General features: G+C 38.7%; 2 protein-coding genes across 2 annotated transcripts; both read right to left on the bottom strand.

Moving 5' to 3' along the window:
* Positions 1 to 47,232: 47,232 nt before the first annotated feature.
* Positions 47,233 to 66,554, bottom strand: LOC133293236 (probable O-methyltransferase 3). Its single transcript, XM_061491776.1, has 3 exons — positions 66,542 to 66,554; positions 47,855 to 48,648; positions 47,233 to 47,535 (listed from the first exon to the last, which is right to left on the bottom strand). The coding sequence occupies exons 2-3, from the start codon at positions 48,623 to 48,625 to the stop codon at positions 47,233 to 47,235; spliced, it is 1,074 nt and encodes a 357-aa protein (XP_061347760.1). The 5' UTR covers positions 48,626 to 48,648; positions 66,542 to 66,554.
* On the bottom strand, positions 64,715 to 66,521 carry LOC133293237 (probable O-methyltransferase 3). The gene is made up of 2 exons (XM_061491777.1): positions 65,751 to 66,521; positions 64,715 to 65,017 (listed from the first exon to the last, which is right to left on the bottom strand). The coding sequence occupies exons 1-2, from the start codon at positions 66,519 to 66,521 to the stop codon at positions 64,715 to 64,717; spliced, it is 1,074 nt and encodes a 357-aa protein (XP_061347761.1).
* Positions 66,555 to 72,089: the final 5,535 nt, after the last annotated feature.

The raw sequence follows: 72,089 nt of genomic DNA, 5'->3' as shown, positions 1-72,089 counted from the left end.
CACTTTGCCCAACTGCATCAGCACACAACCTAGCCCCTTCCCGGAGGCGTCGGTGTAAAGCTCAATCTCAAGCGCAGGATCAGGAAGGACCAACACAGGTGCAGTAGTCAGTCTCTCCTTCAACTCCTGAAAACAGACCTCACACTCGTGAGTCCACACAAATGGAGTTTCCTTCCGAGTAAGGCGAGTCAATGGCAAAACCATGGTGGAGAATCCCTTGATGAACCTCCGATAGTAACCTGCCAAACCCAGAAAGCTCCTCACTTCCGTAACTGCTTTGGGTCTCTCCCAATCCAGTACAGCCTCGATCTTGTTCGGATCCACTGCAACTCCTTCAGCAGAAATAACATGCCCAAGGAACTTCACAGACTTGAGCCAAAACTCACATTTGGAAGGCTTCGCATACAGCTTCTTCTCCTTCAGCACTTGCAGAACAGTTCTCAAATGCTCCACATGCTCCTCCTCCGTCTTGGAGTAAATCAAAATGTCGTCAATGAAGATGATTACAAACTGATCCAGGTACGACTGGAAAATCCGGTTCATGGAATCCATGAACACAGCAGGTGCATTGGTGAGTCCAAACGGAATCACCAAGTACTCAAAATGACCGTACCTCGAGCGAAATGCGGTCTTTGGGACATCCTCCGGTTTCACCCGAATCTGATGGTATCCGGACCAGAGATCAATCTTGGAATACACGCAAGCACCCCTGAGCTGATCCAACAGATCATCAATCCGAGGAAGGGGATACTTGTTCTTGATTGTCACCTTGTTCACCTGCCTGTAGTCGGTGCACAATCGCATTGTCTCGTCCTTCTTCTTCACAAAGATAACTGGTGCTCCCCAAGGAGACACACTCGGTCTAATGAAATCTTTCGCTGAAAGATCCTCAATATGCTTCTTCAGCTCTGCCAACTCCGGTGGCGACATCCGGTATGGAGCTAAAGAAATCGGCCCCACACCAGTCCAACTCAGGAATCTCCTCAGGAAACACCTCGAGGAACTCCCTCACCACAGGAATGCCAGTGATATCCTCCTATGTCTCACTCACCAAACCTCCCAACATGACATAACCAAATGCCCCTGCTCTCAAGGCTCTCCTAGCCTGCAGCAATGAAATGTATGACGAGGAACTGGCTGTGGAATCACACGGAGACAGCACTACACGCTTGGCACAACAGTCAATCATCACACAATTTCTGGAAAACCAATCCATGCCCAGAATAACCTCCAAGTTGGCCATCGATAATCCTATTAGATCTACCGAGAACTCACGGCCATCCCACTGAAACGCTACATCGCGATGAACAGCGGTAGCATCACATCTTTCTCCAGTGGCGGTGGTCACCCGCAGCGGTGGAGAAAGCACAGACATAGGCAACTCAAGCCCCACAGCAATCGGGGTAGCAACAAAAGAATGCGTAGCCCCAGAGTCAAACAAAACATCAACAGCTGATGTACCAATCGTAACAGTACCTCTGACAAGTTTCGGAGCTCGGTCCGACTGCTGACGATCCAGTGTATAAACTCTCCCAGAAGATGGTGGCACTGCCGGTGCCGAAGTAGGTGGAAGGGGGACCATCTGAAGTGGCACTGCCTACACTGCAGTAGCCCTCGCCGTCGCCGACGGACAGTCTCTAGAGAAGTGGCCCTCCTTGCCACACTGAAAGCAAATCAACTGGCCGGTAGAGCACGGCCCAAAATGAGTCTTCCCGCATCCCGAAAACTTGGGAGCAGGAGGTCTCGCTGCACTCCCCTGGGCAGAAGTCCTCTTGAACTGATTCGGCGCCTGCCGAGCTGCCATCTGTTTACCCTTGCCCTTGTTCCCAAACTTCTTGTCTCGCCAAGAAGTGGAACTACCAGCTGCAACCTTCGTCGCCTCAGCAACCTTGGCCTTTTTGGCCTTACTCGAGCTGTAGAAATCTTCAATATCACGACATTGCTGAACCAGTGTCCCAAAGTCTCTAGAAGCAGAACCAGCTAGGTAACCAACAATATCCTCACTAAGTCCCCTGCGGAACTTAGCATCCAGAAATGTAGGAGTAGGCCTCGCCATCCTGAAGTGTGCAAACTTCACCAACTGGTTGAACTTAGCCAGGTACTCGTCCACAGACAACGAGCCCTAAAACAATCTGTCAAACTCTCCCTGCTGCCTCTCCTGAGCGTCATACGGAAAGTACTGACCCAAGAAGAAATCCTCGAACAAAGGCCACGTCATCAGATGACCCTGCATCTCGTAGACATGAGAAAGGTTTGTCCACCACTCATGGGCATCGCCCTCCAGCATGTAAGTAGCGAACATCAACTTCTGTGGATCTGTGCACTGCATGACCCGAAATATCTTATCCAACGCCTGAAGCCATCTTGCAGCAGCAATGGGATCATAAGATCCATCAAAAGTAGGTGGCTTATGCTTACGGAAAGCATTCAGCCGACGATCAATCGCATCTCTGTCCTCAGCGGGCTCCACAAAGGGTTCCATCACCCCAGCATCAAGCGTAGCACTGCCAATGTGACTCATGGTCTCATCCTGAACACTAGGTGGAGGCGGCGACGGTGGTGGTGGAGGTGGTGGCGGTGGAAACTGACCAACAGCTGGACTATCTCTCATCTCCTCCAACATGGCCCTCATCAAGGTCATGTTCGCCAACCGATTTGCCTCGAGAGCATCCTCTGTGGCCTTCTGGTTTCCTTCTCTAGCAGCGTCCATCATTGCCACGTTGGCCAATTTCAGCCAATGCAGCCAGGATTGGATCGAGTTGATCCTCAGCAATCTCACGTGTTCTCCTGGATCCTACCATGACTCTGCACAAGTTGCACAAATTATGAGTTGATCAGGCCCACGCACTGTGATTATATATGCAACATCATAATAAAACCAACGGAGCAAACACACAAGACAGACACAACCACAAATCCTAATCATTGCAATACATACAGGCTTTTCCCTTGAACCGTTGCTCTGATACCATAAAATGTAACACCCCGTATATATCCGGTAGTGTTATCATTACATCGTATTAAGCGGTGCTTAATTAAAAATGCGGAATATTCTTTTTCTTTTCAATTATGACGTCATTATCAATTACCATCTTGATTACTTAATCAATTTCATAAAATAACGCCTGTATGTAAATTGGAATAAGACATCTACTGAAATACCTCAATATATAAATAAAGTGTGTATCTAAATCACGACATTACATGTCGTAATCCAGACAATATCCTGATACATTATGACAACTCCCAAAAGACTCAAGATGAAACAATACTATGTGTCATGGACAATCCCTATGCTCACCAAATAAACAGCGTAAACAACAAGTCTCAACATAAAACTCCATAAACATGAACTGAAGCTATAAGCATATAAGCAGCATGCAAATCCAGCATCCAACATGTCAGCATAAATAACAGCAAGTCTAACTCAGCTCCGGCCTCCTGCCGCCTGAGGTCTCAACATTACCTGATCCTGAAATAAGCATTCCCCAAAGGTGGGGTGAGATCTTTAAACAAGAAATCTCAGTAAGACAAGGGGTCCTCAAGGATCTTCCACCCCAAGCTCACTTACATGTGCAATATAAGTTCTAAAAGCATTTATATCAATATCAGTTCCAAAACTATGTAGTGCAACAGATATCTATGGCATGTGTGTTTATCATTATCTACTGGCCAGAGAAAGGTAGGAATACGTCTATGCCTACACGTAGTACAAGGAACACCGCTTGCACCTCACCCACAGCCTCACCCTATTGTATGTTCTACATACTCAGGCTTACCGTATAGGTGGAACACCTCCATGCATATCAACAAGGCACTAACACACAATAGCTCAACAGCATTTCCAAAACATCAAAAGCATGTAACACAACATGCATATACCATACCCCCATGGGACATGGTGGAACCACAACATGGCTAAATCGAGGACACGAAAGCTTACCTTGCAAGCTCACTATCCAATGCCAAGAGTCCTCACAACTCAAGTTCAACTCACAGTAGATCACAATTTAATTTAGGACCAGCAAGTGTATCAACATACATAGCTCAAAAGCATTAACATAAAGACTACGTTCTCCTTAACGATTTACGTCTTAAGGCTTCCAACAAAGCCACAAGCCCTTAATCACATTATTCTGACTTAGTTCATTAATTACAGAAGTTCAACTTCATCAATCTAGGGACCACAAACCCCCAATAGCCTACTGTACACACAACACAACTACTGTTCTTCAAAATCCCAGAATATCTGGATATTCCTCAGGTACATATCTGGATATGCAATATTCGGATATCTCACTGTCCATAACCGGATATGCAATATCCGGATATACAGATTCCCATATCCGGATATCCAAATCCCGATATCCGGATATCCAATATCCGGATATTTCACGGGCAGATATCCGGATATTTCACGACAGAATATAGTTTCTGCATTTCATGAAGATATCCTTCAAAGGTTCCATTTTTAATCCAATATAACGTCCAAGCATGCATCTTTATTCAATTTTAGGTTCAACTATCAGTTGGTTACATGTTAAACTCATTTTCATGTAAAGACACCTCTTTTAATCATCAAAACACATGACCAAAGGTTAGGAAACTCACCCCAAGACTTAAAACAGAGGATGAAGTGCTCTTGGAGCTCACCAATGGCTCCTCACAATTCTGACTAGGAAGGTGCACGAAAATGCACAACAAGATGGCTCTTTTCTCCACAAAGATAGACACTTGGAGTTCACAAATGGCAAGACCAAGACTTCCACTACTCAACCTCCAATCTCAGCCATCAAGACTGACTCAAATAGTGGCTAAGACTCCGAAAAAGCACCCTCCCATCCTCACCAGGATAACTCTCAAGTGTATACAAGCTCAAGGATGAAGAATCAAGAAAAATGAGGAAGAAAAGGCCACAAGGCTCTCCAAGGGGAAGAAGACAACAATGGAACAGTAACAAGAAAGCCTCAGCCGCCCAAAGTCACGTAGGAAAATAGGAGGTCTAGGGTTTTGTGCCCACATAAGAGTATTTATAGCCAAAACTCACTTAAGCACACAATATTAACTTTAATTGCTACGCTTAGCATTTTAATCCCAAACTTTGGATTCTTAACCTACTCAATTTTACAAGAATTATCATATTTTTATTGTGTTTTTATGAGCACCTTTCCGATACGCGCTTTTCATAGCCAGTATCAGATTCTGACACCAGTTCTCATTATTTGGACTTGAAACTCGTTTTAAAAGTCCTACATATTATTCTAGTAATTATCATGCACTTACATTAATTTTCTGGGATACTTTTTCGGTACGCATTTATACCGACTACCAGAACTGGTATCTGCACTTTTCTTCCGAAAAGTGACTTTCAGCATTCTAAATCACTTATCATAATTATTAGAGCCTCGTAATAATTATTAGGGTCAATTATGGAATTATTTCCTATTTTCTCATAATTAATTAATTAAATACCTTAATTAACGATGCGGGTTCTTACAATTAGCGCTAATATTGTGTGATTAATTTTAAGTGGCGTATAAATAGGAAGCTACACACAACCCTAGGCTGATTTGATCACCTCTATGTGACTTGTGTGTGCCTCCATTTTTGAACCTTTGGTCTCTCCTCTTGCCACCACCATTTTCCTTCAAGAACAAGCCCAAGTGACCACATTTCTCCACTCTTTCTTCATCTAAACACTAAAGCCTTGTGTGAGTGGGCATTGTGAGGGTGTGAGAGTGCTTCATTCTCTGTGTTGAACCTTTGTCAGTGTTGGTTAGGGGCTGAGTTCTTGAACTCCTTGGCATGAGCCATTTTCTTGGCTTTTGATGGTGCAAGAAGCTACTTTGTGAAGCAAAGATCAAGTTTTGTTAGCCTTTTTTGTGTCCTTGTGGTGACAGAACCTTGAGGGTTGTTTGGTGAGCTCCAAGATCATTACTTTCTCTGTTTTGAGCTGTTGGTAAGCTTCATCAACCTTGACCATGTGTTTCCTTGGTTAAAAATGGAACCTTGATGCATGTAACAAGCTAAAGATCATAACTTAAGGTTGGGTAAGGTTAAACACACATAGAAATACATGTTTAAGCTTCTGTAAAAATGGAACCTTTGGATTGATATCTCGCAAAAATTCAGAATCTGAGTTCTGTCGCGAAATATCCGGATATTCATATCTGGATATGGATATCCGGATATGGATATCCAGATATGGGGTTCTGAATATCCAGATATTGCAAGACAGATATTCGGATATTTGTATCCGGATATTCCCCAGACAAATATCTGGATATTCTGGGTTTTCGAAGAACAGTAGCTGCACTGTTCATACAGAATGATGTTTGGGGTTTGTGGACCCTAGATTGGTTAAGTTGAGCTTCTGTGTTGATTAGTTAAGTCAGAATCTAAGTGATTAAGGGCTTGCGACTTTGTGAGAAGCCTAAAGACATAAAACGTAAAGGAAAGGCGTTGTCTTTGTGTCTTATTGATGAACCCTTAGTTCATCATGGTTTTTAGCAGGAATTAGGATCAAATTGTGTGATTAAATGATGAAAAACAAGGTTAATGTCCTAAGATGTCCTCAATTACAAGTTCAAGAGCTTTATTGGAAATTTGTATGATTCTTGTAGGAAAAGCAAGCTTGAAAGACAACTGGAGAAGGAAGAAGATTCTGGAGCTCAAGAGGAGAAAAATTGCCTAAGTGTTGAGCGCTAAAACGTCCACACTGAGCGTTTTAGCGCCCTGCTACAGGAAGAGGCCAAAACTTGCTGGTGATGAGCATTAAAACGCCCACACAGAGCGTTTTAGCGCGCTGCTGCACTAAGAAGATGGAAAATTGCTGGTCTTGGGCGCTAAAACGGCCTGCAATAAGCGTTTTAGCGCCCTAAAGTGGAAAAAAGATTCTGGTCTTCACCGCTAAAACGTCCAAATCAAGAGTTTTAGCGTTGGAGTCAGTTAAAGTTAGTTGAGCATTCACCAAGTTTGGACGCTAAAACGGTCATTCCTTAACGTTTTAGCGTTGGAATCAGTTAAAAGCAGTTGAGCATACGTAAAACATGGACGCTAAAACGGTCACTTATGGATGTTTTAGCGCCCACATCAGTTTTCTGTTTTTAGTTGTAACACTATAAAAGGCAATTCCTTGACACTTAGAAGAGATATCTGGATCTGAACTTTCTCTCTCTCTTAAACCTTAGTCTGACTTCTCTTTAAATTCTTTTAGTTTAGTTTTTGTATTAGGATTTCCTTGTAATAGTTTGGAGATTGAAGACTTTCAACATGGAAATGAAGTTTGCTTCTTCTTCCCTTATCTATTCTTTAGTCATGTCTGAGTAGAGTCTTTGTAGTTTGAATGCAATGGAACTCCATGATAATATTATGTTGATTTGATTAATATGATGAAGTATTTTTCATGTGTTGATTTGAGATTTTCTGAGTTAATTATTTCTATCAAGGAAGTAGTATAGAACAAGGATGCTTATATGATTTCTGTATTTGATAATCTCAACATCAGAATTCTAGTACTCAAGGGATTGATGCTAGAATTCTGATGTAATCTTAAAACTTTAGTATTTCATGCATGTATTAAGAAAGAGATCACCAAGGGATTGGGGTTTCTGATTAATGTATCTATCAGGGTAGTAAGGGATTACATCTTGATGATAAGTAAAAGGTTGATTAACATCACATGGAAAGGAATTCATCATATGATCAATTTTTACATAAGTTATCATGGAGGAAAATTGTTTTCTGACTACTTGTTGTTTTATTAATTCCTAGTCTATATTTACTTTGTGTCAAATTACTTACAATCAATTTTCTGGTGACAAATTATTCATGATTTTTACAAACTCTTATTTGATTCAAATTAATTTTCTATGGTATATTGGTGTTTGAACACAATTCCTCGCGGGAACGATCTTTACTCATCATTTTATTACTTGTACGACTAGTGCACTTGCTAAACGTCCAACACTTATGCTTGTTAAGCATGATTATTGATATATTATTGGTCCGAAACAGATTGGAATTCTACTGTGTTTGGGCTTTGAGCTAGTGTGGACTCTTTGCATTGGATAGTTAGCTTGCAAGGTAAGCTTTCGTGTCCTCGGTTTAGCCATTGTTGGTTCCACCATGTCCCACGGGGGTATGGTTATATGCATGATGTTGTTTTCATGATATATTGATTTATGAAATGCTGTTGAGCTGTTATATGCGAGTGCCTTTATGATATGCATGTGGTGTTCCACCTATACGGTAAGCCTGAGTATGTGGTACATACAAGAGGGTGAGGCTGTGGGTGAGGTGCAAGCGATGTTCCTTGTACTTATTGTGGGGTTGTAGACGTATGTCCTGCATTTCTCTGGCCAGTAGAATAGTGATAACACACATGGCATGAATATATGTTGCACTGTATAGTTTTGGAACTTATACTGTTAAATGCTTTTGAACTTATATTGCTTGTGTAAGTGAGCTTGGGGTGGAAGATCCTTGAGGACCCCTTGTCTTACTGAGATTTCTTTTTAGAGATCTCACCCCATGTTTGGGGCACATATTTCAGGTTCAGTTAATGCAGGGGTTGAGCCCTCAAGCGGCAGGAGGGCGGAGCTTAGCTGATATTGTTGTTTATATGATGATTATGCTTGGATGCTGGATTATGCTTGTTGCTACTTGCTGTTAGCTTTAGGATTATATTGCTATTGTTGTTGAGACATTGTTTGGCTATGTGGCCTTATTTGGGTGAGTATGGGAATTGTCCATGCCACTTTGACTTGACTTTATGCTTAGTTGTTTCTAGTTGTAATTAATAATGTATCAGGATATTGTCCGTTCTATGTGTTGTAGATCCGTGACTTAGATACTCACATCTATGTTATGAGGTATTTCAGTTAGTTGTCTTTTGCAATTTACATACATGCGATGTTTTATGAAATGAATTAAGTAATTCAGCTTGGTTAATGATAATGACGTCATAATTGAAAAGAAAAAGGTATTCCGCATTTTTAAATTAAGTGTGGCTTAATACTATGATATGATAACAAACCGGATATATACGGTGTGTTACAACAAGTGGTTTGAAATTAAAAGATTTAAGCTTTAGTTTTTATGTCTTTTTCACCTTTTTAACTTAGATATTTTTATCAAACTTTAACCAAGCTTTCAAGACAAGCCAAACATCATTCCCATCAGATTTTTCATCGTGGAAATGGGTCCAAAAGTGTTAGGAACCGACTTGGTCTTGTGGAGGAAGAATAACACACAATTTTTGACTTTTTCAAAGCTTAAAGTAACTTGATTTTCGTTGGTTTTCGCTTTACACATCACACACTTTAATTTTTGACCAACCAATCATACAATAACATAATTACACATTACATATAGGATAGAAAGCAAGACATTCATGTTTGACCAAAGATTAAGCCTAGATGTAAAGTTTAAGCTTACTTTTTAAACTAGTTAACTTTTTAATTAATCAAACTTTGACTTATTTATTTAAATTATTATGCGCATCAACTAATTAAATTAAACACATATAGAAACCTTAGAATTTACCAGAGAATTTAACGACATTTGATTAACTTTAATGGCAATGTATATGAAGTATGCTTGAAAGTCATAGAGTCATATAGGTTAAGTTAAGAATGATATCTTGTAAAGTAAGAAAGTGTCATGAATTGATGTAATGGATTGGATGTAAGTGCACCTATGTTTGTTGGGCATGTGGATGTCATTCCTAGCCTATTAGGTACCCAAGTGGTGTGCCAATCATATGAGCAAAGAACTAAGAAACAAATAGAACATGTTAAATTTATGGCTCTGCTCGCTGGAATGCTCACTTTACAAGGAGGCTAGTGAGCTAATTAAACTGAAGACAGAAGGCAAATTCGAAGTAGGGGACTGCTCGCTTCAACGAGCAGGTTCAGTGAGCAGTTGCTTGAGTTGAAAGAAAACCCTGGAAAATGAAATACAAGAAGAGGAACATTCACTCTCATGCTCACTTAAGTGAAAGGGGCAGAGAAGGAACATAGCACCTGAGTAGTAGCTACTTCCTGGGGAATTAAATTGCTTGTTGTAGTGTTAGCTTGAGCGAGCAGTGTTGTAAGAACCCGCACCGTTAATTTAAAAAATTAATTAATTAATTATGTGATTAATGAGATAATTTTATAATTGACCCTAATAATTATGGTAAGTGATTAATAATGCTGAAAGTCACTTTTCTGACGAAAAGTGCAGATACCGGTTCTGCTCCTCGGTATAAATGCGTACCGCTTATGTAACATCCCAAGCCCTGACGAGGGCGGGGAGTGATCGCCGGTGCAAAGAGGCACGGAAAAGGAGCGGCTCCTGACAGGCTTCCAGTGTGGGGTTACATGCACGAATGAATCGAATCGATACCCGAAAGAGAGGGATTCCAAAGACTGTGCAGGTATGAGACTGCACAATTTGGGGTAGCTTATAAGAATTAATTGGTACTACCTATACTAACAAGATGCATCTGCTTTTCGGCAGCCCGGATCGGAAGAACTCCACAGTTAAGCGTGCTTGACTTGGAGCAATTCTGGGATGGGTGACCTCCTGGGAAGTTTTCCCGGGAAGTGTGCGAGTGAGGAAAAAGCACACTGAAAAGTCTCGTGTTAGTATGTGGGGATAGTCATTGATTCTTGAAGCTGCCAGGCGTTACAAGTGGTATTAGAGCAGGGCCTCTCATCCAGTACGGTGTGGTTCGAGGACGAACCAGGCGGAAGCTGGTGGGCATGTAACATCCCGAGCGCTGACGAGGGCGGGGAGTGATCGCCAGTGCAAAGATGCACGGACAAGGAGCGACTCCTGACAGGCTTCCAGTGCGGGGTTACATGCACGAATGAATCGAATCGACACCCGAAAGAGAGGGATTCCAAAGACTGTGCAGGTATGAGACTGCACAATTTGGGGTAGCTTATAAGAATTAATTGGTACTATCTATACTAACAAGATGCATCTGCTTTTCGGTAGACCGGATCGGAAGAACTCCACAGTTAAGCGTGCTTGACTTGGAGCAATTCTGGGATGGGTGACCTCCTGGGAAATTTTCCCGGGAAGTGTGCGAGTGAGGAAAAAGCACACTGAAAGGTCTCGTGTTAGTATGTGGGGATAGTTATTGATTCTTGAAGCGGCCGGGCGTTACAAGTGGTATTAGAGCAGGGCCTCTCATCCAGTACGGTGTGGTTCGAGGACGAACCAGGCGGAAGCTGGTGGGCATGTAACATCCTGAGCGCTAACGAGGGCGGGGAGTGATCGCCAGTGCAAAGATGCACGGACAAGGAGCGACTCCTGACAGGCTTCCAGTGCGGGGTTACATGCACGAATGAATCGAATCGACACCCGAAAGAGAGGGATTCCAAAGACTGTGCAGATATGAGACTGCACAATTTGGGGTAGCTTATAAGAATTAATTGGTACTATCTATACTAACAAGATGCATTTGCTTTTCGGTAGCCCGGATCGGAAGAACTCCACAGTTAAGCGTGCTTGACTTGGAGCAATTCTGGGATGGGTGACCTCCTGGGAAGTTTTCCCGGGAAGTGTGCGAGTGAGGAAAAAGCACACTGAAAGGTCTCGTGTTAGTATGTGGGGATAGTTATTGATTCTTGAAGCGGCCGGGCGTTACAAGTGGTATTAGAGCAGGGCCTCTCATCCAGTACGGCGTGGTTCGAGGACGAACCAGGCGGAAGCTGGTGGGCATGTAACATCCTGAGCGCTGACGAGGGCGGGGAGTGATCGCCAGTGCAAAGATGCACGGACAAGGAGCGACTCCTGACAGGCTTCCAGTGCGGGGTTACATGCACGAATGAATCGAATCGACACCCGAAAGAGAGGGATTCCAAAGACTGTGCAGATATGAGACTGCACAATTTGGGGTAGCTTATAAGAATTAATTGGTACTATCTATACTAACAAGATGCATTTGCTTTTCGGTAGCCCGGATCGGAAGAACTCCACAGTTAAGCGTGCTTGACTTGGAGCAATTCTGGGATGGGTGACCTCCTGGGAAATTTTCCCGGGAAGTGTGCGAGTGAGGAAAAAGCACACTGAAAAGTCTCGTGTTAGTATGTGGGGATAGTCATTGATTCTTGAAGCGGTTGGGCGTTACAAGTGGTATCAGAGCAGGGCCTCTCATCCAGTACGGTGTGGTTCGAGGACGAACCAGGCGGAAGCTGGTGGGCATGTAACATCCCGAGCGCTGACGAGGGCGGGGAGTGATCGCCAGTGCAAAGATGCACGGACAAGGAGCGACTCCTGACAGGCTTCCAGTGCGGGGTTACATGCACGAATGAATCGAATCGAGACCCGAAAGAGAGGGATTCCAAAGACTGTGCAGGTATGAGACTGCACAATTTGAGGTAGCTTATAAGAATTAATTGGTACTATCTATACTAACAAGATGCATCTTCTTTTCGGTAGCGCGGATCGGAAGAACTCCACAGTTAAGCGTGCTTGACTTGGAGCAATTCTGGGATGGGTGACCTCCTGGGAAGTTTTCCCGGGAAGTGTGCGAGTGAGGAAAAAGCACACTGAAAAGTCTCGTGTTAGTATGTGGGGATAGTCATTGATTCTTGAAGCTGCCAGGCGTTACAAGTGGTATTAGAGCAGGGCCTCTCATCCAGTACGGTGTGGTTCGAGGACGAACCAGGCGGAAGCTGGTGGGCATGTAACATCCCGAGCGCTGACGAGGGCGGGGAGTGATCGCCAGTGCAAAGATGCACGGACAAGGAGCGACTCCTGACAGGCTTCCAGTGCGGGGTTACATGCACGAATGAATCGAATCGACACCCGAAAGAGAGGGATTCCAAAGACTGTGCAGGTATGAGACTGCACAATTTGGGGTAGCTTATAAGAATTAATTGGTACTATCTATACTAACAAGATGCATCTGCTTTTCGGTAGACCGGATCGGAAGAACTCCACAGTTAAGCGTGCTTGACTTGGAGCAATTCTGGGATGGGTGACCTCCTGGGAAATTTTCCCGGGAAGTGTGCGAGTGAGGAAAAAGCACACTGAAAGGTCTCGTGTTAGTATGTGGGGATAGTTATTGATTCTTGAAGCGGCCGGGCGTTACAAGTGGTATTAGAGCAGGGCCTCTCATCCAGTACGGTGTGGTTCGAGGACGAACCAGGCGGAAGCTGGTGGGCATGTAACATCCTGAGCGCTAACGAGGGCGGGGAGTGATCGCCAGTGCAAAGATGCACGGACAAGGAGCGACTCCTGACAGGCTTCCAGTGCGGGGTTACATGCACGAATGAATCGAATCGACACCCGAAAGAAGAGGGATTCCAAAGACTGTGCAGATATGAGACTGCACAATTTGGGGTAGCTTATAAGAATTAATTGGTACTATCTATACTAACAAGATGCATTTGCTTTTCGGTAGCCCGGATCGGAAGAACTCCACAGTTAAGCGTGCTTGACTTGGAGCAATTCTGGGATGGGTGACCTCCTGGGAAGTTTTCCCGGGAAGTGTGCGAGTGAGGAAAAAGCACACTGAAAGGTCTCGTGTTAGTATGTGGGGATAGTTATTGATTCTTGAAGCGGCCGGGCGTTACAAGTGGTATTAGAGCAGGGCCTCTCATCCAGTACGGCGTGGTTCGAGGACGAACCAGGCGGAAGCTGGTGGGCATGTAACATCCTGAGCGCTGACGAGGGCGGGGAGTGATCGCCAGTGCAAAGATGCACGGACAAGGAGCGACTCCTGACAGGCTTCCAGTGCGGGGTTACATGCACGAATGAATCGAATCGACACCCGAAAGAGAGGGATTCCAAAGATTGTGCAGATATGAGACTGCACAATTTGGGGTAGCTTATAAGAATTAATTGGTACTATCTATACTAACAAGATGCATTTGCTTTTCGGTAGCCCGGATCGGAAGAACTCCACAGTTAAGCGTGCTTGACTTGGAGCAATTCTGGGATGGGTGACCTCCTGGGAAATTTTCCCGGGAAGTGTGCGAGTGAGGAAAAAGCACACTGAAAAGTCTCGTGTTAGTATGTGGGGATAGTCATTGATTCTTGAAGCGGTTGGGCGTTACAAGTGGTATCAGAGCAGGGCCTCTCATCCAGTACGGTGTGGTTCGAGGACGAACCAGGCGGAAGCTGGTGGGCATGTAACATCCCGAGCGCTGACGAGGGCGGGGAGTGATCGCCAGTGCAAAGATGCACGGACAAGGAGCGACTCCTGACAGGCTTCCAGTGCGGGGTTACATGCACGAATGAATCGAATCGAGACCCGAAAGAGAGGGATTCCAAAGACTGTGCAGGTATGAGACTGCACAATTTGAGGTAGCTTATAAGAATTAATTGGTACTATCTATACTAACAAGATGCATCTTCTTTTCGGTAGCGCGGATCGGAAGAACTCCACAGTTAAGCGTGCTTGACTTGGAGCAATTCTGGGATGGGTGACCTCCTGGGAAGTTTTCCCGGGAAGTGTGCGAGTGAGGAAAAAGCACACTGAAAAGTCTCGTGTTAGTATGTGGGGATAGTCATTGATTCTTGAAGCGGTTGGGCGTTACAGCTTAAGTATCCCGTAAAATTATGAAAAGTGTGTATATAGTACTAGAATAATATATAGGACTGGTGTAACAAGTTTGGAGTCAAAATAATGAGAACTGGTGTCAGAACTGATACTGACTATGTAAAAGCGCGTACCGAAAAAGTACTGCGAAAAATAAAATAAAAATATGAAAAATCTTAGAAAAATGAGTAGATTCAGAATCCTAAGTTTGGGATTAAAATGCTAAGCGTAGCTATTAGCGCTTATACAGTGCGATTAAAACTTAAGTGAGCTATATAAGGACCCTTGGCACATGATCCTAGGTCATTTGTGCATTCCTACGTGAGTCTTTGGAGCTGCTGACCAGCCTCTTCACCTATCTTGTTTTCCTTCCTTTGGAAAAACCACCAAGTTTCCATCTTTCTTGATTCTTCTCTCTCAAACCTTGTAAACACTTAGTGTAGTGTATGGTGAGTGTAGAGGTCAGCTATTTTCTGAGTTGGTGGTGCTATTCTTGAGTATTTTTGGAGCTGACTTCACTGCTTATGGGGAGGGAGCCTTTGTTCCTAGCTTGTGTGGCTTCAAGGAGCCATCTTTGTTGGGAAAGGACCTTGCTTTGTTGTCATTTTCGTTTCCTTGCGAAGTCAGAACTGTGGGGGCTTGGTGGTGAGCTCTAAGAGCAATCTTTTCTGAGTTTTGAACATTGGGTACGCTTCACCTACCTTGATCGTGAGTTTCCATTGCTTAAAGGTTGAGTCTTGGCTTGTTAATGGGTTAATTAAGTAACTAACATGATCATGAACCTAAAAGTGGATAAAAATGCATGCTTGGACGTTTTAATGGATTAAAAACTGAACCTTTGGAGTGATATCTCGCAAAATGCAGAAACTGCATTCTGTCGCGAAATATCCGGATATTGATATTCGGATATGGAGTCTTGTGATATCCGGATATGACATCCGGATGTGCATATCCGGATATGATATCCGGATTTGGATATTTGGATATGGCCCCGAGATATATCCGGATATTATAGGAATTCCGACACAGTAGTTGTACTCTTCATACAGGATGTTATTTTGGGTTTGTGGATCCATGATTGTCTATTGTGGAATTCTGTAATAATTAATCTAAGTCAGAATCAAAGTGATTAAGGGCTTATGGCTTTGTGAGAAGCCTAAAGACACGAAACGTAAAGGAAAGGCGTTGTCCTTATATCTTATGCTTGTAGGGTATGAATATTGATATGATTATTGGTCCAAACAGATTGTGATTGTGATGTGTGTGGACTTTGAGCTTGTGTGGACTTGGCTTGGATAGATTGCTTGAGACGTAAGCTTTCGTGTCCTCGGTTTAGCCATTGTTGGTTCCACTATACCCCATGGGGGAATGGTTTATATGCATGATGTGTTTTCATGTATTGCTTTATTGAAATGCTTTTGAGCTGTTAAGTGCAAATGCCTATGCTATGTATGCGATGTTTCGCCTAGACGAGAAGATGATCCTGTGGGCAGGTACGGCATGGGCATGTACTATGTGGGTAATAGACGTGTGTAAATCCTACATTTCTCTGGCCAGTAGAATAGTTAACTCACATAACATGATTATCTGCTGCATTGCACTGATTTGAAACTTATATTGTTAAACTGCTTTTAGAACTTATATTGCTCATGTAAGTGAGCTTGGGGTGGAGAAATTCTTGAGGATCCCTTGCCTTACTGAGATTTCTGTTTAGAGATCTCACCCCATGTTTGGGGCACTTATTTCAGGTTCAGGTAACCCAGGGGTTGAGACCTCTAGCGGCAGGAGGCCGAAGCTTAGTTGATTGATATGCTTGCTGATTATGCTGATGCACCTGTTTAGTGATTATATCTTATCCACTATCATGTTGTTTGTTTTGAGACTTGATGAGTATGGTGTGTATTTGGTGAGCATGGGAATTGTCCATGCCATATTGATTTGACGATGTTTAAGTTTATTTGAGTTGTATAAACTATCAGGATCTGTCCGGTCTACGTGTTGTAGTTCTGAGACTAGAGACATATTTTCAGCTATATTATTTATTGAGGTTATTCAGTGTAGATAGTTGTTTATTTGCAATTACATACATGAAATGTTTTTAAAAACAATTAAGTAATCAACTTGGTAATTGATAATGATGTCATAATTGAAAAGAAAAAGATATTTCGCATGTTTAATTAAGCGTGGCTTAATACGATGACATGTTAACAAACCGGGTATACACGGGGTGTTACATTTTATGGTATCAGAGCACTTTCTAGGGAAAAGCTTGTATGTATTGCAATAACTTAGGACGTTTTGCTGTCTTGTGTATTTTCTCTATTGGGTTTTGCTATGATGATGCATATGTGATCGCATTGTGTGGGCCTGATCAACTCATTCTTTGTGTAACTTGTGCAGAGTCATGGTATTACCGCGGAGAAACCGTGAGACGACTGAGGGTCAACCCGACCCAGTCCTAACTGCACTAGCTGAGATGCAGGCGACTAGATTAGCCGATCAGGAGCTCGCTAGATTGGCCAACTTGGCAATGATGGACGGCGTTCGAGAGGCGAACCGGAAGGCCACAGAAGATGTTCTTGAGGGGAATAGGCTGGCGAACTGGACCATGATGAGGGTCATGTTGGAGGAGATGCGGGCTGGCCGCAATAAGGGTCAGTTCTCACCGCCACCACCGCCACCGCCACCACCGCCTCCATGCAGTCTTCAGGAGGGTATCAGTCAGCGTACTGGGGTGATGGAACCCTACTTGGAGCCTGCTGAGGATCTTGATGTGATTGACCATCGGCTTAATGCTTATCGTAAGCATAAGCCACCCTCTTTTGATGGATCTTATGATCCTATTGCTGCGGCGAGATGGCTTCAGGCGCTGGATATGATCTTCAGAGTCATGCAGTGCATCGACCCGCAGAAGTTGATGTTCGCCATATATATGCTGGAGGGCGATGCACATGAGTGGTGGATGAACACCTCTCATGCTTTCGAAATGCAGGGTCATGTCATGACATGGCCATTCTTTGAGGACTGTTTCCTTGGGAAGTATTTCCCGTATGATGCTCAGGAGAAGAAGCGGGGAGAGTTCGATAGGCTTGTGCAGGGCTCGATGTTTGTTAACGAGTACTTGGCTAAGTTCAATGAACTGGTCAAGTTTGCACATTTCAGGATCGCTATGCCTACTCCGACATTCTTGGCTCCTAAGTTCCGTAGGGGACTTAACGAGGAGATAGTTGATCGCATTGCTGGAGTTGCATCGAGGGACTTTGGGACACTGGTACAGCAGTGTCAAGACATCAAGGATGTGTGCATTGGGAGCAAGGCCAAGAGGGCCAAGGTTGCTGATGTGAAGGGAACTGGTGAAAGTAAAATGGCCTTGAACGCCGTAGCATGTGAAAGGGAAAAACAAAATTTTTCATATGCGAAATTACACATGCAATCAAGAATCATGCTTTATGGCATGTGATGTTACCTTTGTTTGTGAGTTCAAAACTCCAAGACGATCAGTGTTAGGTTTGAAGGGTTCAAACCCTCTAACGTTGATCCACACCACCCACGTCAAGATGCAAGAACGCTTTCTTGAAAGCCACCAATTGACCATTGTAACACCCCGTATATATCCGGTAATGTTATCATAATATCGTATTAAGCTGCGCTTAATTAAAATGCGGAATTACTTTTTCTTTTCAATTATGATGTCATTAACATTACCAACTTGCTTAATAATCAATTAATAAAACATCGCCTGTATGTAATTGCAATAAAACAGCTAACTGAAATACCTCATAACATAGATAATATAAGTGTGGCTCTAGTCACGGAACTACAACAACGTAGACCAGACCATCTAACAGTTTATACAACTCCAAACTACAAGTACTAACAGAAAGTGTCATGGACAATCCCATGCTCACTCAATTAAGGCAACATGCCCAACATCAGTCTCAACAGCATCATATCATAAATAGTGGAAAACATAAACAGCATCCAAATCCAGTCATGCTAACAAATAAGCAGAAACAACAAAATCAGCTAAGCTCCGGCCTCCTGCCGCCTGAGGCATCAGTACCCATACTACCTGATCCTGAAATAAGCATTCCCCAAACGTGGGGTAAGATCTCTAATCTAGATATCTCAGTAAGTCAGTGAGTCCTCAAGGATCTTCCACCCCAAGCTAACTTACATGTGCAATATAAGTTCAAAAGCAGTTTATCATTTATCATTTCAAAAACAATGCAATGCAGCAGATAATCATGTCATGTGTGTCAATACTAATCTACTGGCCAGAGACAGTGCAGGTATACGTCTATCACCTACACACCGTGCAAGTACCACTTGCATTCACCCCGGTACACCATCTTGTATGGCGCTACATACTCAGGCTTCCCGTCAAGATGAAACAACACATGCATATTAAAAGCCATTACATGTAAAGTTCAATCAACATATCAAATATCCAAAAGCATGTACACAACATGCATAAACCATACCCCCATGGGACATGGTGGAACCACAACATGGCTAAACCGAGGACACGAAAGCTTACCTTGCAAGCTAACTCCAAAAGCCAAGAGTCCACAGCTCAAAGTCCAAACACAGCAGATTCACAATCTGTTATGGACCAATACTATATCAATAATAATGCAACACAAGCATATAACTTAAAGACAACGCCTTTCCTTACGTTTTACGTCTTAAGGCTCCATACCAAGCCATAAGTCCTTAATCACTTAATTCTGACTTAGTTCATTAATTACAAAAGTTCAACTTCATCAATCTAGGGTCCACAAACCCCCAATAGCCTACTGTACACACAGCACAGCTACTGTTCTACGAAATCCCAGAATATCCGGATATTCCTCGGGACCATATCCGGATATGCAATATCCGGATATCTCACTGGACGTATCCGGATATGCAATATCCGGATATCCATAACCCCATATCCGGATACCTAGTATCCGGATACACAAAACCCATATCCGGATATCACATATCCGGATATTCATCGGGCACATATCCGGATATTTCACGACAGAATGCAGAAAATGCATTTCGTGAAGATATCCTTCCAAGGTTGGGTTTTTAACGATTTAAAGCACCTAAACATGCATTTCTAGGTGTGTTCAACATTACCCCACAACAAGTTATCATCTTTACGCCTTAACATGCATCAAGCTTTCATTTTTAAGCATTAAACTCAAGATCAAAGGTTGGTATACATACCAAAGGCTTAAAACAGAGAAAGGAGATGCTCTTGGAGCTCAACACAGCCCTTCAAGTCTGACTCAAAGATGTGCACGAAAATAGCACCATAAAGGTTGGTTCCTTAGAGCAAAGTTCCCCACTTGGACCTCCAAAAACCAAAGCCAAGCTTCTCACAACCAAATCAACCAAGTCAGCCCCAAAACCCCTCACCAACAGTGGCTGAGCACTCCCCCAAGCCCACTCTCCACACTCACAAGTCACCACCCCAGTGTATACAAGAAGAAAAGGTGAAGAAACCAATAAAGGTCACAACTTGGCTCAAGAATGAGGGAGAAGGCCAAAGGAACAGAAACTGGTCAGCCTCCACAAACAACTCACGCTCAAAGTCTGGTATCTAGGGCTTTGTGCCCTTAAAAGGAGTATAAATAGCCCAAACGCACTTTAACACACAGTATTAACTTTAATTGCTACGCTTAGCATCTTAGTCCCAAACTTTGGATTATGAAACTACATAATTTTCCAAGATTTATGATATTTTTCTTATAATTTTCTGAGCACTTTTCCGGTACACGCTTTTCCAAGCCAGTATCGGTTTCCAGCACCAGTTCTCATTATCTGGACTAGAAACTTGTTTTACGAGTCCTACATATTATTCTAGTAATTATCATGCACTTACATTAATTTTCCGGGATACTTTTTCGGCACGCATTTATACCGGCTAGCAGAACCGGTATCTGCACTTTTCTTCCGAAAAGTGACTTTCAGCATTCTTAATTACTTATTACGATTATTAAGCCTCATAAATAATTATTAGGGTCAATTATGGAATCATTTCCTATTTTCTCGTAATTTATTAATTAAATACCTTAATTAACGGTGCGGGTTCTTACTTTCACCCCACCTTTTTAGGATTTTGACCTCAAAATCAGAAACGTACTTGGTCGAAACTCGGGGTACTGCCGGAGAAGCTCGTCCTCTCGCTCCCAAGTACACTCCTCAGGAGTCCTTCCGGTCCACTGCACCTTGACCATCGGAATGATCTTGCTCCTCAGCTGCTTCTCGCCACGATCGAGAATTTTTAGTGGTCCTACGGGAGTCTTTAAGTTCTCCCGAACTTCCACATCATCCGGTTGCACCACGTGATAAGGATCTGCTATGTACCTCTGAAGCTGAGACACGTGAAACACATCGTGGATGTTGGCCAGGTTCGGAGGCAAGGCAAGCCGGTAGGCAACAGGTTCTACTCTACCAAGAATCCGGTATGGCCCAATAAACCGCGGGCTCAGCTTCCTCACTCCGAGTGCCCGTCCAACACCGGTGACAGGTGAAAGTCTCACAAACACGTGCTCACCCTCACTGAACTCCAGTGGACGATGCTTGACATCGTAGTAGCTTTTCTGACGATTCTGCGCCTGCTTCAGCTTTTCCCTGATCATCTGGATCTGCAGGGTGGTATCTTGGACAAAATCCAAGCCAAACAACTCATGATCCCCAACCTCCGACCAGCAGGTAGGTGTACGACACCTCCTACCGTAGAGCGCCTCGTAGGGTGCCATGCCCAGGCTAGCATGGAAACTGTTGTTATACGAAAACTCCACCAATGGAAGGTACATATCCCATGCCGAGCCCTGCTCCAACGTGCAAGCCCGCAACATGTCCTCCAAGGTCTGGATAGTCCGCTCAGTCTGTCCATCAGTCTGAGGGTGATAGGCAGTACTCAATCTCAACTGCGTACCAAAAGCTCCTTGCAGCGCCTCCCAGAACCGAGATGTGAACTTCGGGTCCCTATCACTGATGATACTCACGGGCACCCCGTGAAGCCTCACAATCTCGCGAACATACAATCTGGCTAACTGCTCTGTAGTGAAGCTCACCTTCACTGGAAGAAAATGGGCAGACTTCGTCAGTCTGTCCACAATGACCCATATCGAGTCACAGCCATCCTGAGTCTTCGGCAAACCCACAACGAAGTCCATGGAAATGCTCTCCCATTTCCACTCCAGAATCTCAAGAGGTTGAAGTTTACCAGACGGCTTCTGGTGTTCAATCTTCACCTTCTGGCAAACCAAACACTTGGACACAAAGATAGCAACATCTTTCTTCATGCCCGGCCACCAGAAGTTCTTCTTCAAGTCTTGATACATCTTAGTAGCACCAGGGTGGATAGAAAACTGACCCTTATGGCCTTCTGCCATAATCTCTTCTGTCAACGGACCTCGAGAAACCACAATCCTCCGCTGGAACAGAAGCAATCCATCATCATTCCAAGACACACCATCTTGGTTCTTCACATAATCCAGACACTCTCTCTGAACTTGTGCCTCTTTAATCTTTTCTAACAGCTCGTTGACGACATCTGATGCTTCCAACCCGAGAAGTACGCTCGCACACAGAGCGGTCACTGCCAAGTGGCGGAACTTCTCAACCACGTCGAAGTTACCAAGTAGCAAACTGGATGAACTACTGGATTTCTGACTCAAAGCATCGGCTACCACATTGGCCTTGCCAGGATGATACCTAAGCTCAAAGCCGTAGTCCTTTATGAACTCCATCTAACTCCTCTGCCTCATGTTCAACTCCTTCTGGTCGAACAGGTACTTCAAACTCTTGTGGTCACTGAACACCACAAACCTCAAACCAAAAAGATAATGCCTCCAAATCTTGAAAGCAAACACAATCGCAGCCAACTCCAAATCATGAGTCGGGTAGTTCTCCTCATGAGGCTTCAACTGCCTCGAAGCAAAAGCAACAGCTCTACCAGACTGCATCAGCACACAGCCCAGCCCCTTTCCAGAAGCATCACAGTAAAGCTCAAACTACTCCTCAGGATCAGGAAGGATCAACACTGGTGAAGAAGTCAATCTCTCCTTCAACTCCTAGAAGCACGCCTCACACTCGTGAGTCCACACAAATGGAGTCTCCTTTCGGGTAAGGCGAGTCAAAGGAAGAACCATCGTGGAAAAACCCTTGATGAACCTATGATAGTAACCTGCCAAACCTAAGAAGCTCCTCACCTCCGTAGCTGTCTTGGGTCTCTCCCAATCCAACACGGCCTCAATCTTGTTGGGATCCACTGCAACTCCATCTACTGAAATCACATGCCCCAAAAACTTAACTGATTTGAGCCAAAACTCACACTTGGAAGGTTTAGCATAAAGCTTTTTCTCCTTCAGCACTTGCAGAACTATCCTCAGATGCTCCACATGCTCCTCCTCAGTCTTGGAGTAGATCAGAATATCATCAATGAAGACAATCACAAATTGATCCAGATACGGCTGGAAAATCCTGTTCATGTAATCCATGAACATTGCCGGCGCATTTGTGAGTCCAAACGGAATCACCAAATACTCAAAATGATCGTATCTCGAACGAAACGCGGTCTTCGGGACATCCTCCGGCTGCACCCGAATCTGATGGTATCCGGACCGGAGATCAATCTTGGAATACACACAAGCACCCCTAAGCTGATCCAACAGATCATCAATCCGAGGAAGAGGATACTTGTTCTTGATTGTCACCTTGTTCAACTGCCTGTAGTTGGTGCACAATCGCATTGTCCCGTCCTTCTTCTTCACGAAGATGATCGGTGCTCCCCAAGGAGATACACTCGGTCTAATGAAATCTTTCGCCGAAAGATCCTCAATATGCTTCTTCAGCTCAGCCAACTCCGGTGATGACATCCGATAAGGAGCTAAAGAAATCGGCCCCACACCGGGCAACAAGTCAATGGAGAACTCTATCTCCCGCTGTGGCGGAAACTCAGGAATCTCCTCAGGAAACACCTCAAGGAACTCCCCCACCACAGGAATGCCAGTGATATCCTCATGTGTCCCACTCACCAAACCACCCAACATGACATAACCCAATGCCCCTGCTCGCAGCGCTCTCCTGGCCTGCAACAGTGAAATGTATGGCGAGGAACTAGTTGTGGAATCACACGGAGACATCACCACGCGCTTTGCACAGCAATCAATCAATGCACAGTTTCAAGACAACCAATCCATGCCCAGAATAATCTCAAGGTTGGCCATCGGCAACCCTATCAGATCTACCGAGAACTCACGGCCATCCCACTGAAACGCTACATCGCGATGTACAGTGGTAGAATCATAAATCTCTCCGGTGGCGGTAGTCACCCGCAACGGTGGAGAAAGCACAACACTGGGCAACTCAAGCCCCAAAGCAATCGGGGTAGCAACAAACGAATGAGTAGCCCCGGAATCAAAGATAGCATCCACAAAAGAATCACCAATAAACACAGTACCTCTGACAAGGTTCGAAGCGCGGTCCGACTGCTGCCTATCTAGTGTATACACTCTCCCAACAGAAGGTGGCACTGCAGGTGCCGAAGAAGATGCCATCGGAACCATCTGCAAAGGAACTGCCTGAACAGCTGCAGCTCTCGCCGTCGACGACGGACAATCTCTAGAGAAGTGGCCCTCCTTGCCACACTTGAAACACAGCAACTGCCCCGTAGCACAGCGTCCCACATGCTCCTTCCCACATCCCGAAAATCGGAGTGGTAGGAGGCCTAGCAGAACTCCCCTGATGTGAAACAGCTCTCTTGAACTGACCAGGCGCCTGCCTAGTCACTAACTGCTTTCCCTTGCCCTTATCAGCAAACCTCATGTCCTTCCAAGAAGTAGGAGCAGGAGTGGAACCACCTGTTCCCTTGCTCTCCTCAACCTTGGCCCTCTTAGCCTTGCTTGCCACGCAAACATCCTCGATGTCCTTACACTGCTGAACCAGTGTACCAAAGTCCCTCGAAGCAGCACCAGCAAGATGCTCAGCAATCACCTCACTAAGTCCCCTGCGGAACTTAGCTGCCAGAAATAACGGAGTCAGAGGAACCATCCGGAAGTGTGCAAACTTCAGTAGCTCATTAAACTTAGCCAGGTACTCATCAACAGACATCGAGCCCTGTACCAAACGATCAAACTCTCCCTGCTTCCTCTCCTGCGCATCATAGGGAAAGTATCGACCCAGAAAGCACTCCTCAAAGAATGGCCACGTCATGACACGGCCCTGCCTCTCAAAAGCACGAGAGGTGTGCGTCCACCACTCATGGACATCGCCCTCCAGCATGTAAGTCGAGAACATCAGCTTCTGTGGGTCTGTACACTGCATAACTCGAAAGATCTTGTCCAGCGACTCTAGCCATCTCGCAGCAGCAATAGGATCCAAAGACCCCTCAAACACAGGCGGCTTATGCTTCCTGAAAGGATTCAGCCAGCGATCAATCACATCACGATCCTCAGCAATCCCCACAAGGGGCTCCCCCGTCTCAGTGGCATGAGTAGCACTAGGTGGAGGCGGTGGCGGTGGTGGTGGAGCTTGGCCTACAGCAGGACCAGCCCTCAACTCCTCCAACATGACTCTCATCATCGTCATGTTCGCCATCCTGTTCGCCTCGAGGACTTCCTCAGTGGTCCTCCGGTTCGCTTCACGAACCTCAGCTGCGGCTATCCGGTTCGCCTCGCGAACAGCTTCCATCATTGCCACGTTGGCCACTCTAGCGGCCTCCTGATCGGCTAACCTGGCCGCCTGCATCTCAGCCAATGCAGTCAGGATAGGATCGAATTGATCCTCAGAAGTCTCTCGTGTTCTCCCGGACCTTACCATGACTCTGCACAAGTTACACAAATTATGAGTTGATCAGGCCCACGCGATGTGATCACATATACATCATCATAATAAAATTCGACGGAGTAAACACAAAGACAGACACAACCAAACAACCTAGCAATTGCAATACATACAGGCTTTTCCCTCGAACCATTGCTCTGATACCATAAATGTAACACCCCGTATATATCCGGTAATGTTATCATAATATCATATTAAGCTGCGCTTAATTAAAATACGGAATTACTTTTCCTTTTCAATTATGATGCCATTAACATTACCAACTTGCTTAATAATCAATTAATAAAACATCTCCTGTATGTAATTGCAATAAAACAGCTAACTGAAATACCTCATAACATAGATAATATAAGTGTGGCTCTAGTCACGGAACTACAACAACGTAGACCAGACCATCTAACAGTTTATACAACTCCAAACTACAAGTACTAACAGAAAGTGTCATGGACAATCCCATGCTCACTCAATTAAGGCAACATGCCCAACATCAGTCTCAACAGCATCATATCATAAATAGCGGAAAACATAAACAGCATCCAAATCCAGTCATGCTAACAAATAAGCAGAAACAACAAAATCAGCTAAGCTCCGGCCTCCTGCCGCCTGAGGCATCAGTACCCATACTACCTGATCCTGAAATAAGCATTCCCCAAACGTGGGGTAAGATCTCTAATCTAGATATCTCAGTAAGTCAGTGAGTCCTCAAGGATCTTCCACCCCAAGCTCACTTACATGTGCAATATAAGTTCAAAAGCAGTTTATCATTTATCATTTCAAAAACAATGCAATGCAGCAGATAATCATGTCATGTGTGTCAATACTAATCTACTGGCCAGAGACAGTGCAGGTATACGTCTATCACCTACACACCGTGCAAGTACCACTTGCATTCACCCCGGTACACCATCTTGTATGGCGCTACATACTCAGGCTTCCCGTCAAGATGAAACAACACATGCATATTAAAAGCCATTACATGTAAAGTTCAATCAATATATCAAATATCCAAAAGCATGTACACAACATGCATAAACCATACCCCTATGGGACATGGTGGAACCACAACATGGCTAAACCGAGGACACGAAAGCTTACCTTGCAAGCTAACTCCAAAAGCCAAGAGTCCACAGCTCAAAGTCCAAACACAGCAGATTCACAATCTGTTATGGACCAATACTATATCAATAATAATGCAACACAAGCATATAACTTAAAGACAACGCCTTTCCTTACGTTTTATGTCTTAAGGCTCCATACCAAGCCATAAGTCCTTAATCACTTAATTCTGACTTAGTTCATTAATTACAGAAGTTCAACTTCATTAATCTAGGGTCCACAAACCCCCAATAGCCTACTGTACACACAGCACAGCTACTATTCTACGAAATCCCAGAATATCCGGATATTCCTCGGGACCATATCCGGATATGCAATATTCGGATATCTCACTGGACGTATCCGGATATGCAATATCCGGATATCCATAACCCCATATCCGGATACCTAGTATCCGGATACACAAAACCCATATCCGGATATCACATATCCGGATATTCATCGGGCACATATCCGGATATTTCACGACAGAATGCAGAAAATGCATTTCATGAAGATATCCTTCCAAGGTTGGGTTTTTAACGATTTAAAGCACCTAAACATGCATTTCTAGGTGTGTTCAACATTACCCCACAACAAGTTATCATCTTTACGCCTTAACATGCATCAAGCTTTCATTTTTAAGCATTAAACTCATGATCAAAGGTTGGTATACATACCAAAGGCTTAAAACAGAGAAAGGAGATGCTCTTGGAGCTCAACACAGCCCCTCAAGTCTGACTCAAAGATGTGCACGAAAATAGCACCATAAAGGTTAGTTCCTTAGAGCAAAGTTCCCCACTTGGACCTCCAAAAACCAAAGCCAAGCTTCTCACAACCCAACCAACCAAGTCAGCCCCAAAACCCCTCACCAACAGTGGCTGAGCACTCCCCCAAGCCCACTCTCCACACTCACAAGTCACCACCCAAGTGTATACAAGAAGAAAGGGTAAAGAAAACCAATAAAGGTCACAACTTGGCTCAAGAATGAGGGAGAAGGCCAAAGGAACAGAAACTGGTCAGCCTCCACCAACAACTCACGCTCAAAGTCTGGTATCTAGGGCTTTGTGCCCTTAAAAGGAGTATAAATAGCCCAAACGCACTTAAATACACAGTATTAACTTTAATTGCTACGCTTAGCATCTTAGTCCCAAACTTTGGATTATGAAACTACATAATTTTCCAAGATTTATGATATTTTTCTTATAATTTTTTGAGCACTTTTCCGGTACGCGCTTTTCCAAGCCAATACCGGTTTCCAGCACCAGTTCTCATTATCTGGATTAGAAACTTGTTTTACAAGTCCTACATATTATTCTAGTAATTATCATGCACTTACATTAATTTTTCGGGATACTTTTTCGGCACGCATTTATACCGACTAGCAGAACCGGTATCTGCACTTTTCTTCCGAAAAGCGACTTTCAGCATTCTTAATCACTTATTACGATTATTAAGCCTCATAAATAATTATTAGGGTCAATTATGAAATCATTTCCTATTTTCTCGTAATTTATTAATTAAATACCTTAATTAATGGTGTGGGTTCTTACAACCACCACAGAGAGGCTTGCTATGCGCTCAATAGGTGAAGAAGGAGGCTAGGTATATGTGTTTAGAAGAGTGAAGTCTCCAGCATGAAAACTTCACAAGAGTGGGAATGGTATATAGAAGAATTGGCTAGGTTCTTTTGAAAAACCTTAAGGAGGAACTCACCAACTAGGCGCACAAGAGAGGGAGAGAATTAGTGTATCAAATCAGAATTTTTACTTTACTTATAATGAAAGTGGCGCACAAGTGAGTGAGACAAAGATGGAGTTGTTGCAATTCAAAAATCCCAACAACCTCCCCTTTGAATCCTCATAAGACTAGGTCTTTATCTAGTCAAAATTCTGAACCAATGGTCATCATATGACCACCAATTCTTGCGTCCCTATTCAGCCCAAAAAAGGGTCCAGATACATTTGAGCTGTTGTATTCAAGTTTGAACCAACTAGCTCACTGATTCACTCAACAACCAAATCTAATTGGAGCTTGTTGGTTTGACAAGATGACAATCATCTCCCACCAAAATGGCGCCCCAAATCAGCCCTTAGAGATCTCCATAGCTCTGCTCTTGATACAAGGAATTTGTTCCAACAAGATCTCATCTTATCCTTTTGTTATGAAACAACTTTTCATAGTCAATTCAAATTTGAATTCAAACATTTAAATTCAAACGTTCAAACATTTAAATTCTAAATTCTAAATTCAAATTCAAATTTCAAATTCAAAATTCAAAATTCAAAATTCAAATTTCAAATTTCAAAATTCAAAATTCAAATTTCAAATTTCAAATTTCAAATTCAAAATTCGAATTTCAAAATTCAAAGTTCAAAATTCAAATGTCAAATTCAAAATTTAAATATTTGATAATTAATTTAACTAATTGAATTAATTAGTAATGTCTTGGACCATCCAAGCCCATTAACAATACCATGCGCCCTCTCCCTCTTGGGTGGGCTTCCAAACTTTATCTTGGGCTAACAACCATTATTAGGCCCAATACCTTTAATGCTATATCATCATGACATTAAGGTGTTAGTGTGTGACTCATTAGGTCCAACATAGCCACTGACATAAATGGGCTCGACCCCAACAAGCCCACAACCCATTTAATGACAACACAGAGCACTAGCAATGCTTTGTTGCCCCAGAGCTAGTTAGATTAATGACTTGATCATCCTATTACACATATTTGGTTGCCGTATGTATTTCCCTTCGTCTCGGTTACCTTCCTATAAAACCTAGGGTAAGGAAGCGTATCAACCCTTGCGGTTTAGGGTAAGCTTTATTCGAAATAGGGAATCTTCAATTTACTGACTCTAAAGGCAGATCATCTCATTATCTCTTTTACTATGCATAGATTCCCGAGTCCCTGTAAATGTCATCCCGATTTCTCCGATTTACAGATAACCTAATCTCTCACAGAGATTTGACGAATTCCTTCAGCTTATCACCCTAGCCCTGTGCTCTTTCAGGACAAGCCCAACAGTATACCTATGAGTCTTCATGTTTCAGGCAGACAAGGTATACAGTCAAAGCATGCCTTCTAGAACACTGTCTAGGTAATAACTTATGGTCTAAGGAAAGACATACCCAAATATAAAGAGACTACTCAAATGATACTCTCTGTGAGATTTCCTCATAGAGTCTCTTTTGTGGGTCTGTTCAGTGCGAGCTATACCCTTATAGATCCACCCACGACTTTAGCTAAGACATCTCCATATCTGTAGCTCATGAGGTCTTTACCTTGCATCCGAATACAAGTAGATAAGTCGTGCTAGTCTTACCCGAGATCACTGATCCCCATTCTCAGTGTCTCTAGACTATGAACATAAAATTAGGAATAAATATCCAGTATCCTTGAATCCTTATGATCGTGATCTCATCACAGATACTTAAGAGATACATATTTTATTTCAAGGGGTTTATCCAGTTACTCATATAAAATATTAACAGTAATATTGAGACAAAATATGAAACAGGATAAATAGTGCTTTTATTTATTTGCGACAATAAAAAGGTCCACATATGTCCTAATCTAATTAAAAGATCGTCTCTAGGACATTCGTATACTAACAAGCTCCCACTTGGCCTAGAGCCAATCAGACCTAAGTCGTATACCCAAAGCCTCATAATGACTATCATGTATTCTCTGAGAAACAGCCTTTGTCAGAGAATCGGCTAGGTTATCATTTGTGGGAATATAATCCATCTTTACATCCATCCTATCAATGATTTCTCTAATCAGGTTATATCTGCGGAGCACGTGCTTAGATCTTTGATGAGACCTAGGTTCCTTTGACTGCGTAATGGCTCCAGTATTGTCGCAAAGCAACTGTATGGGCTCATCCATGGTTGGAACCACCCTAAGTTCAGATATGAACTTCTTGATCCACACGACCTCCTTAGCTGCTTCTGAAGAAAATATATATTCAGCTTATGTCGTTGAATCTGCTGTTGTCTCCTGTTTGGAACTCTTCCAAGATACTACCCCACCATTTAAGGTGAATACGAACCCTGACTGTGACTTGCAGCCATCTTTGTCACTCTGAAAGCTGGCATCAGTGAACCCTTTCACTGTTAGCTCATCAACCCCACCATAGACCAGAAACGCATCCTTAGTTCTTCTTAAGTATTTAAGGATGGTCTTGACTGCTGTCCAGTGACCCTCTCCAGGGTCTGACTGGTATCTGCTCGTATTGCTCAAAGTATATGAGACATCTGGTCTCGTGCATATCATGACATACATGATGGATCCAATAGCCGAAGCGTATGGAATTCGACTCAGGCTGTGACTTAGGACACATAGCCTTTGAAAGATGTACCACATGACTGACGAGAAGAAAACCCCTTTTCGACCCTTCCATGCTAAACCTCTTTAGCATCTTGTCAACATACGTGGATTGAGATAAACCCAGCAGCCTCTTGGATCTATCTCTATAGATCTTTATACCAAGTATGAAGGTCGCTTCTCCCAAATCCTTCATGGTGAAGCTTTTTGAAAGCCACTCTTTCGTTATTTGTAATGTGGGGATGTCATTTCCTATTAACAATATGTCATCTATATAAAGTACCAGGAAGACGACATTACTCCCATTAACCTTCTTGTAAACACAAGGTTCATCCTCGTTCTTGATAAAACCGTTACTCTTAACGACTTCATCAAAACGAATATTCCAACTCCTTGATGCTTGCTTTAGCTCATATATCGACCTTTGAAGTTTGCACACCATATGCTCCTGATCTTTGATTTCAAAGCCCTCAGGTTGTGTCATGTACACTTCCTCCTTCAAGAACCCATTCAAGAAGGCGGTCTTGACATCCATTTGCCAAATTTCATAGTCGTGATATGCCGCTATTTCAAGCATGATCCTAATAGATTTGATCATGGCAATAGGCGAGAAAGTCTCATCATAGTCAACTCCTTGTCTTTGACGATACCCTTTCGCAACCAACCTAGCTTTGTAGGTCTGAACGTTGCCATCTGCATCAGTCTTTCTTTTAAAGACCCATTTGTTACCGATAGGAACTATTCCTTGCGGTTTAGGAACCAAGGTCCATACCTTGTTTTGATACATCGAATCCATTTCAGATTCCATGGCTTCAATCCATCTAGAAGAGTCAACATCCTTGACTGCCTCTTCGTAGTTACTTGGTTCATCATCCTTGACGGTTTGCTGATTCTCAATCACAAACCCAAACCACTCAAGGGGATGGATGACCCTCGTTGACCTACAGAGTTGTGTGTTTACTTCTCCATTGGAGAACGTCGCCTGCGGAGCAGACTCGGGTTCCTCAATCTGTTCATGTGGTTCTTGAACTTCTTCAAGATCAATCTTACTCCCACTGGCTCCTTGAGAGATCAAATCCTTCTCAAGGAACTCAACATTGTTTGACACAAACACCTTGTGTTCATCCATGGAGTAAAAGTAGTATCCCTTAGTACCTTTGGGATACCCCACAAATAGACATTTAGTACTCTTAGCACTAAGCTTGTCTGATGCCAACGCTTTGACATAAACTGGCGATCCCCATACCCTGAGGTAACTCAGGTTGGGTCTCTTACCATTCCATATCTCATATAGTGTGGTCTGAACAGATTTAGACGGTACCCTATTTAGAAGGTATGCCCCTGTGTCTAAGGCATATCCCCAAAACGATTTTGGAAGTTGAGTCTCACTCATCATAGACCTGACCATGTCTAACAAGGTCTTGTTTCTCCTTTCGGAGACACCATTTTGGTGTGGTGTGTAAGGTGTAGTAAACTGCGAGAGAATTCCATTTTCTCTCAGATAATCCTGAAACTTATGGCTCAGATATTCACCACCACGATCTGATTGTAATGTCTTAATCATCTTGCCACGCTATTTCTCTACTTCATTCTTAAACTCCTTGAACTTTTCAAAGGCTTCAGATTTATATCTCATTAGGTACACGTACCCAAATCTTGATTTGTCATCAGTAAAGGTGATGAAATAGGAGTATCCTCCTCTAGCCTCTATAGACATTGGCCCACAAACATCAGTGTGAATGAGTTCTAATAACTCACTTGCCTTATGACTCTTAAGCCCTTCGGGCTTGTGACAAGTCATTTTCCCAGCTAGACAAGATTCACATTGTCCATAGGATTCCAAATCCATGGAATCTAGGTATCCATTTGCATGCATCTCGTTTATGTGCCCTAGTCTACAATGCCAAAGATAAGATTGATTATCTATCCTAGGTCATTTCACGGCTATATTGAGCACTTCAGTTCCCATTTCCAGAACATACAATCCATTTATTAAAGAAGCAGTACCATAAACAATATCATTCAAAATGATAGAAAATGTACCATTCTTAATACTAAAAGTAAAACCATCTTGTTCTAAACAAGAAATAGAAATAATGTTTCTAGAAATGTTTGGAACATAAAGTCAATTATTCAAATGCAATAAAAGGCCCGTAGGCAAAATAAGGTCGGCATCTCCAACAGAATGAGCAGCAACCCTTGCTCCATTGCCAACGCGGAGGTCCACAACGTTTTTCTCCAATCTCCTTGGGCTCCAAGCACCTGCAACATATTGCAGATATGAGAACCACAACCGGTATCCAATAACCATGAGGTAGGATTAGTACAAGAATAATTTATCTCAATCATGAAAGTACCTGAGGTAGAAGCATCACCATGCTTCTTGTCCTTCACACTCTTCAGGTAGTCTGGACAATTCCTCTTCCAATGGCCTTTCTTGCCACAATGGAAGCACTCAACATCGCTTTTGCCTTGGATGCACTCTTACCCTTCTTTTTACCTTTCTTCTTCTTGGGTTTTCCTTTGGGTTTAAGGGAGTCTCTTTTCGCAGGCTCCTTGCCCTTACCTTTTGCCTTGCTAGGCCCACCAATCAGAAGAGCATGTGTCCTATCCTTCTTGATAGACACTTCAGCAGTTGTTAACATGCTTAACAATTCAGGCAAGCTCACAAGCATCCCATGCATGTTGTAATTCATAATGAATTGACTGAAGGAAGGTGGAAGCGAGGTCAAGACTAAGTCATTACTTAGCTCGGCATCCATCACGAAGCCTAGATTTCCTAGCTTCTCAATGAGCCCGATCATCTTAAGAACATGACTGCTCACAGATATGTTCTCAGACATCCTGCATGAGAACAATTCTCTAGAGGCCTCATATCTCTCATGCCTGCCTTTAATGTCATACAACTCCTTGAGATGTAAGACAATAGAGGGAGCATCCATATGCTCATGCTGCTTTTGCAGTTCAGGCGACATGGATGCCAACATGATGCAGACAATCAAGACATTGTCATCCATGTGCTGTTTGTGGGCCTCGAAATCAAATTCCGCGAACCCATCTTCCCCTTCCCTAGGAGCTGCGGGTAATGCAGCATCCGTGACATAAGCTATTCTTTCGGCCCTAAGAACAATTCTTAAGTTCCGATACCAGTCCATAAAGTTTGAACCGGTCAGTTTGTTCGTATCGAGTATTGAGCGCAGTGTCAGTGGATTAGTCATACTAAAAACTGAAAAAGATGTAAAGATGATTTAATTAATATATTTAGACATGTTGTATAAACAAATTATTAAAGACTTTAAATAATTTGCCCCTCCCACTATTTTATCTAAGTCAATGACCCTTCCCATTTGTCTTAGGGTTAATCTACTTTTAGATTTTACCTTAGTGAGATTAAGAGTGCGATTATCTATTTTAACCCCCGTCTGTGACCGCAAGATTAATTTAAATAATGGGTTGATCCTCATCAACAGTATCTCATACCCTCTCTTAACATTAGGTTGACAACTCCTTGTCACTTAGTGGTGCATCTCATGCAACCAACCTAGCATTATCACCCTAAGCACATAAGCTCGGCTGAGCCTGCAACTTATGTCTCAGTTAAGTATTAACCAGCACCCTAAGTGTCTAACACTTCTAATACTACTCTTACTCAACGAAACAGTGGGTCCCAACTGAGTTGTGGAACACCACTATGTAGAGGAGGTTTGAGTAATATTGGTGGTGGGAGGTAATCATATGCTTAATAATTTATTCCTTTAAGGGTTCCTTTTATTTGGGGTTTATTAGGTCTCATCAAACGCATTTATATTATTATCATGCTAGTCGTTATCCTATGTCAAACATCTATCGGATTACACTAGTCGTAATTGGACATGCATAATAATACATACAAACGCGATTTGTCCAATTCATGCATACTAGTCGTTCAAAACATAAAAGCATACATGCATATAAAACAGTTTTATTTGAGATGGTCATGGTGCTCGTGCATTTGTCCATCTTGTTTCTCAAGCATCGGCTCCTCGTCGTCTATACGCCACTAGCCTAATTCTCTAATTACATATGATTAAAGAAACTCCAAAACATCTTTGGAGGGACAAATAATAAAAATTCAAAATTCAAAATTCAAATTACAACTCTAATTAAAATAGAGCAAAATTACACATTAATTTAAAATTTGAAATTCGAATTTCGGGCACCATGACCATCCCCTTCCAAATTGCACCTGAAAATTTAAACAGCTTGCAAGCACATAATATCAAATATTATATAAATATTTCCTCACATATATTTTGATAATTTAACAATTAAAATATCAAAACAAGAATCAAAATTCAAAAAATTTCTGATTTTCTCCCAATGGTCGAATTTTGCATCTTTATGCATAATTCAAATCTTTGTCAAATCCTTCTCAAAGATCACAAAAATTAAACCATTTATTCAACCATAACTCATATGGCCGAACCATACATCATCATATACAAAAATTTTATTAAATAAAATCATGGAGAAAATAATGCATTTGAATATTCACATCATGGCAGAATCATATTCCTTTTTCAAAAAAATATTTTTTTTTGAAAACTTTCACAAAAAATCAAAACAAACAAAACCATGAGGTCATGTAGATATATGAACACCATAATCATATTAAACATGATCATAAAAAAATTCACATGCAAAGAATTAATCTTTAACAAAAGACCTTTTGACCGTGAGAAAATTAATTTCACAAACAAAGTACCATCACCCGCCGATGGTAAAGCGACCGGGCTCTGATACCACTTGAAAGTAAAATGGCCTTGAAGGCCGTAGCATGTGAGAGGGAAAAACAAAATTTTTCATATGCGAAATTACACATGCAATCAAGAATCATGCTTTATGGCATGTGATGTTCAAAACTCCAAGACGATCAGTGTTAGGTTTGAAGGGTTCAAACCCTCTAACGTTGATCCACACCACCCACGTCAAGATGCAAGAACGCTTTCTTGAAAGCCACCAATTGACCACCACAGAGAGGCTTGCTATGCGCTCAATAGGTGAAGAAGGAGGCTAGGTATATCTGTTTAGAAGAGTGAAGTCTCCAGCATGAAAACTTCACATGAGTGGGAATGGTATATAGAAGAATTGGCTAGGTTCTTTTGAAAAACCTTAAGGAGGAACTCACCAACTAGGCGCACAAGAGAGGGAGAGAATTAGTGTATCAAATCAGAATTTTTACTTTACTTATAATGAAAGTGGCGCACAAGTGAGTGAGACAAAGGTGGAGTTGTTGCAATTCAAAAATCCCAACAACCTCCCCTTTGGATCCTCATAAGACTAGGTCTTTATCTAGTCGAAATTCTGAACCAATGGTCATCAAATGACCACCAATTCATGCGCCCATATTCAGCCCAAAAAATGGTCCAGATACATTTGAGCTGTTGCATTCAAGTTTGAACCAACTAGCTCACTGATTCTCTCAACAACCAAATCTGATTGGAGCTTGTTGGTTTGACAAGATGACAATCATCTCCCACCAAAATGGCGCCCCAAATCAGCCCTTGGAGATCTCCATAGCTCTGCTCTTGATACAAGGGATTTGTTCCACCAAGATCTCATCTTATCCTTTTGTTATGAAACAACTTTTCATAGCCAATTCAAATTTGAATTCAAACATTTAAATTCAAACGTTCAAACATTTAAATTCTAAATTCAAATTCAAATTTCAAATTCAAAGTTCAAAATTCAAAATTCAAAATTCAAATTCAAATTTCAAAATTCAAATTTCAAATTTCAAATTTCCAATTTCAAATTCAAAATTCGAATTTCAAATTTCAAATTCAAAATTCAAAATTTAAATATTTGATAATTAATTTAACTAATTAAATTAATTAGTAATGTCTTGGACCATCCAAGCTCATTAACAATACCATGCGCCCTCTCCCTCTTAGGTGGGCTTCCAAACTTCATCTTGGGCTAACAACCATTATTAGGCCCAATACCTTTAATGCTATATCATCATGACATTAAGGTGTTAGTGTGTGACCCATTAGGTCCAACATAGCCACTGACATAAATGGGCTCGGGCCCAACAAGCCCACAACCCATTTAATGACAACACAGAGCACTAGCAATGCTTTGTTGCCCCAGAGCTAGTTAGATTAATGACTTGATCATCCTATTACACATATTTGGTTGCCGTATGTATTTCCCTTCGTCTCGGTTACCTTCCCATAAAACCTAGGGTAAGGAAGCGTATCAACCCTTGCGGTTTAGGGTAAGCTTTATTCGAAATAGGGAATCTTCAATTTACTGACTCTAAAGGCAGATCATCTCATGATCTCTTTTACTATGCATAGATTCCCGAGTCCCTGTAAATGTCATCCTGATTTCTCCGATTTACAGATAACCTAATCTCTCACAGAGATTTGACGAATTCCTTCAGCTTATCACCCTAGCCCTGTGCTCTTTCAGGACAAGCCCAACAGTATACCTATGAGTCTCCATGTTTCAGGCAGACGAGGTATACAGTCAAAGCACGCCTTCTAGAACACAGTCTAGGTAATAACTTCTGATCTAAGGAAAGACATACCCAAATATAAAGAGACTACTCTAATGATACTCTCTGTGAGATTTCCTCATAGAGTCTCTTTTGTGGGTCTGCTCAGCGCGAGCTATACCCTTATAGATCCACCCACGACTTTAGCTAAGACATCTCCATATCTGTAGCTCATGAGATCTTTACCTTGCAGCCCAATACAAGTAGATAAGTCGTACTAGTCTTACCCGAGATCACTGATCCCCATTCTCAGTGTCTCTAGACTATGAACATAAAATTAGGAATAAATATCCAGTATCCTTGAATCCTCATGATCGTGATCTCATCATAGATACTCAAGAGATACCTATTTTATTCCAAGGGGTTTATCCAGTTACTCATATAAAATATTAACAGTAATATTGAGACAAAATATGAAACAGGATAAATAGTGCTTTTATTTATTTGCGACAATACAAAGGTCCACATATGTCCTAATCTAATTAAAAGATTGTCTCTAGGACATCCATATACTAACAACTGGTAGTTCCACTTCCTGGAGAGACAGGAAGTTTGGGGCAAGAGGTAAAGGAAAGCAGTTGGCGGCTAGGCAAACGCCAAATTAGTTTAAGAGCTTCCACTTAGGGGAGTATAACGAGACCTCTTGCTCCCAAATGCACGTGATGCGGGAAGGTTCTTGTGGGGCCGTGTGCTACCGGTCAGGTTATAGTTTCCAGTGTGGCAAGGAGGGCCATTATTCCAGAGATTGCTCGTCGTCGGTGAGAGCTGCAGCAGTTCTGGCAGTCCCACTTCAGATGGTTCCCCTTCCATCTACAGCGGCACCTGCAATGCCACCTGCTACCGGACGTGTGTTTACGTTGGATCGCCAGCAGTCAGACCGAGCTCCGAACCTTGTCAGAGGTACTGTTTCTATTGTTGATTCGACTGTTGATGTCTTGTTGGATTCTGGGGCTACGCATTCTTTCATTGCTACCCCGATTGCTATGGGGCTTGAGTTGTCCAGTGTTGTGCTTTCTCCACCGTTGGGGGTGACCACCGCCACCGGAGAAAAGTGTGATACCTCCTCTGTACATCGAGATGTCGTGTTTCAGTGGGATGGCCGTGACTACTCGGTAGATCTGATTGGATTGTCGATGGCTAACTTGGAGATCATCCTTGGCATGGATTGGTTGTCCCGAAATTGTGTGATGATTGACTGTTGTGCCAAGCGAGTGGTGTTGTCTCCGCGTGACTCCACAACCAGTTTCTCGCCTTATATTTCATTGCTGCAGGCTAGGAGAGCCTTGAGAGCAGGGGCATTTGGATATGTCATATTGGGAGGTTTGGTTAGTGGGGCATAGGAAGATATCGCTGGCATTCCTGTGGTGAGGGAATTCCTTGAAATGTTTCCTGAGGAGATTCCTGAGTTTCCGCCACAGAGGGAGATAGAGTTCTCCATAGATTTGTTGCCTAGTGTGGGGCCTATTTCGTTAGCTCCATATCGGATGTCGCCACCGGAGTTGGCTGAGCTAAAGAAGCACATTGAGGATCTTTCAGCGAAAGATTTCATTCGACCGAGTGTGTCCTCATGGGGAGCATCAGTTATCTTTGTGAAAAAGAAAGATGGGACGATGCGATTGTGCACCGATTACAGGAAGCTGAACAAGGTGAAAATCAAGAACAAGTATCCCCTCCCGCGTATTGATGATTTGTTGGATCAACTCAGAGGTGCTTGTGTGTATTTGAAGATTGATCTCCGATTCGGATACCATCAGATTCCGGTGAAGCCGGAGGATGTCCCTAAGATCGCGTTTCGTTCGAGATACAGTCACTTTGAGTATTTGGTGATTCTTTTTGGACTCACAAATGCACCCGCAATGTTCATGGATTATATGAACATGATTTTCCAGCCGTACCTGGATCAGTTTGTGATCGTCTTCATTGACGATATCTTGATTTACTCGAAGACGGAGGAGGAGCATGCTGAGCACTTAAGGATTGTGTTGCAAGTGCTGAAGGAGAAAAAGCTTTACGCTAAGCCTTCGAAATGTGAGTTTTGGCTCAAGTCTGTGAAGTTTCCTGGGCATGTGATTTCTGCTGAGCGAGTTGCAGTGGATCCCAACAAGATTTAGGCCGTGTTAGATTGGGAGAGGCCTAAGACAGTTACTGAGGTGAGGAGTTTCTTGGGTTTGACAGGTTACTACCAGAGGTTCATTAAGGGATTCTCCACGATGGTTCTACCATTGACTTGCCTTACCCGGAAGGAGACTCCGTTTGTGAGGACTGACGAGTATGAGGGATGCTTTCAGGAGTTGAAGGAGAGATTGACTACCGTGCCAGTGTTGATCCTTCCTGATCCTGATGAGCTGTTTGAGCTTTACTGTGATGCTTCTGGAAAGGGGTTGAGTTGTGTGTTGCTGCAGACCGGTAGAGTTGTTGCTTATGCTTCGAGGCAGTTAAAGCCTCATGAGGAGAACTACCTGACTCATGATTTGGAGTTGGCTGCGATTGTTTTTGCTTTCAAGATTTGGAGGCATTATTTGTTTGGTATGTAGTTCGCCGTGTTCAGTGACCACAAGAGTTTGAAGTACTTTTTTGATTAGAAGGAGCTAAACATGAGACAAAGGAGATGGATGGAGTTCCTGAAGGACTACGACTTTGAGTTGAAGTACCATCCCGGCAAGGCCAATGTGGTAGCTGATGCTCTGAGTCAGAAATCCGTGAGTCTATCCAATTTGACGATGGGTGACTTTGATGTTACTGAGAGGTTTCGAGACCTAACGGTAACTTCCTTGTTTGAGGGTGCCCTTCTCGAGATAGAGACTATGAGAGTCAAGAATGAGCTAATGGAGAAGATCCAAGATGCGCAAGTGCAGAGAGAGTGCCTGGACTATGTGAAGAACCAAGACGGTGTGTCTTGGAATGAGGATGGACTGCTGATGTTTCAAAAAAGGATTGTGGTTCCTTGAGGTCCTTTGACTGAAGAGGTTATGGCAGAGGCCCACAAGGGCCAATTTACTGTCCACCCTGGTGCGACAAAGATGTATCAGGACTTGAAGAGAAATTTCTGGTGGCCAGGCATGAAGGACATAGTTGTGTATGTGTCCAAGTGTTTGATTTTCCAGAAGGTAAAGATTGAACCCCAGAAGCCGTCTGGTAAGCTTCAACCTCTAGAGATTCCGAAATGGAAATGGGAGAGCATTTCCATGGACTTCGTGGTGGGTTTGCCAAAGACTCAGGCTGGTTACGACTCTATTTGGGTTATTGTGGACAGACTGACGAAGTCTGTCTATTTTCTTCCAGTAAAGGTGAGCTTCACTACTGAGCAGTTGGCCATACTGTATGTTCGCGAGATTGTGAGGCTTCACGGGGTGCCCGAGAGTATCATCAGTGATAGGGACCCAAAGTTCATATTTCGGTTCTGGGAGGCACTGCAGGGAGCTTTTGTTACTCAGTTGAGATTGAGTACAACCTATCACCCTCAGACTGACGGACAGACTGAGCGGACCATCCAGACCTTGAGAACATGTTGAGGGCTTGCACTTTGGAGCAGGGTTCAGCATGTGATAGGTATCTGCCATTGGTTGAGTTTTCGTACAACAACAAGTTCCATGCTAGCCTGGGCATGGCACCCTACAAGACGTTGTATGGTAGGAGGTGGCGAACTCCTACCTGCTGGTCTGAGGTTGGAGATAACGAGCTTTTTGGCTTGGACTTTGTCCAAGATACTACCCAGCAGATCCAGTTTATCAGGGAAAAGTTGAAGCAGGCGCAGAATCGCCAGAAGAGTTACTACGATGTCAAGCATCGTCCACTGGAGTTCAATGAGGGTGAGCACGTGTTTGTGAGACTTTCACCTGTCACCGGTGTTGGTCGGGCTCTCGGAGTGAGGAAGCTTAGCCCGAGATTCATTGGGCCATACCAGATCCTTGGTAGAGTAGGACCTGTTGCCTACCGGCTTGCCTTACCTCCGAACTTGGCCAACATCCACGATGTGTTTCACGTGTCTCAGCTTCAGAAGTACATAGCAGATCCTTCGCACGTGGTGCAACCGGATGATGTGGAAGTCCAGGAGAACTTGAAAACTCCCGTCGGACTACTCAAAATTCTTGATCGTGGCGAGAAGAAGCTTAGGAGCAAGATCATTCTGATGGTCAAGGTGCAATGGACGGGAAGAACTCCTGAGGAGTGTACTTGGGAGCGAGAGGACGAGCTTCTCCGGCAGTACCCCGACTTTCGGGACAGGTATGTCTCTGATTTTGAGGACAAAATCCTTAAAAAGGTGGGGTGAATGTAAGAACCCGCACCGTTAATTTAAGAAATTAATTAATTAATTATGTGATTAATGAGATAATTCCATAATTGACCCTAATAATTATGAGAAGGCTTAAATAATTATGGTAAGTGATTAATAATGCTGAAAGTCTCTTTTCTGACGAAAAGTGCAGATACCGATTCTGTTCTTCGGTATAAATGCGTACTGATGAAGTATCCCGAAAAATTATGAAAAGTGTGTATATATTACTAAAATAATATATAGGACCGGTGTATGAAGTTTGGAGTCAAAATAATGAGAACTGGTGCCAGAACTGATACTGGCTATGTAAAAGCGCGTACTGGAAAAGTACTGCGAAAAATAAAATAAAAATATGAAAAATCTTTGAAAAATGAGTAGGTTCAGAATTCTAAGTTTGGGATTAAAATGCTAAGCGTAGCTATTAGCGCTTATACAGTGCGATTAAAACTTAAGTGAGCTATATAAGGACCCTTGGCACATGATCCTAGGTCATTTGTGCACTCCTACGTGAGTCTTTGGAGCTGCTGACCAGCCTCTTAACCTATCTTGCTTTCCTTCCTTTGGGGAAACCACCAAGTTGCCATCTTTCTTAATTCTTCTCTCTCAAACCTTGTAAACACTTAGTGGAGTGTATGGTGAGTGTAGATGTCAGCTATTTTCTGAGTTGGTGGGGCTGTTCTTGAGTGTTTTTTGAGCTGACTTCACTGCTTGTGGGGAGGAAACTTTTTTTCCTAGATTGTGTGGCTTCAAGGAGCCATCTTTGTTGGGAAAGGACCTTGCTTTGTTGTCATTTTTGTTTCCTTGCGAAGTTAGAACTGTGGGGGCTTGGTGGTGAGCTCCAAGAGCAATCTTTTTTGAGTTTTGAACCTTGGGTAAGCTTCACCTACCTTGATCATGAGTTTCCATTGTTTAAAGGTTGAGTCTTGGCTTGTTAATGGGTTGTTTAAGTAACTAACATGATCATGGACCTAAAAGTGGATAAAAATGCATGCTTGGAAGTTTTAATGGATTAAAAATCGAACCTTTGGAGTGATATCTCGCGAAATGCAGAAACTGCATTCTGCCGCGAAATATCCGGATATCATATCCGGATATTGATATCCGGATATGACATCCGGATATGGCCTCGAGATATATCCAGATATTATGGGAATTCTGAGACAATAGTTGTACTGTTCATACAGGATGTTATTTTGGGTTTGTGAACCCATGATTGGCTATTGTGGACTTCTGTAATATTAATCTAAGTCAGAATCAAAGTGATTAAGTGCTTATGGCTTTGTGAGAAGCCTAAATACACGAAACGTAAAGGAAAGACGTTGTCTTTATATCTTATGCTTGTAGGGTATGAATATTGATATGATTATTAGTCCAAATAGATTGTGATTGTGCTGTGTGTGGACTTTGAGCTTGTGTGGACTTGGCTTGGATCGATTTCTTGAGAGGTAAGCTTTCGTGTCCTCGGTTTAGCCATTGTTGGTTCCACCATACCCCATGGTGGAATGGTTTATATGCATGATGTGTTTTCATGTATTGCTTTATTGAAATGCTTTTGAGCTATTAAGTGCAAATGCCTATGATATGTATGTGATGTTTCGCCTAGACGAGAAGATGATCCTGTGGGCAGGTACAACATGGGCGTGTACTATGTGGGTAATAGACGTGTGTAAATCCTGTATTTCTCTGGCCAGTAGAATAGTTAACTCACATGACATAATTATCTGCTGCATTGAACTGATTTGAAACTTATATTATTAAACTGCTTTTAGAACTTATATTGCTCATGTAAGTGAGCTTGAGGTGGAGAAATCCTTGAGGACCCCTTGCCTTACTGAAATTTCTGTTTAGAGATCTCACACCACGTTTGGGGCGCTTATTTCAGGTTCAGGTAACCCAGGGGTTGAGACCTCTAGCGGTAGGAGCCGGAGCTTAGTTGATTGATATGCTTGCTGATTATGCTGATGCACCTGTTTAGTGATTATATCTTATCCACTATCATGCTGTTTGTTTTGAGACTTGATGAGTATGCTGTGTATTTGGTGAGCTTGGGGATTGTTCATGCCACATTGATTTGACGATGTTTAAGTTTATTTGAGTTGTATAAACTATTACGATCTGTCCGGTCTACGTGCTGTAGTTCCGAGACTAGAGACACATTTTCAGTTATATTATTTATTGAGGTTATTCAGTGTAGATAGCTGTTCATTTGCAATTACATACAGGCAATGTTTTGAAAAATAATTAAGGAATCAACTTGGTAATTGATAATGACGTCATAATTGAAAAGAAAATGATATTTCGCATTTTTAATTAAGCGTGGCTTAATACGATGACATGTTAACAAACCGGGTATACACGGGATGTTACAAGTGCAGTGAGGAAATGCGATTTGCTCGCTGAGGAGGTCGTTTAAGTGAGGAGCTCAATGAGCAGCATAAATTGCTAAAAGTGTGAAATAAAGCCATCTAGTGTATGGGCACTTCATGGTAATGTTGAATAAGATTTGTATGATATGTCTAAGCTAAGTTTAGTTATTCCGCAAAGTTACTTTGTTATAGTTACAATTTTGGTTATTTTAAATACAATATCGACTTTAAACGGAAACATGTAAAGTTTAAAAAGAAAATGTTTAGCCGTATATTTAATAGAACTGAAGTAATTGTAACTGTGTTTAATATCACATGTAATGATAACATACTGGTACATAACAGGGTGTTACATTGTTTGTTGTAGCGAGCATTCCAGTGAGTTACTCTGACAACAAAAATATGGTTTCTTATTTTGGGTATAACTGAGTTATGCTCGCCCAATTGATATGATATTGGTTTCGTTGTAAAGATAAAAGAGAGATCTACAACTTCTATGAATAATTCAAGATCCAAATCCATCATCTTGGATACTAAAAATTGGCTCGAAGATAGCTTCAAGAAGATTTTCACTAAATCATTACTCCTCATTTATCGTTTTAAGTCCTTTTATCTTACTCATTGCTCCAATCCTCTCATTTAATAATTTGAACCCGAAGCGAATATATTTTAAGTCAACAACATATAAAACATGAAAAGTCCAAAGTCTTTTGCATTTGATAATGTATACTATGTCTTTGACCATATTTATTATTATTTAGCATATTTTTGGTCCTAAAGGCATGATATATCAAACATGAAGCTTAACAATGCATGTAACTTTATTTCATTTATTTTTTTTTTATTTTTTTTTGGTAAAACTTTATTTCATTTATCAGTTCACTTTTAACTTTCGATTTTAAGTTTTTTATTTCTCCTTTTAGCATGGGCACGTTTGTATATAACTACCCTAACAAGTTTTTTTTTACTTTGGCTTCATTAGTTATGCACCCTTTGTATCTACTGGATCTAAATCAACTGCTGTGTGTATATTCTAATTTTTCTATAATGAAAAAAGTGTCTTTTTTTAATTTCATCTCTTCAGTATTACTTCTCATCCTTCATTTTTTTAGGGAAAAGTTTAAAAATCATCGTATGATATTGCTTTGAATCACTTACACCCTTATATTTTTCTTTAATCATTAAATCCCTTATGAATTTTTCTATTCACACCCTTGCTTAACACTGTTAGGAACTTAACTGAGTATACATATTTTACACCTCTTAAAAGAAGAAATAAAATGATTAAAAAAAAAAGAAAAAAAAGATCAAATGTTATGAAAACTTAGAATACTTAATAAAAGACTAACAGAAAAAATAGAAAAAAAATTCAAATGTGTCTAAATAAAAGAGAGAGAATAAAGACCAAAACATAGAAAAAAAAAAGATCAAATATGTTAAGAGTCACAACAGTGACAAAAAAGACTGAAATTAAAAAAAAAAATTGAAGTTAGTCCAAACGAAAATAAATACTGAAGACGAAAAATAGAAAAAAAATTAGGATAAAAAATAAAATAAAAAAGAAATGAAACAAGAAATGACAATTATGAGTTTTCAATGTATTTGATTTGATTTTTAATTTATTTTACTTTTTGTCCTCGATCTATTTTATTTTTTTTTATTTAGATATATTTGGTCTTTTTTCACTTTTTGGTCTATTTTATTCTGATTTTTTTTTTCTTCTTCTTTTAGCCTTGTGCTACCCCATCTACTTAAGATTTTCATATATATATATATATATATATATATATATATATATATATAGAGAGAGAGAGAGAGAGAGAGATTTTTAAAAAAGATCAAACATATCTAAATAAAAAGAATAAAATAGATTAAGGATAAAAAATAAAACAAATTATATTGAAAATTCATAGCTGTGATTTTTTTGTTTTATTTTTTTATCTTGATTTTATATTCTATTTTTTGTATTCAATATTTTTTTTTTCATTTAGACTTTTTTATTTTTTTCATTTTACTCTTTTTTTCATTGTTGTGATTTTTAACATATTTGGTCTTATTTTTTCTTCTATGTTTTTATTTAGACACATTTTGATTTCTTTTAATCTTTTATTAAATATTTTAAAGTTTTCATAACTTTTGATTTTATTTTTATTTTTATAAGAAGGGTAAAATAGATATATTTAGTCAAGTTTCTAACAGTATTAAAAAGAGGTGGATGAAAAAAATTACAAGAGTTTAAGTGATTTATATATATATATATATATAAGGGTATAAGTGATTCAAAGCAATAGCATTTGGAAATTTTTGAACCTTTTCCTTTTTCTTATTCAATTTTTTGTTATCTTTTATTTTTTATAATTTATACAAAATTAAGTATTCACGTGTCATCTTCCTGTATATCCATTCGGCCTAGGAAAATGCCAATTTTGCCCTGTGCGTTACTGAAAAGAGATTTGCGTTCAGGTTCTGTGGCCACAAGATATAAGTTTAACTAAGCTGAAAAGCTTTTCCTCTGTTGATAATGTATGGCCTTCTTTGTCATTCACGCGTTGAACGTGAGAATTCAATATTATTTATCACATTATTTCAGTTTTTTAATTGGTCTCGTACTTATTTATTAATTTGGGGCACATACGGGCCCGTTTGGATGAGCTTTTTTTCTTCAAAAGTTACTTTTTTTTAAGAAAAAAAATATTTTTCGTTTTTAGTTCGTTTGGACGTCTGCTTTTAAAAAAAGAAGTCACAAAAAAGCCAAAAATCTACTTTTCTCATAAGCTAAAATTTTTAACTTTTTAGAAAAGTAGAAGTCAGAAGCCAAATATTCTTTTCAAAAACTAAATATTTTTATAAAAATATAAATAGCTTTAACTTTTATAAAAAGTACTTTTAAGATAAGTAAGTAGTAAAAGTTACTTTTAAAAAAGGTGAACCAAACGACATGTGATAATATCCCTGCTTCTAATCCCGTTGATTTTATGTGTTAGTGTTTCGAATAATTTGATTGTACTCAAAATGTTCCCTGTAGCACAAATGACGAGTCGCATTATTATTGCTAATTTGCTATTATATATATTCCACTCCATCAGACATATAAAAATTACCAAACATTTAAACGAGCACACATCAATGATAAAGACTTCTGCTGATACTTCTACACATCAATGATAAACGAGCACACATCAGACATTTAAATTACCAAAGGTGATGCTAGCATTTGGCAAGAAGCCACTACGGATAAACCTCAATGAGAGACCTTAAACCGAAAACTGGAGTTATCTTGTAATCACTGAAACCAGCAGAGGAAATCAACTTAGCCCATTCTTTTTCACTTCTCTCTTTTCCTGTTAGCAACACCATCATCAGCATATCAAAGAAGAGTTGCGCTTCTACTGATTCATCATCTCGCTTCTCTTTCCCTATCACCATGTCTATTATGATCAACTTTCCTTCTTTGCCTTTGTTCATGATTGCCTCCTTGCATTTCTTCAATATTTTCACACATTCCTCATCATTCCAATCATGCAATATTGACTGCTTGCCATTCAAAAAGCCGTAACGATTAAAGATCTGAATCCCTTATATATGTGTTCAAGAAATGATTTACTTTTGACATTGTAACTTGCAAATAAATCAGCTTATCATGTTATGTTTTTAACTTGGATAACAAACCCCAGAGAAAAATCTAAAGAGATAGATAGATTTTCTGTTTTACTGGAATGAGCAGAGATCTACCTATCAAGTCCTCCCTCAACTAAGTCCCAAATTGTGAGATAAATAGTACAAAACAAGCATGATCTATTTATTAGGCAATATAATTAGATATATAACTAGTAATGTGGTAACAATATACCTTCAATAGAATGGCATTGGCAGGAGGAATTGAGTGAAACATGTCTCCTCCAACATATTTAAGGTTGTCACTTCCTTGCAAATCAGCAACAACATGTGGAAGATCAAATACAGTGCAATCAAGTTGTGGGAATGATTTGGCAATGGCCTTAGCCATAGTGCCAGTGCTTCCCCCAACATCTACAAGTGATTCCAATCCATTGAACACTCCCTTGCACCTCTCAATTACCACACTGGCAATCAATCTAGCATCACTTGCCATGGCATCATTGAAAAACTGATTAAATTTTGGGTTGGAGCCAGCATAATCCCAAATTGTCATCTTGTGTGCTGTGTGAAATGGGGTAGGATCATCATTTCTAAACCATGTAGGGAAATGATGCCATGATTCAGTCAAAATTGGATCAAGCATGCCAAGCAAGAAAGGCCTCTGACTCAATGGGTTGTCCTTGAGAAGTAGAATAGATGCATCAGTGAGCACATAACCCGTTTCTAGCTCATTCTCGATGGTATTCTGTTGAGAAAAGAAGCCAGAATGAGCCAAAATTCGCATCAAGCGGTAGATGAAGGAGGTTTTGGAAGGGTGGATAGATAGTGAAGCAATGAGTTGTGAGAGTGGCATGGGTTTACCATAGTTGTGAATGGCTTCTGGTATGCCTAAGTCAATTGCACATTTAAGGGACATAGAGTTTATGAAGCTGCAAATGTGATTCCATATGTGGGTTTGAGCATTAAGCAGTTTGGCAGCATGCTCTTCGCTTTGGAATTCCATGATTTTCCTCTCTGAACTACTAGCTAGATTTGTGGTTTCACTTCTATGGAACATCGCATTAGTTGGGTCTATTTATAAGGCAAGCTGGATAAATATTCTTCTTCTTTTTTTAATTTCTCAGGGGTACGATGTGCATGGTAAAATATGTTGCAGTTACTTTAAGACACACACAAACACATATAAACGATAATGTTGTGGTACATCCAACCATTACTTGCTAACTTAATTGACACCAAGTCCATCCTTTTTTTTTTTTTTTTTCGGTAAACAGACACCAACCATCTTTAATTTTTCGGTTTAATGTCAATGTCAGAGATTCACTTTCATTTAGTCATCCTTCTAATAAGTGAAAAAGTTACAAGTACCGGGTAGCATTATCATCTTAAAATTACTGGGAATTTGTTCCAAAAAAAAGTGTAAATTTTTTTTAACACTTAAGATTTCAAGAATGTCACCCCTTTCATGGTATTCTTGGATGACATTTTGAAAAAATAAATAAATTATACACAAAATAAAATCTGTTAGAATTTCCTCATAATTGAATTTTTTCACGTTTCCACAGGACATTCGCGAAAGGTGGTGCAAAAGGGGTCACCAAAGCCCCCCACTTTGTGTCTTTTTTATTTGTCATGATTCTTCCAAGCGGTACAATTACAATCCATTAAAAACAACATACCCTCTCAGGTCCATTAATTCTCCGAATGGAATTGCTGGAATTAACGGCTTACATACCTGTCAAATTATTAATCAACTTAATTAGCTTGTAATTATGTGAACTTATCTTGGCTGAATATATATATATATATATATATATATATATATATATATATATAGGGTCAGGATTATTTTACAGCAGTGTAAGTTACACTTTCAATCTTGTCCACTGATCCCACTTATATCTAAGGGTTCAAATTTTTTAGTAATGTGAGTCATTGGATACAAGTGGATCAATGGTCAAGATTGAGTGTAAGACTTCTAACTCTTACACCGGTGTAAGAATATCATGCCTCATCTATATATATATATATATATATATATATAAACTAATTTAGAACATTTGGCAATGTGACTAGACAAATTATCTCCAGCAACCCTAAAATTACGTCTTTTAGGATATTGAGAGAATTAATAAATGATATTTTATGAATTTTATTTGTTTATTTATTATATGAACTTTACCAAAATACAACTTATTAATTCTCCCAACCCTAAAAATGACATAATTTTTGATTTTCTGGAGATAATTTTATTTCGTGTAAAAATACAAATGATAAACTCATATATAATTTACAAAATACACTATGTATTCCCGGAAGTACATTAGGTTGGTTACACTAAGTACTTCCGGAAGTACATAGTGTAATTTGCACAAATTTGTAAAAAAAGTTTGTAAACGAATCATTCCTCATATATATGAAGTAGGATCCTTTGACAGCAATGTCAAATTTGAAGTTTGACATCTCATCTGAGAGCCATTAGATAAAAAAAATCAATGGTGTCATATGCTTACAAATTAGAGTCATTGATCTTTTTTGATCTAACGGCTATAAGATGAGGTGTCAAACTTCAAATTTGACACTGCTGTCAAAGAATCCTACCTATATATATATAAGTCTTACATTCAATTTTAACCGTTGATTTCCGTGCATTAAACGGTTATAATTGATTTATTCTTATTAATTAATTATTAATTCTCAATAAATTACAACCGTGATATATACAAAAATCAAACTTTTAGGATTGAGTGTAAGATTTATTATTCTTACACCGATGTCAAAAAAATTATGCCCATATATATATGCACTCATGGCGGACCTGCTCAATTGCCAATGTGGGCAAGTGCAGATATAAATTTGGAGATACATTTTTTTTAGTAAAGAAGAGATATATTTTTTAATTAATTAGAAATGTAACGAGTAATTTTAGTAGATGGATTGCCAAAAATGCAAGCACATGTACTAAGAAAAAACACATCTTATTTACTGCTTATGTTTTAGTATTTTTATATCATAAAGTTAATTACTATTTTTTTATGTTAAGTTGAAGTTTTCTTTTTTTTTCTTGTTTGAGGATTATATCCCTCGTGTTATATGAACTAAATTTTTTATCATGTTAAGAAAAAGACAAGTTAATATTAAAGAAAGTGAGAGGGCACATTATTCAATGAATTAGTCTTTTTTTTTCTTAACATGATGAAAAATTTGGTTTATTTAACATGAGGATATAAACCCTTGTTTTTATATTCTTTTAATTTTTAATGCATTTAAAACTTTGTTTTTTAAAAAAAAATCAGGGGCAACACGCCACTAAATGTGCAGACCTAAATAAAATTTTTCGGGTCCGCCATTGTATAATAAAATTTTCTGGGTCCGCCATTGTATATATGTGAGTGTGTGTATGGTTTTACACCTCTTATGTCACATGAGATTTTCGAATTTTGCATCAGACACATACATGGTGGGATCCACATTTTTTTAAAAAACAAAAAAAAATTGAAGCACTTATCTTGATGTCTCATTGGCATAAGTGCATATTTTTCCTGTGAAATAAGAATTTTAAACCCCATATATATAATTATGTGGGTTACTTTTTATCATGTTTCAAGAATTTGGAATTCTTCTGCAAACTATGTACTATGGATAGTAGATAGTTGTAATATAATTAAAAAATAACTTTTATTATTATAACTATGTACCCATCAGTGTATATAGTTATAAGGGGTATGAAAAAATAAAGTTAATATTATAACTATGTATTCCCCGAAGTACATAGTTTTCTAGAGAACTTTAAATTCCTGCAACATAAGGGCCTATTATGCCTACATATATATATATATATATGTGTGTGTGTGTGTATATATATATATATAAATATATATGGTTCCATCTGGTGTCTAGTCACAGGATACAAGGTTTTATCCATTTGCACCCTTATAACTATGTACTCCGGGGAGTACATAGTTATAATTTATTTTTGTCTCTCTCTCTCCACGTTATAATTTGTTTTTTTCTCTCTCTCCACGTCAGCCGACAAGTTTATGAAAAACTTATCAAGAGATAAAAAAAATACTTTAATATTATAACTATGTACTTCCCGGAGCACATAGTTATAAGGGGGTGATAAGCCAAAACCTTATATCCAGTCACAGGATATACACTGAACTTTATATATATATATATATATATATATATATATATATATATATATATATATATATGGCTTATCGTTTCTCAATTTGCTTGAGATAATTTATCTCCAGCTACTAAATTATAACCGTACAAAGATGGATCAATGGTGATAAAGGAAGAGAGAGAAAAAGTGAATCATAACAATTTAAAGGTGAATCAATTAATATAAGGAAATAAATAAACAAAACGACGTAGGTTTTGGGAGGATGGAAATAAATATATCTCAAACTGCTTGAGAAATATTTTTCTTATATATATATATATATATATATATATATATATATATATGGGTTTTATAAGAGTTATGTTGAAGGAAAAGTGATTGTGTTATGTTATAGAGATTCGTTTTGCGTGCCTGAGTTTTTTTTTTTTTTGGTTTCAAAAATTGCGGGTCCCACAAAATGTTGTGTGTGTATGAAAGTTGTTGTGGTCATGTTAAATGATAGATGCAAAACCCTATATATATATATATATAAATATATATATATATATATATATATATATATATATATATATATATATATAAATATATATATTGGGGACAAAATTTGTTGACACCGAATCTTAACCTTTGATTTTCGTCAATCTAACGGTTATAAGTTATTTAGAATTACTAATTAATTAATAAGCTTGATCTAATAAATTATAAGTATCAGATTGAAGGAAATCAACAGTTATGATTTGGTGCCAAAGGATTCTATCTTGTATAATTAATACTGTGGTAATAGTTATCTTCTATAAAATAGCATCGGCAAGAGGAATTGACTCACGCATGTCCCTCCAACATATTTAAGGTTCTCAGTTCTTTGCAAATAAGGAACAACATGTGGAATATAAAATATGGTGCAATCAAGCGGTGGGAACTAGGGGTGTAAATGGGCTGGGCTGGGCTGGGCTTTGGCCTTCCTGGCCCAAGCCTACGTAAAAAAAAATTCAGCCTATCTGGCCTACTGGCCTATCAAAGGCTTTATTTGTAGGCCAAGCCCGACCTATTTTTAAAAATAAGAAAGCCCGGCATGGCCTACAGGCCTTGTAGGCCTACCATTGTAGATACTAAGCAAAGAAAATAATTGCACAGGGCAAAGAAAGTTTCATTCATGAATGCACTAGTACTTCTCATAAGAAAAAAATAACAAACAAAAAAGAGTCAATATAATACCCCAGCTTTAGAATGTATATCATAGAGGAATAGAGTCAAAGAAATAGGGAAAATAAGAAAAATACAATTATTGGGTGCTGAAATAAAGTCTACTAGAAAATGTCATTCATCTAAAAATTAGGGTTGGTATTGGTACTTTGTCATGCCACATAAAATAAATATTATTTTATTTTTAAGAGTAAATACCCCTTTTTGTCCCTGGCAATTTTCACGAGGCACATTTTAGTCCCGAATAATAAAAAAGGCTCATTTTAGTCCAAAAATTTGAAAAAAAAAAAGGCCACGTTAGTCCTTCTGTTAGTTGGCATCTGACGGCCCAACTAACGGAGCACACATGGACCGTTACTTTGCTGAGTCGCCGTTAAGTATGCCAGCGTGGAAGTAATACGACGCCGTTTTGCACATGCCTTATCTCTTGTTGGAGTTTTGGACAACTGAAAGTCCTATTTGGTCCTTGGAAAATTTATCGAGACCCTATTTGGTCCTTAACACTAAAAAACCACCATTGCAGCAAACCTTTCAAACCACCATTGCAGCAAACCACCAACCATATCATCAATTTTTAGTTAGGGGAGGGGGAGGATGGAGGAAGAGAAATAATTATGCTTTTGCATAGAATGAAGCCTCATCTACTATCTGTCATGAAAAAACTAGGAACTGACAAATACCTCCTTGCTAGCTTGGTCGAATTGGTGCCATACTCCTCCAAAGTTGGTAACTTATTGCTACTACTTCCAGGGCCAACAGTAGCACCAACGCTGTCAGCACCCTCACCAACCATGCAAATAACCTGTTACCATCCAGTGGAGAAAAACAAGATTGACACAAAAATTAAGGTAAAAATATATTCATATATAATAGAAAATGTGGGAAAAACAATAAATGAGGACATAATACTAGCCTGAGTGCGAATATTAGTTGGATTAGCACCCAGGTTTTCAAGAACACGTACTGCTACACCCTCTCCCTCTCTAAGGAGACCCAGAAGCAAGCGCTCAGATCCAATATAATTACTTGACAATCAATCAAGGCAGCAATCATGTTTGCAATATTTCATATAGTAAATAACTTACTCTATAACTACTTTTATGCCCATCAAAATGCAAAATTGTAGAATTCCAAATGCTCAAGAGGGCACTGAGTAAAACTTTTTAACTCCAAATATTATTTGACATCCTAATAACTCCAACCAATTTGTATAAATCATTTTAGTTTTTGAAGGAAGATAGTACCATCTATCAGTGGATTACCATGGATGGAAAGGTTTTCAATCATTCGGCAGGAGCATTATGCAAGAAATGTTAGACAAAAGAGATTTATTTTGCATCATCACAGTACTTAGCAAACAGCATCTTCCAGGGAGTATTATGGATCATTTGAAGATTGGAGTCCTTTATAAATCTGAATCTAGTTCATGATCCTTATCTTCTCTCTGTACCACATTACATAATGGGGTAGTTAATCCGATCCTCTGGTTTTTTACTTTGTTATTCTACTTTTTCTATAAATCATCAAAACTTACTTGATTCTACATGTAAAATGGATAAATGCACTGGACCATATATAACCAAATCAATTCTACCATTTTTCAAACAACAACAACAAACGATGGGAAAACTGGTAAGAAATAGCAAGTTGGTGGCTTACCAAGTTGGAAAAAAATTGATGATATGGTTGGTGGTTTGCTGAAACGGTGGTTTGAAAGGTTTGGTGCAATGGTGGTTTTTTAGTGTTAAGGACCAAATAGGACCTCGATAAATTTGTCAGGGACTAAATAGGAGCTTCAGTTGTCTAAAACTCCAACAAGACATAAGACATGTGCAAAACGGCGTCGTACTACTTCCACGCTGGCATACTTAACGGTGACTCAGCAAAGTAACGGTCCACGTGTACTCCGTTAGTTGGACCGTCAGATGCCAACTAACGGAAGGACTAATGTGGCCCTTTTTTTCAAATTTTTGGACTAAAATGAGCCTTTTTTATTGTTCGGGACTAAAATGTGCCTCGTGAAAATTGTCAGGGACGAAAAATGGTATTTACTCTATTTTTAATAAATTAAATAGGCCAACCTACAAGGCTTTGGGCCAGGCTTGACAAAATTGGCCTACGACCTTTTTGTTAAAAAAACTTTCTTAAAAGCCTAAGCCTATTCTACTTTTCTGAAAGACCGGGCCAAGCCAGGCTTAATGTAGGTTGGGCTGTAGGCTGGGCTGGGCCAGCCTGACCCATTTACACCCCTAGTGGGAATGACTTTGCAATCGTCTTTTCCATAGTCTCACTTTCTTTGCAATTACCAACACGTGAAAGATCAAATTAATGCATGGAACCATGGATAAATCCCAAAAAAGTGGAATAAAAAAATATAAAGTCATTTCGTAAATGTAAAACCAATCAAGTGATTGTTGTTTGAAATAGTATTTTGGTATGACATTAAACTCCCAATGAATGTTTTTCCTCCATGAGAAAAGTAGATTTTGAAAAGAAAAAAAAATCCGCTTTTTTTATATTATCCATATATTTATCTATTACTGAGAAGAGACACATAAAATTCAAGCATAACATTGTATCAAACAAATAATTTAGAGCCGAAGCTCATAAGAGTACTATGCTAAGCATGAATAGTTTTCAGTGTTGAGAATTTCAAACAAAACTTTTCAGTTTGAAAAAGGAAATTAGAATTTAACTTGAATACCCCTCACTAAGATAAACAATACACTCATCACTCAAGTGTTTGGGGTATAATCTCTCACTACATCAGTGTAATGACACTACTATAGGCTTGATCTTATTCTCAAGTTCCTAAAGATGAGGAACATAGATAACATGCAAAAATTGATCTAAAGGTCTTTTTAGGGTTGTAATGTGGCCTGGTTTAGGGGTAGGAATATTTGGAAAGTAGCTAATTTTATTGTGTGAGATTGAAACATATTTAATTTAATTCAAGGCTCAGTCAACTCTAATACAATGATTTAACTATTTTTCTTCCTTTCAATTCATGATTTTTTTTCCTTTTTCACCACCTTTTTCTTTCTTCTTGTTAATAATTTATAGCATAAATTTTCTTTCACAATTTCTTTCTTTTCCTTTGCACATCCTCTTCTCAAACAGATTTATTCTTCCTTTGAGGTACACTTTTCCTTTTTATCACTTAACTTTCAATGGAGCACTTCACCTTAAATTTTCTTTGATCGGTATTTCAATCTCATTTAAGGGTGAGTCAACAGGAATAATAGCTAAGTAATTTATGGAAAATTGAACAAAAATCAGTCTAAGGCTCAAAGGGGCTAGCAATGGAAAAAAATTCTTTTCAGGTAGGCTATTTGACCAAGTGGTTAACAAGAAAAAATGTCTTTATCATTTCAATTCATGCATGCATCTCAGATAAACAGATCAAGTTCTAGAGTACCACTACAGTGAGGCCTCTCCAAAAAAATAATTACTGTATAGGCTCAAATCTAACAGGCTGTGGTGTCAAGCTAGAATCTAATTCCTAATTTTCACATCAAAGCTTTATCTAAAAATTCTCATAAAGAAAATCACACAAACGAGCAGTCATATTCTCTAGTTAATATTCAATGCAATGTCATGACAGAAAAATTATTTTGAATTCTCACAGTTTCACTTGTGCCTCCTAGAGTTTATTCAGATTTATTAACCAATTTAGCTCATGCTATTTTGGAAAAATATTCAGAGACACCACTACCAGTAGAATAGAAAACAGACAACTAAAAAAAATAAGATAAAATTCAAAAAGTTTGAGATATCTCCCCTGAATTTGAAAATTCCTGCTAAGCATATTTATTATTCTCTGTGTATTCCTCAGTCCAAGCATAATATGCACCCAATTCTCAGATTTAAAACATTGTTGTCCCCACAAATAATATTAAACCAAAGGATTCTGCGAGCTAAGAACACACATCTAGATCAAAACAAGATATTGATAATAGGAGAATATGTACATGAATTATCAAAATAAGAGTATATATCTGCATACAGTACTAAAAGGAAAAATAAATAAAAATAAAATAAAATAAAATAAAATAAAAAATAAAATAAAAAATAAATTTAAAAATGAAAAATTTATTGGGTTGCCTCCCAATTAGCGTTTGTTTTACGTCACGAGCCTTACGTACCCCTCATGATTATGGTAGTTGGAAGCACGCTACCATTGATGAACCAGTCTTCTTGATCCAATATTGTGTCCTTCCATAATACTCCTGCGCAGATGAATGAGAAGAAGTTGCCTCAGGAGCTCTAAATTTAGTCTTCACATGCTTTCCATTGCTCCTGAGTTTTTCCATCTTATCTTTTGGCTTGCGTTCCTCATACTTCTGATGGATTTTCTTCTTGTTTCTTTCCTCAACATTCTTTTCAACAATGCAGTAAACTTGACCTTCAGGTTTCCTAATCAATTCAACTAGCTCTTCTTTCCGTGCATTTGAAACTTCAGTTGAATCGATGGCTTTAACTACCTCAGTTAGTTGATCATCATTCAGTAGCTCTGAGGAGTGCAAAATGTCTGCAAATTGATCTTCAATAGTGGGAGGATTTGCTTCTTCAAGGATCTTCTCTGAAATTGCTTCTTCTATTACATCGATCTGAAAGCAGTCTTCTTTATCTTCAGGATGCTTCATGGCCTCAAAAACATTCATTTTAAATTCACCACCACTAACTCTAAAGATCATCTTTCCTTGCTCCACATCAATCAGTGCCCTAGCAGTTGCTAACAATGGTCTCCCCAAGATGAGAGGCATGTTGTCATCTTCCTCCATACTAGGCACAACAAAATCAGTTGGAAATATATAATCATTTACCTTTACAAGGAAATCTTCTAGCACTCCTTTCGACCTTTTGATGGAACTATCAGCAAACTAGAGAGACATCAAGGTAGATTTCAACTCCGTAATCCCCAAAGATTGTGCAAAAGAAAGAGGCATCAAGTTAACACTGGCTCCTAGATCACATAGAGCCCTTCCTACTTTAATATTCCCAATCATACAAGGGATACTGAATCTCCCTGGGTCTTTGACTTTAGATGGAAATCCCTTTTTGATCACATCACTACTCTCTTCAGTTAAAGCTACCGTTTCCATCCCTCTGAGCTTATGTTTGTTTGACAAGAGACCCTTCATGAATTTAGCATAAAGAGGCATGTTCTCCAGAGCTTCGGAGAATGGAATGTTAATTTGCAGCTTTTTAAACATCTTTATAAACTTTGAGTATTGTTGTTTCTCTTTATCTTGCTTTTGCCGAAGAGGGTGTGGAGCTTTTGCATAAGGATCTGGTTGACTGAATCTTGATGGAAGTTTCTTTGTAGTTTTCTTATTACGATTGATTGTTCCTCTAAAGTAGGTTACATCATCATAATTAGGAGCCTCTTCTTTCGTAGTAATATCCTCTTTTGTCTCTTCATCTTTTGTTTTCTCCTCTTTTGGTGCTTCCTTTGCTACCTTGGCTGGCTTATCTTGAGGTTCAATCACCTTCCCACTTCGAGTGGTGATTGCATTACAGTACTCTCTTGGATTAACTACAGTGTCACTAGGCATTGTCCCCGGAGTTCTTTCATTCAATTGCTTAGCCAGCTGTCCAATTTGAGTTTCAAGATTTCGGATTGAAGCCTCCTGATTCTTGATCGATGCCTCTTGAGTCTTGAAGTTCGATCTTATCTCTTGAATGAAAGCACTGGTGGTTGAAGCCATAGTCTCCACCAATTTCTCCAAAACTGAAATTGAGCTAGATGGAACAGGCTATTGTGGTTGTGGATTGTAAGAGAGACCTGAGTTATTCCTCCAACCCGTGTTGTTGCTGCCTTGGTAGTTGTTCCTTTGTGGGTTTCCCATATAGTTGACTTCTGAAGGTTGAGCTAACGGGCAACTCACAGTCAAATGTCCTTCAGCACATATGTAACATATTATTGGTTCCTCAGCATTGATGGCAGAGATTTGATTCTTAGCAACTATCTTTGTGAGAGATTCCATTTGTTTCTGCAAACTCTGTTGACCAATCATTAAGATTTCAACTCTATCCACTTGCAAAATGCCTCTATTTGAGCTAGGTACATCCTCATTCTCCTCAGCAGCTAATTCTTCAATGAGTTGTAGAGATACAACTGGAGCTTTGTTAACTAATGATCCATTAGCAGCCACATTCAGGAATTTTCTATCAGCATGGCATATACCATGGTAGAAGAGCCTCACTTTATCTCCTGCTTGAAGAGCATATTGTGGGCAAGCGGTCAATAAGCCTTTGAATCTCCTCCAAGCTGCGCCAAAGGATTCACCATCATGTTGAGAGAAATGATCAATCTCTCACTTCTTCTGCATGAATTTAACTACCAAGTCATCCCATGAAGTGATGCTCCCTTCAGGTTCATTCCTTAGCCATTCCTTTGCTCTTCCTTTCAATGTAAAAGGAAAAAGTACCAGACAAATGGCATCAGTGCTAACTCCATTATACTTGTGAAGCCGACATAGTTCCAAAAATTCCGACACATGAAGATTGGGATCATAGTCGTCCTCCCCTGAAAATTGATTGTTCTGGAATAGCTGCAAGAAGGTCGGATGAACTTCAAAGTTGTTGGCCTGGATTGGTGGAATGATGATTGCAGAAGAGACAGGTGCAAATGATGGGTTGAGGAATTACTCCATGGTATCCTCATGTGGTATTTCTTCAACCATAGTTGATGTTTATCCTTGGAAGAGTGATCAGTTCACTCTTTCTTTTTTCTTTTCGCTCCTTGTAAGAACCTGCACCGTTAATTAAGGAATTTAATTAATTAATTATGAGATTAATGAGATAATTCCATAATTGACCCTAATAATTACGAGAAGACTTAGATAATTTTGGTAAGTGATTAATAATGTTGAAAGTCGCTTTTCTGACGAAAAGTGCAGATACCGGTTCTGCTCCACGGTATAAATGCATACCGATGAAGTATCCCGAAAAATTATAATAAGTGTGGGAACATTCCTAGAATAATATATAGGACTAGCATAACAAGTTTCAGGTCAAAATAATGAGAACTGGTGCCAGAACTGATATTGGCTATATAAAAAGCGCGTACCGGAAAGGTGCTGTGAAAAATAAAATAAAAACATGATAAATCCTAGAAAAATGGCTAGGTTCAAAATCCTAAGTTTGAGATTAAAATGATAAGCGTAGCTATTAGAGCTAATACAATACGTTTTAAGTTAATGAGCCTATATATATACCTGGTGGCACAATGCCCTAGGTCAGAATACAAATTCCTACGTGAGTTTTTGGACCTCCCTTGGTTGTTGGTTAGTTTCTCCCCTTTGCCACCCTTCTCTTCCTTCATTCTTCACAAAAGACTCCACCTTTACATTGATGCTTCCTCTTTGAAGTTATAAACACTGATTTGTGAGCATTGTGAGGGAGTTGGTGAAGCATTTCTGGGTGTGTGTTTGCTGTTTGTAAGACTTGAGGGGGTTGTGTTCTGACTTTGGTTGAGTGAAACCATTGTCATGGTAGTTTTGGCTTCAAGAAACCATTTTTCTTGATAAAAGGCAAAGCTTGAGTGCATTTTCGTCTCTTAGAAGAGTCAGTGTTGTGGTGTTGTGTAGAGGACCCCTAGTGTGCCTCATTTTCATAGTTTTTGGAGCTTGAGGTCTACCATGATCACCTCTTTGTCATTTTCATGATTTAAGCTTGTTTTATCCTTTAAAAAGTAAAACATGGATCATTTGAGTTAAGGACTGTGTTTCTGAGTTCCTAATATGTTAATAAACATCTGTTAATGGAGACATTGGACTCCAAATCAAGTTTGGACACTTAAAAGTGGACTTATGCAGAAGAATGCTCGAGTTTCTGCATTCGGTCTGATAAGTATTCGAATACTTTTCAGGTAGTATTCGAATACTTATCCCTTGGTAGTCGAATACTCCTTGCAGGAGTATTGGGATACTGTTTTGGGAAGAAAAGTATTCGGATACCTTTGAGTAAGTATTCAAATACTTGGTAGTATACGAATACTGTTGTGTTAGTATTCGGATACATGGTGGTATTGGGATACTGGGGGAAAAAGTATTCGGATACCTTGTAGTATTCGAATACTTAAGTGAAACTAGTCGAATACTTTCTGGAGACAGGGAGTATTCGAATACTCATCGAGGAGTATTCGAATACCTCCTGCAGAAATTGCATGAAATGACTTAAAATGAGTTGGAAAGCCTTAATCACTTAATGGAATCTTGAGCAATGATTATTGATGATTAATTATTGTATAAACAGATTGTGATTGTGCTGTTTGTGGGCATTGAGCTAGTGTGAGCTTGGCTTGGATAGTTAGCTTGCGAGGTAAGCTTTCGTGTCCTCGGTTTAGCCATTGTTGGTTCCACCATACCCCATGGGGGAATGGTTTTATGCATGATGTGTTTTCATGTTTTGATGATTGAAATGCTTTTGAGTTGTTAAGTGCAAGGGCCTTATAATATGCATGTGTTGTTCCATCTAGACGGTAAGCCTGAGTATGTGGCGTCATACAATACAGTGATTCTGTGGGTGGGTGCAAGTGGCGTCTTGCACTAGGTGTGGGTAATAGACGTATATAAATCCTGCATTTCTCTGGCCAGTAGAATAGTTGACATAAATGACATGATTATCTGTTGCATTGCACTGATTTTGGAACTTATATTGTTAAACTACTTTTAGAACTTATATTGCACATGTAAGTGAGCTTGGGGGGGGGGGGGGAGAAATCCTTGAGGACCCATTGCGTTACTGAGATTTCTGTTTAGAGATCTCACCCCACGTTTGAGGCGCTTATTCCCAGGGGTTGAGACCTCTAGTGGCAGGAGGCCGGAGCTTAGTTGATTGATATGCTTGCTGATTATGCTGATGTACCTGTTTAGTGATTACGCCTTATCCATTACCATGTTGTTTGTATTGAGACTTGTTGAGTATGTTGTTTATTTGGTGAGCATGGGGATTGTCCATGCCACATTGATTTAACTATGTCTTACTCTAGTTTTGAGTTGTATAAACTATCAGGATCTGTCCGGTCTACATGTTGTAGTTCCGTGACTAGAGACACAGTTAGTTATTTTATATATTGAGGTAGTTCAGTTAGATGTTTAATTGCAATTTACATGCAGGCAATGTTTTGAAAAAGAATTAAGTAATCAACTTGGTAATTGATAATGACATCATAATTGAAAAGAAAAAGATATTTCGCATTTTTAATTAAGTGTGTCTTAATACGATGACATAATAACAAACTGGATATACACGAGGTGTTACACTCCTTAGTGATCATTCTATTCTCCCTTGCTATCTTTTCAATTTTCGATTCGTAGAGCAAGTCATTTGGATCAACTGTACCTCGCATAAACCAGAATTAAAAAGAAATCAGGAAGGGTAAAAAAATAAAAAATAAAGGTCTAATCTTAAATTCCACAGATACTGCTATTGTTGATTTTTAGTCTCCGGCAACGGCGCCAAAAACTTGTTGCGAACACGGCAAGTATATCGGTCGTACAAGTAATAAAGTGATTAAGTAAAAGTATCGTTCCCACGAGGACTAAATTCAAGCAATAGTTTCGTCGTTTTTATCTAAGTTAGACAATTCAAAAGTAATTTCGCAGGTAATCAATATTTAATTAAAAATCAAATAAAGATGACAGTAAAAGAAATCAATTAAAAAGATTATTTGAAATAAAAATTGAGTTTTAAAATGAAGAATAAAAATACAGTTAGGTTTACTTCACCTCCGATCCCCCTTAATTTGTTTAATTACAATTCAATATTATTCTATCTCAATTATTTCAAATAATTCATCATCTAGAAATTAATTGATTAAATCCTAATGTCTTAGTTCTTTAACCCTTTAACCCAATCAGAATCCTAATGTCTTAGAAATCCCTTTTAGATTAAGCCTTAAGCGCGATGAATTACAAAAGTTTGCAATTCCTACAAGCCTATGTCTAGACCAAGCAAGAACTGGTGTTCTACCCATGTCTAGATCAAGATCCCAATATGTCTATTATGAACCCTAGCCCTCTTTATCCCTATATAATTGGCCAGATCATACAAGAATTTAAACATGCAAATCAAGGTAAATACAAATAATTTGAGACAGTTTATTAATGAAAAGAATTAAACCAAAACAAGGATTCACATCGGATCTATATTCCTAACTACTAAGAAAACTAGCCAGACATAGCTGGCTTAAACAAAATAAAGAAAATAAAAGAAATCATAAAGAAGAAGAAGAAGAATCAATATTGTTCAGTCTCCTTCAAGCTCCTCTCTCTCTAAAATCTCCAACTCTGTTATAAAAAAAAAATCTCCAACTCAGGACTCTGGTGTTCTCCTCCTTCCTCTGAATATGCTTGCCTCTGTCCAATTCCTTTGTGTTTCCAAGAGATGCCTTTTTATAGGGGTAAAACCATATCTTTTAATTTTCCATAATATCTTTAATGAAATTTTCACTAGAATCTCTAATCATATATTTGATCCAATCCTTCAAATCTTCCCCTTTTTATTTAATGAAAAGTTTTCCTTAAAAATATTCAAACGAAGATTTGATAAGATCTTGAATGATTCAGAAATTCAAAGCAACTTTACTTGATCTCTCCAATTTATCTTTTTTATTGAGCTGAAATTTACTATAAAATATAAGAAATCTTATGAGAATATTATTGAAAATAAAATAACAATTTAATTATAATTCTCATAACTTTTAATTACTTTTAATCAATTTCATGCTCATATTAATCCTTAATATATAATAAATTGAAGACTGATCAATTACTTAATTAGTTGGATTATAGTCGAGCATAAGCGGTGATAACATGTATATGTTTTTCCTACCAATTGACGGCTTTTAAGCTGAAACATCACATTATCTCCACTGCTTGATGATAGTCGAGTTGTTTTTTAGTTATAAATCATTGGAGTTCTTCTCTGCTTTTTGAAGGATGAGAGATTGAAGTAACGGCACTAAGCAATAATGCCAACCTCTTTTTCTTATTTTATCTATTACCTTTCCGTCGGCATCCTCTATTAATAAAACTTCCAGTTGTAACTTTTGTTAACTCATATCGTTATAACTTTTCACTTGATTACAATGCTCAATCCTACAAGTAATTAATTATACAAGAACTAAGGTAATTAATTTAATTATCAAAAAATAAAAAACAATTACCTGTAGGCCTATTAAATATTTTCTCAATTGTTTAAAGAAAAGTCTTAAAGAATACATAAGTTTTTATTCTATTAAATGTTCTTTTAATATAACATTTTTACTTCATAATTGATGTTTTAAAGATACTTGTTACTTAATGAAAAAGTAGAGTATTATAGTCATAAAAAAAAAAAAGTTATGCAATATGTCCCATTCACTGGCATTTTTCTTTTGTCGACCAAATCCAACCGTATCTTGGTCCGGTCATACCAACCAAAATGTCTTTCCTGTTCTATAGCTTAGTTTGTATAAACTATGGCATGAAATAAATAAACAAACATATATATATTAAAAGTGCACTTTGACATCACACCCACCATGAAATTTGCCATCTTACGCGTCTATTTATAGTAATACACGATTGCATAAAGACAAATTACCTAGACCCACAAGAGTTTCCGCATTAAAAAAACAAGGTGCACACAGTGGACAGAAAAAACATGGTGTAAACTACTAAACTTGGATAGGTCAATGAGAACAAACTAACAGAGGAATTCATGTGAATGATACATAGTGTGCCTCTTATCATCACACTTATACTACGGATAAACCTCAATGAGAGACTTCAAACCCAGAAGTTGAGTTATTTTGTAGTTACTGAAACCAGCAGAGAAAAAAAGCTTGGCCCATTCTTTCTCATTTCTCTCTTTTCCAGTCACCAAGGCCATCATTTCCATATCAAAGAAGAGCTTCGTGTCAACAAATTCACCATCTATCTCTTCATTCCCCATCACGACCTCAATGATTATCACCTTCCCTTCTTTACCTTTGCTAGTGAGTGCCTCCTTGCATTTCTTCAGTATTTTCACACATTCCTCATCGTTCCAGTCATGCAATATCCACTGCATGTCACTCAAATTAATTATGAATGTGCAACGAAATTAAATATTATTTTGCTATATTTTAAATTGTGTTAGCTAGAGAGATATAATATAAAATTATAGAAGATTTATTACTTAATAACTTAACCTTTTAGGTGAGATAATTATATATCATGGTATCAGATCCAAGATAATCATAGATTAAGTGAGATCATTGTTTATCAAATGGCAAAACCTTGCAAGAAATTGTTATATTTCTTAATTGTGTTAGAGAGATATAATATAAAATTATTGAAGACTCATCACTTAATAACTTAACCTTTTAGGTGAGATGATTAATTATTTATCAAGGTATCAAATCCAAAAAAACCATGGATTAGGTGAGATGATTGTTTATCAAATAGTAAAACCCTCAAGAAATAAAAAAATGTGTGTAACCTAGATCTTTTTATTGGAATAAGCAGAGATCAATATGTCAAGTTATGAAGCAACTTAGACCCTAATTATGATAACAAGTTCATTCTCAATAATGATGCATCTTTGCTAAAGGTTTGACAATTTAGAAGAAGATAATAAACTATGGGATATGATCTGTTTACAAATTTTTTTTGCAAATTGCACTAAGTACGACCGGTCGTACAATGCATGATTAAAGTAGGACCGGTCGTACTTAGCGTAGTTTGTAAGAGTTTGTAAACAAAAAAATTTGTAAATATAACCTGTCTCATAAACTATATATGTGAAAATACTTTACCTTTAACAAAATGGAATCGGCGGAGGGAATTGACTCAAACATGTCACCTCCAACATATTTTAGATTGTCACTTCCTTGCAAGCCATTAACAACATGTGGGAGATCAAATACAATACACTCCAATTGTGGGAATGACTTGGCAATGGCCTTTGCCATAGTCCCTGTGCCTCCCCCAACATCAACTAATGACTCCAATCCCATGAACACTCCCTCGCACTTCTCAACGACCACATTGGAAATCAATCGAGCATCACTAGCCATGGCTTCATTGAGAACGTGATTGAATTTGGGCTCATGGCAAGCATAATCCCAAAGTGTCATCCCATTTTCCGTGTAAAATGGAGTAGGATCATCATTTTTAAACCAAGTAGAAAATTTCTGCCATGGATTTATCATAGTTGGGTCTAGTACGAAATGCAAAAAAGATGTCAAGCTCAAGGGTTGATCATTAAGTAGTAATCTAGATGCATCGGTTAGCCCATACCTCACTTCTAGCTCATTTTCAGTAACATTTTGCTGAAAGAAGAAACCAGAATGGGTCAAAATTCGCATCAAGCGATAGATGCTTCCAGTTTTGGAAGGGTGGATTGGTAGTGAAGCAATGAGTAGTGAGAGCGGCATGGGTTGGCCATACTTGTGTATGACATCTGGAATGCATAACTCAATTGCACATTTAAGGGACATGGAGTTTATGAAGCTAAAAATGTGATTGAATATATGGGTTTGAGCTTGAAGTAGTTTGGCAGCATGCTCCTCAATGGGGGATTCCATAGCTTTGATGCCTGAACTACTTTGCTAGATTTGTAGTATGGAAACTCACATTACTTGGGTCCATTTATAGGGGGAGCAGGTGTTCTGCCAATATCTTGAAATATGGACATAACTTAAAATTACTGCAGATAAGAGCAACACTATAATATGCCAATATATATTTTATTCAAGTTGCTGAAAACTATATAATATTTTTCACGTTTGTTTTATTTATAATGACACTAGTATGTTACCCGAGGAATCCACGGCAAAATTAAAAGAGTTTAATATTATAAACTTTTAATTTTTTTTAAATACTTAAATACAAAAATTGTCCTATGATTGGCCGTTGAAAAAAAAAAATACACTATCAGAATAATATTTTTGCAGTTACTGTAGATAATGTAGCCGCATTTATTCTCAAAACGATGTCGTTTTGAGTTTGAAAAATTAAATAATTGAAATTATAAAGACTATAATAACCCTGAAATAAATTAAAATTATAAAAATACCATGATTTCTGATACAAAATGATGTCGTATTAGGTTTACTATAGATAACTTATCTGCAGTGCAGTGCAGAAAAAGCGAACCTTATAATTATATATACGAAATTGTATAGCATATCATCTTCTTATTGAGATTAGCTTTATTTGTTATACAACTAGTCATATGATATATACGGAAATACACCTTACATGATTTGTTACGGGCCGGTGATATGTTACTGTTGTGATTTTCTCTTTTACCTAAAAGCCTTTTGAGCTTTAGTATACCACAAGAGTTCAAAAAGTTTAGACTTATATTTTTTATTGGGTTATGTTTATTTCATTTTAGATGATTATTAGCTATAAATTATGCTTATTTTAATGGCTTTATTTTTACAATATTTGAGTTAAAGACTAGTTATAAGTGCAAAGTAATGGGCCAAATGAGTACCAATCAGCCCAATAAGGTAAAAGAGAGAGAAAGAGATAATTTGATGATTTACTATCCTCTTTTATTATTTTTACTGTGCAGTTAGAGAACCATATGAGTTACTTTTTGGAAGTGAAGAAAAAAAGAGAGCTGGACCGTTGGATGAGGACAAGCATGGAAGAACATCAATGAAACTTTGGATCAATGGTTATTTTTAGTTTTAAATGGGAGTCTTAGATACAGAGATATAGACTAAGCACTCTCCTCTAAAGTTTTAGTTTTCAATTCCAGAATTTCTTTTCTGTTCTTTACTTTTTGTTAAGTTCGAGTCTTTGTTCTTCAAATTCTCACATCAAGAGCAAGCGTGAAACTTCTTTCTTGGAGGGATCCAAGACTCAGCTACATGAAAGCTTTGGTTCTTCATTTTCCTTTTCTAAGCTTTCCATTTTCTGAAAATTGTAATTCTGGAATACTGGTATGTATTTCTACTTGAGATCTATTTTCTTTATATTTTGTAATGTATGTTAATTTCAGTTCAGATATTGCAATTTTCATTTGTTAATATGAATTTCTAAGTTTCTTTTTCTGGGATTCACGATGATTGGGTGATTTTTTATTTTTCTGAATACTGTGATGGTTTGCTTTAGTTTCATTTGATTAGCAAGATTTTGATTTTAAGTTCAAGAACACCATGGGAATGGATCTTGAATATATTTAGCATAGTTATGATTGGGAAATCAGGTTATGTTCCTTGTTAATTGAACCCTTGAGGTTAAGGATAACCCAAGGAGGTCTTTGATATAATTTTTGAAGATTTAGAAGACTTTGGGAAAAGATTAAAACTGGAACTGGAAAGTTTCAGCTAAAATAGCCATAGTAGTTCAAATTCTGATATTAAAGTGCCATAGCAGTTATAAAATGCAGGAATGTGAATTTTTTCTTCATCCATGATTCAAGAATTCTAGTATCGTATAATTGTTACATTTGTGATTAGATATTCCTCTGTTATTTTTGTTTAATACAATTTTGATAAAAACTTTGATTCAAAGATTGAATACTTAAATTTCAAGAATTTAAGAATAGAATAAAAAGGAAATTAATTCAACTTGTTCCCTGAGAACGATAACTCTTTCTTTTGAAAATTTATTACCCAACAATGATGTAAATAACTTTCCTACACAAAAAAAGAGGTTGGATTCTACCACTTTTTTTCTCTCTTCTCTTACATATGCATTCCACTTATACTTTTATTTCTACAACATAAGATAACATTTTTTCTACAACATAAGAAAAATATATCCCTTTCTTATTATTCATATATATAATGGGTTCATGTTTTCTTGCATGAAAACATGAGAGAACAAAAATAGAGATAAATAAGATGTGGATCTTACATTATATATTAAAAAAGAAAAAAAAATTAATTAGTACAAAAAATAAATTTATGCGAAAAAATTATTTGCTCTCCTGCAACACAGGAGAGCATGATTTCCGATATATAATTCACGTTAGTCCTGAGCCATCATACTCAGTTAAAAAAATGAAAACCTATGTACACACGGACATCTACTTCCCCTATTAGAGTCATATATATTTTTCACGCACTACCGCAAAAACGGAGCCTAAAGGCGGTTTGTTTTAATCTTGGAGATGGTTTACACCGCCTCAATAAATTTCTTTGACTTTTTCGAAACCAACGTTGGAGTTGGCACCAGTAATTAATTCAAGGTCGGTTTTGTGAAATCGACCGAATAACCACCTTAGACTACAACCGATGCTAAATCTGTACAACCGCGATATTTGCTATTATTTATATTAAAATTATTCAGAAGATTTAATAAATTTATAATACTTACTGCGTTCGGTTTTAAACGGTCATGAATTTAGAGTTTTCAGCATGCATTTTTGGTATGAATATTTGTTACTATTTTATATTGTAATAATTTATATTATAACACAAAACATATTTTTGATTGATTAAATATTTGAACCTGTGAAACTAATATCATGGAATTTATACAGAATTAAATGTAATCCAAAATAAACTAGCTAGGGAAAAGTGTTTGTCATTTTAAATGACATAACATTCTGTCCTTTTAAGAGAGACAGACACAGAAAAAAATTATTTAAATTTTAAATTAAAAAAAACTACCCACTTTCTCTCACTCATGATTTTTATTTTTCTGTGTCTATCTCTCTCTTTCCTAAAATGACATAGTTTATATCATTTAAAATGACAAACACTAAACTCTAAAAATTAATAGATCAAAATACATTATAAAACAAACTTGCTTTACAAATTAAACATAAATGGAATCCAAGTATTAATAAAATTACAAATGTTTAAACCTCAGTAGTCTTACAAATTTAAGATAAATGCAATCAAAGTACCAATAAAACTACACAAGTTTAAACCTAAGTAAGCTAGCTATCTGGCAAGAGAACTATGCAAGCTGGGTTCTGGAGGAGCAACTTGACCAAATTGCATGTATTTTGCCAAATTGCATCACAGATCCTTGTGCTGTTGGAGCAGGAACTGTACTAGAAGAAGACACCATTGTGTATTGAAGAGAAGAAGTAAAAGCGAGGATGGGATCTAGATTAGCCGTCATTGCAGGGATAGTTGAAACAGCTGATTTTGCATCCTAAAAGCAAGCACAGTCAAAACAAAGATAATATATAAAATGTTAATGATATGTAAATCACAGGTCTCATATACTCCCTTTAAACTTATTTCTACCTCAAAATCTGACATGACATCTGTGCTTTTTTTTGACCTAATTACTATTATTTGATTATTCCAAACGAAAAGTTAGTCCAAACGAAAATAAATACTGCCGACAAAAAATAGAAAGAAAATTAAGATAAAAAATAAAATACAAAAGAAATGAAACAAGAAATGACAATTATGAGTTTTCAATATATTTGACTTTATCTTTATTTTATTTTATTTTATTTTTTGTCCTTGATCTATTTTATTTTTTTTATTTAGATATATTTGGTCTTTTTCTATTTGTATTTTTTTCTTTTACTTTTTGATCTATTTTATTCTGACTTTTTTTTCTTCTTTAGCCTTGTGCTACCCCATTTGCTTAAGACTTTCATAAAAAAGAGAGAGAATAAAATAGATATTTAAAAAAGACCAAACATATCTAAATAAAAAGAATAAAATACATCAAGGACATATTGAAAATTCATAGCTGCGATTTCTTTTTGTTCTATTTTTTGTTTTTTTATCTTGATTATATCTTCTATTGTTTTGTATTCAATAATTTTTTTTTTCATTTAGACTTTTTTTATTATTTTAATTTTACTTTTTTTTATTGTTTTGATTTTTAACATAATTGGTCTTATTTTTTCTTCTATATTTTTATTTAGACACATTTTGATTTTTTTCTTTTAATTTTTTATTAAATATTCTAAGTTTCATAACTTTTGATTTTCTTTTCCTTTTTCTAAGAAGGATAAAATAGGTATATTTAGTCAAGATACTAACAGTGTTAAAATGGGTGGATGAAAAAAAATTGCACGAGTTTAAGTGATTTAAATATATATATATATATATATATATATATGAAATAAATTTCTTCGGTTACTACAGATAAGTTATCTGTATTTACTCTCAAAACGATTTCGTTTTGGGATTGAAATATTAAAAAATTATAATTATAAAGACTATAATAACCCTAAAATAAATTAAAATTATAAAAATACCATGATTTCCGCCCCAAAACGACGTCGTATTGGCTTACTGCTTATCTGCAGTAACTGCAGAAAAACCGAACCCTATATATATATAGAAAAAATATTTCTACAGCCACTTTAAATAAGGTTATCTACAGCTACCCAAAAACTACGTCGTTTTGAATAATTAAGGATGTTTCTGTAATTTCAGGTGAGTTAATGAAGGGTGTTTCGATAAAATGCATATGATAAAAAATAAACAAAATTACAGAAATACCCTTCATTAATTCGACAAAAATTACATAAACACCCTTCATTAATCAAAACGACGTAGTTTTGGGGTAGCTGTTGATAACCTTATCTAAAGTGGCTGTAGAAATATTTACCCCTATATATATATATATATATATATATATATATATATATATATATATATATATATATATATATATGGAAAAAGTGTTTGTCATTTTAAATGATGTCGGAGATATGATGTTATCCATATAGATGTTAGGCTGTTGTGCAGTTGATATTAGGCTGTTGTGCAGTTGTAGATATTCTGCAGATATAGTTCACTTTGATAGTTTGTTAGTATCTAGTTTGTTAGGATACACTTTGTTACGTTTGTTTTCTGTACTTAGTTAGTTTCTGATTGTGTTGTACCTTGCCTATTAAAAGGCACTCTTGTGAATATTGAAAGCAACCTTTTGGTACCAAATTTCATCTTGGTATCAGAGCGATCCTATGTGAAAACACTTCCGCAGCGTGAGAATTTTAAATAGTGTGAAAGCTAGCCCAATAAAATATAGCAGAAGAAGGAGGCAACAGGTTGAAACCAACGAATCCAGGCTCACCTTTCTACCTAGGAAGCTCAGATAGCCCAGGGATCATACTAACAACTGTTATGCTACAAGGAGAAGCCAATTATGAAAACTGGGCAAAGCTCATGAAAAACCCACTCAAGGCAAAGAATAAATTGGGATTCGTG

Source organism: Gastrolobium bilobum, unplaced genomic scaffold (genome assembly GCF_033153095.1).
Source record: "Gastrolobium bilobum isolate Gb01-03AN ecotype WA unplaced genomic scaffold, APGP_CSIRO_Gbil_v1 utg142576, whole genome shotgun sequence".
NCBI lineage: Eukaryota > Viridiplantae > Streptophyta > Magnoliopsida > Fabales > Fabaceae > Gastrolobium > Gastrolobium bilobum.
Note: the sequence above shows the minus strand (reverse complement) of the source record. Positions and strands in the feature narration are given on the sequence as shown.

Coding starts and splice junctions, on each gene's coding strand:
- LOC133293236 (XM_061491776.1), bottom strand. CDS start 48,625: ATGGAATTCCAAAGCGAAGAGCATGCTGCCAAACTGCTTAATGCTCAA. Junction 47,536..47,854: donor CCAATGCCATTCTATTGAAG/GTATATTGTTAC, acceptor AATGGCAAGCAG/TCAATATTGCATGATTGGAA.
- LOC133293237 (XM_061491777.1), bottom strand. CDS start 66,521: ATGGAATCCCCCATTGAGGAGCATGCTGCCAAACTACTTCAAGCTCAA. Junction 65,018..65,750: donor CCGATTCCATTTTGTTAAAG/GTAAAGTATTTT, acceptor AGTGACATGCAG/TGGATATTGCATGACTGGAA.